The 69597-nt window shown below is 48.9% G+C and overlaps 3 protein-coding genes across 3 annotated transcripts; 2 read left to right on the forward strand and 1 right to left on the reverse strand.

Annotated features, from left to right (window-relative positions):
* The first annotated feature begins 5039 nt into the window (after window positions 1–5039).
* LOC135317466 (protein ELYS-like) lies at window positions 5040–29384 on the forward strand. Its single transcript, XM_064473760.1, has 24 exons — window positions 5040–5160; window positions 6384–6637; window positions 9409–9589; window positions 10377–10584; window positions 11855–11971; window positions 12931–13015; window positions 14996–15146; window positions 17586–17718; window positions 17806–17987; window positions 18461–18522; window positions 20664–20748; window positions 20836–20925; window positions 21088–21232; window positions 21733–21737; window positions 22005–22100; window positions 22866–22959; window positions 24434–24557; window positions 24687–24743; window positions 25957–26103; window positions 27291–27478; window positions 27650–27794; window positions 27889–28002; window positions 29015–29162; window positions 29248–29384. The coding sequence occupies exons 1-24, from the start codon at window positions 5040–5042 to the stop codon at window positions 29382–29384; spliced, it is 3069 nt and encodes a 1022-aa protein (XP_064329830.1).
* A 9559-nt stretch (window positions 29385–38943) lies between these two features.
* LOC135317467 (olfactory receptor 14A16-like) lies at window positions 38944–39921 on the forward strand. Its single transcript, XM_064473761.1, has one exon. The coding sequence runs from the start codon at window positions 38944–38946 to the stop codon at window positions 39919–39921; it is 978 nt and encodes a 325-aa protein (XP_064329831.1).
* Window positions 39922–41098: 1177 nt separating this feature from the next.
* On the reverse strand, window positions 41099–60616 carry LOC135317468 (protein ELYS-like). Its single transcript, XM_064473762.1, has 16 exons — window positions 60496–60616; window positions 59037–59290; window positions 56292–56472; window positions 55297–55504; window positions 53910–54026; window positions 52863–52947; window positions 50732–50882; window positions 48158–48290; window positions 47889–48070; window positions 47360–47415; window positions 45122–45212; window positions 44945–45034; window positions 43772–43867; window positions 42912–43005; window positions 41321–41444; window positions 41099–41194 (listed from the first exon to the last, which is right to left on the reverse strand). Exons 1-16 carry the CDS (start codon window positions 60614–60616, stop codon window positions 41099–41101), a joined length of 2079 nt encoding a protein of 692 aa, XP_064329832.1.
* Between the last annotated feature and the right edge of the window lie 8981 nt (window positions 60617–69597).

A 69597-nucleotide genomic window follows, 5' to 3' on the forward strand; every position in this document is an offset into this window, starting at 1 on the left:
AGAATTCAAGGGACACCTGGAATTATAAACGTGAAACGTTCTTTTCTCCAGGTCATAGACGTTAAATAAGTCCATCAATCGCTCTCTGAGAGCTTGCTTGCATCTTTTTCTATATTTCAATATTGCTGGAAATTTTTTCAGTTTTCAAGTCCTTTAATGACGGTTCCCGGTTTTTAGTATTTCGTATAAAACCAAGATGTTGCTGCTGACCCCACCTATTGAATAGCTGCGTGTTTTAATTGCCCAAGCCTCTGGCTGAGTATTCATGCCATTGAACGTTACTCACTGAAGGTGTGTGCGTGAGGCGTGAATCCAACCTTCGTACCCAGGTGGCGAATAGGAGTTTCCCCAGGGACGGATCCAGAGCAGGGAATTAAGCTCTCACCCTGCACTGCGCTTTGGAGGAGGAGCGGGTTTGTGCCCCTTCTCTGAGTGGATGGTGAGCTGAGGGGTATTTCGCCCTTAGGGAACCTGAAGTTAAGCCAAAGAATGTCGAGTGAGTTCAAAACCCTGCCCAAGCCTTTGGAACATCCCGGCTCTATTCACTGAGGCAAAGGAGTATTTTAGCTGAGCAACACTTATGCTGGGTAAAATGAGAGGATGAGAGGCTTTTGCTGCTTCAAATACTCATGGAAATGTCATTTTAAACGTGGTTCTTCAGACGAGATAAGTCTGCACCTCTTTTCTTAGCAGGACAAAACTTCTGAGCCTGTTCCCAGAGATAGAAAGAGCAGAGGAATTCCGTGGAGTTCCATGGTGGAGGGGAAAGATCCCAACCCAAAGGGTGCCGTGCTGACAAGCAGTGGGAAATACGCGATGCCAGCTCTTCCTGCGTAAGTATGGAATGAATTGGACTGACCGAGCAGTGAACAAGAGAAACCACGCGCAGAAGTGTGAGTGGCAATGCAACCGAACTGGCCAGCGCCTGTAGTGACGGGGGAGGAAGCACTGTCATTGCGTCTTAATCTTAAAATCTGTGATACTGTCTCATGTTGCAGTAGGGTGGTCCCCGTGTTCATGCCCCTGGAAGCTGGTTAAACCTGTGCTGTGCTAAGAACGTGTATTTCTGCAAAGCATTTTGGTGGTGTTTGTAGCGGAGTCGTTCTCTTGGAGAGGTCGTTTTGGTTCTGTTTGATGTGGCAAAGGCTCCTTGCAAAACGTAAGAAATTGCCGCTGGGCTGAGATGTCCCCCCCCTCTGACTTCTATGAACTCCCGTGTGTGGAAGGGACGGAACTTTTCCTGTTGCTGTAAATTAAGAAAACACTCCTGTGTGCTGAGAGGAGCGGCTGTTTTAAACTGCGCTTGGTAGCACTTCTGTTTTGCTGCCATGGATCTCCTTCTGGAGAAGCTGTAACACAGGCTCCTTCCCTTTCTAAAATGTAATCACTCAGAGACGAACTTGATCGGAGACTAACTTGGTGCTGTGCCTGCAATGTACATTTGCCGCCTGGCAAAGGAGAGGTGGGATTCATTTCACCTGATTTCTAGCTGTCCAAAAGTTATTTTTCTGGTCTGAGCTAATTTCTTGCTTGGTCAAAGGAAAGGGAGAGTTCTGCAGCAGGAAAATTGTTCCCCCCTCCCTCTTCTGGTCTTGTGGCTCTAGAAGAGTAGTTTAATCTGAAGGCCTATGTTTTAGAAGGTGAATGTGGAGTGAGAAGAATTCCACCTGTTCTCTTCCTTTGATAAAATCCAAAGCTTGGAAAAGTTTTCTTTGAGCCATCTTTAAACTTTTCTCTCCCACCAGGCCCTCTCCCCCTCCAGGGAAGCTTCTGTGCGAGGAAAGAAGGAAAAGCCTCCCTTTTTGCCAGAGGAGCCATCGCCCTCTTCTTCCTCCTCATCCTGCTCTGGTGATCCTAGTCCAGATGAGTTGTTGTGTCTCATTTGTGAAGATGCAATGTCCGATGCCGCTGTTAGTGCCTGCTGTGGAAACAGTTCCTGTGACGGATGTAAGTGCAGCTCCCACGGTTGTTACTTCAAAACATCACATCTGATCTTCTGAAAGCAGAAAGAGGAGATCAGGGAATTACTTTGTCACCAGCTCTATTTAAGACTTAAGCAGAGCCTGAACAGGAAAGGACTTTTCTCACTTAAAGGGAAAAAAGGCAGGAAGCTTTTTTCCCTTTTTACGTATGTAGTTAAATCCTCTTGACAGGCGGAAGGAGGAGTTTGAGAAGAGAGCCTAACTGCGCAGGTGATTACAGTATTAGATATCGAACGCGTTTGGTTTGTCCGCAGCCCTTTCCCTCACACAAAATTATAGAGCCATCTCTGGTGCCTTCCTGTGGTCTGCAGCCAACGGGGAGCTGGGCATTTAATCCACACTCCTCTCCACGGGAGAGGTGGTTAAAAACTTCAGAGCTGTGCCGGTTGTAGCTGGGATAGAGTTAATGTCCTTCAGCGTCGCTGGCAGAGTGCTGAGGGCACACTGATGTTTCAGCTGCTGTTAAGTAGCGGCTCCGTGTCGCTAAGTAGCGCCTCTGCTAGTCAGGGGCCTCTCCAGCTTCCCGAGCTCTGCCCGACAGGTATGAGTGGCCGCGCCAGGGACCCCTCTGCCCGCCCAGCTCCATCAGGGGTGATGCCCAGGTGCGAGGGCAGAAGGAGGCCCCGAGCCGTGCGTCAGTCGGCCAGAGTGAGTCGGCCAGCGTCAGTCGGCCAGCATCGCCTGCCCGCACTCAGCTGGCTGGCGTCAGTCAGCGTCAGCGTCTGTTGTCGGGAGTCAGTCAGGACTTAATCCTGTCGGCACCGCTGACCCCCCGTCTGGGGTGTGGGGCTGAGCGCGGTGGTTCAAGTGCCGCCTTAGGCCCATCAGTCAGGGTGGCTGTGTCAGCCTTGGCTGGCAGCTGTCACCTGCCTTTGGGCACACGGTGCCGTGTCCTGCTCTGCTGAGGGCGGCTCCTCATTCCCTGCCTGCTTCAGCTCGTTTTCCTGCTTCCACGTGCCTGGGCTTTGCTGGTTTAAGGCAGTGAAACGAACTTAATCAGGCTTCCCTTAACTTTGTGTCTTCTGCCTAGTGAGCCGTCGGACAGAGCTTTGGAGGAAGAATGGTGACAAGCCCCTGCTGGTGGGGTGGTGTTTTACTGGCGTGGAGGAGAGGATACTTCAGTTGGTGGGAGCGAGTCCCCAAACCCCTGGGCCTGTCGCGTGGGCTGCCAACGTTTCCGCAGCTCCCCTCGTCGGGCGGCTGTTTGCAAGGGGTGTGTTTGAGCACTGGGGGTTCAGCAGCCGCCGGGCCCTGGCCCTGGGCAGCCTGCTCTGGGGGACCCTGCCTGCGCAGGGGCTGGACCAGCTGCCCCCAGGGATTCCGGAAGGCCTTTCTCTCCCTTGTGACTCCGTGACTCTGGAACTGGTGCTGCGAGGGGCCAGCGCTGTGGGAGCGCTGGGAACGTTGTCTTCCCTGGGCTCTGCCTCTGTCGGGACGGCTGCGTGTGCGCTCTGCCCTGAGACACTCGGCGCCTGCGCCCGCCTGTCCAGGTACGCCAAGCAGTGTGCAACAGAGCACACTTTCAGGAGTGACCTGAGGAGCTTTTGCTAGCTTGGCCGCGTTGGAGAGGGACTGCAGCTCCTGCCTGCAGGAATAGTCGTGTTGGAGAATAACCCTAGGAGGCAGCTGGGTAAAGGGGCTCTAGTGTCAAACGCTGATGTGTCTCGGGTTTGGGTTTGTTCATGTAAAGGGAAATGAAATCTGTGGTCTGCATCAGATACGGGATCGGGGCTGTTGGGGGCTGTATTTCTGGGGAAAATGTCACTGAGCCAGTCATGAATAGTAATTCAAAAAGCTCTATAATTGTGATCTTTCCCTGCTGTTCAACAAAGCGGATGCTGTTTTTCTCAACAGAGCATAGTTTTTCTTCCATTTCTTCTTCTTTGGCTTCTTCCCACTCTTTGTCCTCTTTCCTTAGACAATGTGACCCGAGCAGTGTCAGGCAATGGTGTCCCTTCTCTGACCACCAAGTAACGCTTCCCTGAGATCACTTTAGCTTCCACATCTGGCTGAGTGAAAGAATGACGCCCGTCAGCCTCAGCCTCCCTCCGTGCGAGAGTGAGCCTCTACGTGCACGAGGGAGTCCAGAGCTGACTGAGAGTGCCTTGGGTGCTGCCCTTTCTAAAAGCGAAGGGGTTTCTTGCAGCTCTCCTTGCAAAGTGAGTGTGTGGTTTGACACGTGCATGAGCTAGCAGGACGGCTTACGGCCACAGAATGGAGATGGGCAAATCCCCTCTCCTTCTCCCCGGTGCAGTGTCCTGCCTCCTTCCTTGTGCCGGCTTTTATGCTTGCTGGCTCTCTCTGCAACCCCGTTTCACTCTCTAAGCTGGTGGGAAACTCTCTGCTCTTGTGGGTGTGTTCCCTGTCTGCTTGGGGAGTTAATGTGGCTCCTAAGGAGCTCTAAAACGTGTGCAGGTCAGGGCAAGGGAAGGCACAGGGATACAGGAGCAGAAGGAAGGAGCAGATGGAGAGATGGGGGCAGCAGCAAGGCCTCTCTTTTGGTGGCACTGAAGTGAACCTGGTTTGTGACATCACGTCTGCAGCTGCGACTGACCGTATCTTTAGCTTTTCCTTCAGTAAGCCCGTAACATTGTTGGCCTTTGAATCTGACTTTCATGTACTACATGTCAGTCAACGGTGACATCCCAGAACACTGACTTGGCTGGATGTGATTCTGCTCAAACATGTAATTTCTCAACTTGTTCTTTCTTATTTATTTTCTGGAGCTTTTTAATGCAAAACTCACTCTCTGACTCGTGCCGCCTTGCTTGACTTGACTCCAGTGTCTTGGGCTTTTTCCCATGTTGTTTATCCTGTCAGTACCCCTGCGTCCCTTTTTGTTGGTGATCTCGTAGGCATCAGAAAAGCAAAGGATTCTGCTTTTGCTCTGCTGTGAGATCCAAACCTGTCCTGAGTGCCCTTTTGTTAAGGAAAAGAGCCGCAGGAGGTGGCCGGGAGATTATTCACGGCAAAGGGATGAAAGTTCTGTCAATCTCAAAAATGTCGATGGCTGTCAGGAGCCTCTTTTGGCATTTTCTTCTCTATTCACAGTGAAGAATGCGAGACCTCGCGGCTCAGGTAACGAGCAGCCTGCTGCAGTTTCCCGAGGTGACCATTCAGGCTCTTGGGGAAGATGAGCTCACCCGAGGGTCTGTGCTGCGCGGGCGGTTTTCCAGAGGTGAGCCTTTTCCTTGAAATTGGGTCTTGCTGTGAAGTTGTTACTGCCTGGAGGTGACCTGAGGCACGGGGTCACAGCATCAGCTGTGTCAGGTTGGTGCTGCTCAGGTGCGTCAGGTTTTGAGAGAACAGAAAGGATGAACTATGACAAAATGATGAAAAATGTTAACATTAAAACATTAGTAGAGTTAAACTTTGAAAGGACAACAGCCTGCGGCAGTCTTGAGCTATTAAAATAACATGGGCAAGTCAGTGAGCCCTCCTCAACTTCTAATGGAATGAAAGGCAGTTTACAAAAAAAGTCCTGGTGTGGTTTTGGGCTGTATTTATTGGTACCATCATAACATCCCGTGCAGAACTAGTTCTCCCACAGTGTTAGAGAGGCAGCCTCCCCTGCTTTTTCTTTCCTAGCCTGACTAAAAACAGAAGGAAGAGGAAGGAACAGAAGGAAGAGCCCCCTGTTGGGCGCTGCAGCCAGGTTTGCAGAGCATTTAATGGGACGCAGAGGAGTGTCCCGGGAGAGCTGCTGAGAGCGGCTGAGCAGATGAGGTAGCTGACTTTGTCGGTGATCTGAAGGTAGAGCCGGGGGCCTGCCTGGGTGTCCGGGCTTCTGCTGAGACCATGTAGAATCTCTCTGTGTGACTGTAAGTGCAGGAGTTGAGTTAATACTCCCTTTGTGTTGGAAGTAGTTCAGTGAAACTAAATGTGCTAACTTCTCTCTGTGATCAGCGTGTGTAAAAGTTGAAATTGGCTCCCGCAGTGCCCATTTTAAGGTAATTCCTTGTTGAAGTCCAAACCCCTGCCCAAAGTAGGCGTGTGTCGAGCAAAGTTAGTCAACTAGAAAAGAATTGGCTGAGATTTTGCCATATTTGAAGTATGCTTTAGGAGTTGTATTCCCATATGTATTTAGATGATTTCTAGCAAAACCAAGCTGAATATGGTATAAAGACTAGAGACCAATCTATTGTAATCTTTATCCCAAACAAGCAGAATTCTTCAGTGCAGGAATGACAAGTCCAAATGCAAAATCATAAGGTGGTTCATTTTACGATGCATTGGTTGAGGATTCAGTGGGTGATTTTCAATAATCGACCCGAATTCGGTAAGCCTCTCTTGCTCTGTGAGCTACTTCTGTTGAAGCAAAGGGGCAGTGAGTGTGATTTTCCCGTTGTTTTCAACCCTCTCTTGGGAGTTTGCTTTAGCCAGCCTTTTCTCTTCTTCCAGGGAGAGATGGGCTGGCCTGGCTGGCGTGTGGCCCTCAGCTGGAGGTCGTGAGCGCTGTGACGGGAGAGCGGCTCTCTGCACACCGTTTCAGTGGAGCCCGTGAGCAGCCTCCCACCATCCGCGTGGTGAAGGAGGTTTCCTGGCAGACGGGAACGGGGCTGCTGGTTGGCTTGAGAGAAGCAGAGGGAAGTGTTCTCTGCCTGTACGACCTTGGAACATCAAGCGTGGTTACAGCAGTAGTTCTGCCAGGAAGGGTAGGTGCTTTTTAATGGGGGAAACGTTGTCAGGTGCTGCATAACGCTGTTTCAGGAGCAGCTTTGGAGCGTCTCTTTGCTAGGACGTCCATTTTCTCTATTGTGTCATCATACTGTCACTGCAGAGTGTCCAGTCGAGAGCACCTTGATGTGAAATCGTGGGGTTAACGGTACCGTTATCCTTTGAGTTTGCTGAGAGTCAAACAAGTTTTCTGGTTTTGCAGTAGAGCACGTTGTTACCTCATTCTCCACTTTGACAAAAAGGCCTGGAAAACTACCTTTTTTTTTTAGCCAGAGTGACAAAGAACTCGTCCTCACCCTGCCTTTCAAGTGTTGGTAACATACATGTCCTGAATGGTTCATTATGTCAGAAATACTGTCTTTAAAACATCTCAGACTTCCATGGCTGTGCTGTAGCTGACTTCGGCACATTCCCAGGAGTCTCGGACTAGCAAGCAGGTGACTTTAGAGCAAAGCACATTTTTCTGTTGACTTAGGATGGGAAAAAACAGGCTTCACTGCGTTACCTGGCAGGTGGTTACAGACTGACTTTCAGCCTGAAGCCCTTGAACCTCTGCTTATTGCATATGGTGCTTGTGCCGGTGGGATACTCTGGTGTAACGTTGCTAATTTTCCCTGCCTTCTCTAACCCATAAACTCAGATGACGTCCTTTCCCCTCGGCTCCTTGTCTGAGTGTAGACAAGAGTCACCTTAAGGTAATGGAACATCAAGGTTCCCTCTGTCTTTACCACCTTAGAATCTGCGACAGATAAATACTTCCGTATTACTCAGCTTTCCAGAGCGTGGTTTGGTTTGACTTGCTAGAATCCAGGCGGGGTTTGTTTGTCTGTAGCGCTACAGTGTGATTGCTGGCAGTGAGCGTTTGTGTGGTGGTGCTTTCTAACGAGCTGAGCTGGGTTGGTGCTCCGCTGTGTGGGTTTGCCGATCGTCCTGATAAATCTCAGCGTTTGAGATGGAAAGGCAAGCTGTGCGCTGACATAGACGTGCAGTCATTCAGACTTGTAAAAGCAAATCTGAATTGAAAACATTAACGGTATTAAATTGGTTTATAACGGTTGCATGTTTCAGAGCACTGGAATGGTATTTTCCCCACTCTTCCTGGTTTGTGTGAGGCAGAAGGGCAGCATGCAGAGTCAGGGAGCTGAGACAGGATTTCTGCGTTCGTTCCCAGAAGGAGCTGGCAGCAGTGTAGGAGAGTGTGCAAAGCCAGTGGCTGGTGCCGTGGGAAAATAGGCAGTTCCAGGAGCTTCTACAGGGAAAACTGAAGCGTTAAAACTGGGAAGCTGTATGCAAAAGTGGAAAAGGTGGATTTGGGGCCAGTTGTACAACAACAAAACGAGACCTTAAAAGAAAAAGAAGTTAACAGCAACAGGGGAACTTTGGCTGATTCCGCAGCACGATATGTGCAGTGTTTCTGCTTTCCTCCTGAGAGTCATCAAGGCTTGGAGCAGCAAGAATTCGAATAATCAACGCACTTTTGGTGGTGCTTTGAGTAGCTGAGAAGATTGGAGATTTCATCTGATTTCCAGGAAGTGTGAAACAATATAAAGTTGTCTCAAATACTGCGGGCACTTCTAGGAGTAGAATTCTTGTGGCCCAGGGGAAAGGTAAATTCTGTGGCAGATTGCCAGGCAGCGCAGTCACAGCAAGTGCTTGATACGGGAGGGGAGAGAACTTTGGGGCTTCGAGGTTTGGTCAATTTTTCCCCACCTCTGGGGAGAAAACCCAATCTATATAAAAAAAGGACTCCTTGTGGTGCTCACTGCTCTGTTCCGTTGTCGTGTAACAGGTTGCTGTTGATGTAAAGCTCCCTGGTGTCACTGTGTGACATTATGCAAGGAGGCTGAAGGGCAGCCCGTGTTCTTTTGTTGTGGAGCCTTAGTGCAGGAGCCCTCACGTGCTGGTGTCTCTGCTGGAGCCGTCAGGGCTGTCCCGGGAGGGGCTGCAGGTGCGGAAAGGTCTGTCTCCATCAGGGCCTTGTACTAAAGCTGCTGGCAGGCGGCTCCGCGTGTTACAGAGCAGCGTGCGCTTCTCCTCAGCCGGAGCTGGCTTTTGGCGAACCAGCTGCTGGGCTTTTTGCCGCTGTTTCGGCACTGAAAACTTTTCTGCTTTCCCTGGTTGCTCTGTTGATTCTAAATGAGGACTGGTGTAGCTTTCCCTAAGCTGGTATCTCCCTTCCGCTCTCTGTAACAATACTCCCTTGCCGTGGCAGCGGTGTGTCTCCCCTGCAACTTGGCCGCTGCCGCCTCTGACTGAGAGCCGAGATTTGCCCTAGTACCTGTTTGGCAAAGAAGGCGTGGGCTGTATCCCAGTGCTGACGGGCTGGGGGCCGTGGGAGAGCGAGAGTGAGTTTGGCCTTTCTTACTCCAGTCCCTTAAATACGGTCAAGTTTCTTGCATTTAACGGATTTTCTGTGTTGTCTTTGAGTTAATGGTTTCTAAGTAGAAAATGGAACTTGGTAAGCTGTAATAATAGACTGCACCATTGCAGTTGGAGTGAGCTCAGCGAAATCCCTGCAGGAAACCCCGTAAACGGAAGGCAGTAACGGATTTTTGTACAGGACATTTTTGGGGGTTGGTTGGTTTGTTTGTTTTGTCTGGATATAATTGGGATCAATGCTGTGTTTTTAAGTCTGAGAACCCTGTATTTACTTTCTTGCTTCTGATGGGCTGATTCTGGCTTCACTTTTGAGTGATTTCTATCAAAGCTTGTCAAAGAGCTGAAATACTAACTTGTAGTTTTCCTGTAGGTAACTGCTGTAGAGCCCATAACTAACCCCGGAGGAGCCAGCGCGAGGCCTTGGCACCTGCACCGGGCTCTGCAAGGGTTTTGTGGCGTGGCAGCGGTGGCGACAGATGTTGGTCATCTGCTTGTGGTGGACCTTGGTTTGGATGATCTCTCTTGCAGTCAGAGGGAGAATGAACCATCGGGTGAGCTTGCGGTTTCTAAACTTGAACGGAAAAGTAAGAAAACTTGTGTCTTTTAAATCAACAACACGCATCCCACTTTGAAGCTACTGCTGTGCAGACGTTTATGACTGCTGATGACAGGTGGCGGTTTGACATCGTCTGGCCCTGAAAGGATTAAAAATGGGAGTGGCTTCATACTCCTCCTAAGGTTACAAATACCCCCTCCCACCAGGGTCCCGCTGTCACGGTGATTCTCACCAGTGAGGGGTAGGAATCTGACCATCCGAGTCGGTGCAGCTGCCTGACAGGAAGGTGTGTCGGACGTGCCCTGTTCCTTGGGAATGTCCTTCTGCTTCTGTTCATTGACTTGGGGCAAAGTTGAGGCTTGTTTTTTAAAGTAAATATGCCTTACCAAAATCCCTGCATTTGACCAAACGGAACCTGTACTTGGTGTACTCGGATTGCATACGCTGTTTTTGCTCTTACAAGAGTGGCCTTGGGAGCTGGTCTCACTTCAAGTAGCTTCACCGTGAGGCCCAAACTGCTGATGTGCAGAGCCCAGGAAGAATTTGTCTATGGAGGTTTCGCTTTCACCTGGTTTTGAAATAGGAGCGAGGATACCTGTCCAGTCAGAGAGTTCCTGTGTGCTCTGAATGCGTACAGAATGGGAAGAGCAGACAAAGTATTGCATCAATGGGTATTTTGCCGGGGACGGTAGAATTAGATCATCCATGTTGTCACGTCAGTGTTTCAAATGCAACCTGAATGGCCTAACGCATTCCTTTATTGTGTGGTTTTGTGCGTGCAGGTCTAACAGTTGTCACTAGAGCTGCTGCTGGCGTTTCACAAGGAAGAGCAACCGTGAGCAGAGCAGGGAGACATCTCTACCTTCAGTTACAGTGTCCTTCAGGAACAGCAATATCGACCCTGTGCTACATCAGCAGAAGCAACCAGCTCGCCGTGGGTTTTTCCGACGGCTCCCTGTCACTGTGGAATATGAAAACTCTGCAGCGGGAGTAAGTCGGCCTTTGCACTTGGTCACGCCTGGAGGTGCAGGGCTCTCAAGTCTCTGCTTGAGGAGGAAGTCTGTTAATTTAAAGAGCCCTTTTTCAGGGAGGGAAATGTGGAGTGTAATCTTGGCCTGTTTAGGAATCCCCTTCTGAAGTAGCCATTGAGCCATACCTGGATTCAGTGGGCCGCCTTCTCCCCAGCGGGCTGGGATTGTTCTCCTTATTGTGCCCGTGGGCTGAGGAACTGCGGAAAGCTCCCTTCTCTGGGTTCTGTCAAGCAGTTAGGGTGTGAGAGAGCTGCTTTCCATAAGGCGGTTTGGTCCACCAGCAGTATTCAGTGACAGCAGGAGTTGTGTGTGTTTCAATGAAAGAGATTGTAGACATTATTTCTCAGAAGCAGCTCCTGCAATGAGGGCACCCATTGAAAGGCTGAAGTATGTTAATGATGGGATTGTGGTGATCATATTCTTTAAAGCGTCCCGGTTGAAAGGAGTGAGACGTGAAGGATCAAGAGCTGATCTGTGGCTGAAAAGACATTCTCTCCCACATTTCAGCCTCGACCAAAAGAGGGGACTGACCCATGCCAAGGCAGCGATGCATGGGAATGAAAGTCTGCTTGGAACACTTGGAGGGGGAATAAGGGTCATGTCAAGGGATAAGCAACAGAGAAATGAGGGAGATGATTTCAGCTCTGCCAAAGAGCAATCCCCCCTGGAATATCTGACCCAATTCAGATCGGGATTCACTTAAGCAAATCTGCAGTGACTCACCGGGAACTATTGGCGGCATGAATAGAGAGTGGAGGGATAGTGAGGTGGCAGGAATAGATTGTGAAGGTGCAAGGAAGGTTCAGAAGTCTGGAGGAGAAAGGCTTTAGATAGTCCAAGTAAAGAAACAAGACACTACTGGTGTTTGGCACTGTTTTCAGCTTGTGCAGAAGAGAGGCTGCATTTTCAGTTCAATATTGAAGCAGGCGACAAGAGTAGGAAGAATCTTTTGCCTGGCAGCTGAAGGAATCTTTCATGTTCCTGCTCCGCAGGCAGAGGAGGAGATAAAGCCAGGTTATTGCCCGTGATGGACAGTAATTTCCTCACCTCGTGGCTGTTGCATCAAAAGCAGTCGCTCCCGTGACGCCCTTGTTTGAGACGGGAGTGTGACCTTCTGTGCCTTGAGGAGAAGCACGTCAGGGGCTCTTTGCTCAGAAGATGCTTCTCCCCTTCTACAAACAGGCAGGGCCACCAGGCTCACCTGCTTTCTGTTTTTGTTAACCCTGCAGGCACCACTGTCAGCTTGAAGGAGGAAGGATTCCTGTCTGCGCCGTTACTTTTCAAGAGCCTGAGCACGATCCTCGCAACTGCTGCTACTTGTGGGCTGTTCAGTCGACGCAAGAAAGGTGAATAAAAGCTTACTATCGGCCACTGATTATTTTTTTTTTTGAGCATTTGTTCACCTAGAGTTGACCCACGTGTATTTGTTTTGTTGAATTAGCCGTGCAGGAGATTCTCTCCGGTATGGAAGGGGCTGATGGTGCGATTTGTACAGGATGTAACAGGGATGGAGAGGGACCTACTAGTTCCTCCCTGCTGAAAGGCAGCAAAGCGACAGTGGCTCTATTTCTGTGCTGGCATTCTTCAATGGCTTCCTTTGTTTCCTGATGACTGCTTCATGATTTGCCTGATATTCACACCGTGGTATGAAAATACCATGGAGCGCAGTGGAGGCTGCAGCTCCAGAGCACTAAAGGTGCGGATCCACCAGCCTGCTGCCCCTAAAGGAGGAGGTGACAGCACGGCCGGTTCCCTGGTGCCAGCCTGAGCCTTGGTGAGCCAGCTCAGCTCGGCTGGCAGGGAAGGTGCTCAGCAGCCAAGTCGGTGGTTTCCTGCTGGGCTAATGACTGAAAGGAGGGTGTGGAAGGTGCCGTGTGTGCAGGGGAGGGACTGGAGCTTTGGTGGGAAGGGAAGGGGAGAAAGATCTGCCCCTCTCGGCATCAGCAAGCTATTTACTCAGCTCGGCTGCTCGTGGAGTGGCAATCTTTTTCAGTTTGACTGTAAAGCAGTTTTGATTGCGAGCTCTTCAATGCCAAGAACTGTTCCCAACCATTTTTACTCCATAGAACATCTTGAAGCTTCCAGATTGTATGGGTAGCCTTTGCCCCAGAAGCTGTTAGTGTCCAAATTTCCTCCTTTGTGGTTTAGCGGCTAAATGTGACCAATTCTTAGGTTTTGGGAAGGGCTGTTTTTCTTTTCAGCGAGACAGTGCTATTCAGGAAACCTCAGCCTAGACCTAAGGAAAGGGTAACGAGGACTATAAAGCAGCTTTGTAACCAAATGTCATCATTTGTACCTTTTCCAGTGAAGGCGATGCCGTGAGTTTACATCTGTTGCAGTTAGCGTTCGCAGACAGGAGGCCCTTGGCTTCAGGACAAGCCATGTACGAGGTAAGAGGTGCACGTGCGTGAAAGGATGGAAAGAGTCCTTTTCCCTAAGGGAGTATCAGTGAAGTTGGCAGGGGGAATATTGACCATGACAATTCAGAGATGACTTAAAAAGAAAGAATCTTTTGCTGAGCCTTCCCGGGCACGGCCTTTGTCCATACTTTTTGAAAAGAAGTCGTACAATTTCATACCGCCGTGTCGTGTGTTCCAGGCAGGGCCGCCTGCAAAGAGCCCGTATAAATTCAGTTCCTGAAGAGGCAGCAGCTTTTACAAATAAAATGATTCTTCATTTAAACACCAAGTGAATGGCCTGTAGGAAGAGAAGACAGGGCTTTGAGTAGCTCTGTTTAACCAAACTGCAGAGTTGAATAAGGTTCTGTCTGTCTCCCTTCCTTAAAACACGGGCGTACAGCTTTATTCTGTTCCGGTCTTCAGGTTTAAATTCTTGTTTTCCCTTTGAGCTCTGTCAGCAGGACTTCACATGACGCTCACCTGCAGGGTCTCTTCAGTGCTGGTCCTGAAACTTAGTAGCTCTAAAGAGAACTCTTTCTACTTTTTGGCTGCGTTACCTACGAACTCTGCTCTTGAAGCCAGCAAAATACGCAAATACAGTAAAGAGTGGTCTGATTTGGTCAAAAAAGTATATGTAAATTTTGAGAAGTGGCTCCAAAGAGGTTGTGTTTAAAATAGAGATGAACTAGCCTTACCTCTCTGTTATCTAACAGATAGAAGACGCGTTTTTAGCACGTATCATTTTATTCAGTGTTACGCCTGAAACCCTTGCAAAATCTTTTGGATGGGAAAGTAATCTTAATTCAGAGCATGTCTTTCCTGTTGAGGTGCGGTAGGAGAGGATCTGTGCTCTACAGCCTTGATATTTATTAGTAGGATTTCCTAGAATGGTTAAGAGAAAGCTTGCCTGTTCTCAGAGTAGGTGAGTTAAATGTAACATATCAGGTCATACGAGAATGGATTGTCTCACGCCAGTTCCTTCTAGAGCTCAGAAACTTTAGGAAACTTGGGTAGAATGAGGTACAATCAATTTTTTTATTTTCTGGTAGGTTTTTGGAGATTTTTAGCTGCTTAGCTTTTGGTTTTGTTTGGTTGGTTTTTAACTGTAGAGCTGCTCTTTGTCCACAATCCACACACCCATGTGTTGTAGGGTAGAGCATTTGACCAAGTGCTGTATTTGGAAAGACAGTATTTCAGTCAATGCTTGCTTAGCAAATGGTGGTCTCAGAGGTTCCACACAATCCTGCTGGAGTTTCTGTAGGTCTCAAAGTAGTTGGCTGACTCTGTAGGAATTCGTGCCCCTAAACGCCTTGCCCACGTGCATGCCATGTCCGCCGGGTTGTTTTGCTGTTGGCTGCACTTGGTGAAGGCAGGGAGGCATATTTCACCCTTTAGTCCCTGAGGAGGTGAGAGGAGGAGCTGGCAGGAGCTGACGTGGTTTGAGAGAAGGCTGTGACTCAGTAAGACGTTCTCATGGCTACTCCCGAGGGATGGGCTTTCACTCTAGCGGTGTGTGCCTATAGATAATGCCTCGCAAGAGAGCTTTGGCTGCTGGAAGGCCGTGACTCCTCTAACTTCATCAGTTCTGTGATCAAGTCATGGAGCAAAGCGCTTTGCATGCCTATGTATGGCATTATTTCAGATCTCTCTTTCTAGATAAATACGTAGGTTTGTGAAGAAACCGGGATGGTGCAAGGAATTCTGCAAAACACATTTAGAACCAGTAATGCGAGGGAAATGCTCAGTTCTGAAAATGTGCAAAGCTTTTACGGCCAAACTTACCCGTTACGGTTTGACACTCAGTTCTCTTGCTTGTCAGCTGTAGTTTCTCTTTGCCATCAGATTAAGCGCCTGGGAGAGATACAGTACAATATGCAGGTTCTATTAGACATAGACATTCTTTCCTACTGAGGTATAATGTCTGCTTTTCTCTCAGAATGACCTTTCTCTCGCCTGTGATTTTTTCCGCAGGGTTTGGCATCCTGTGTTGAAAAGTACAGTTTGGATCTGACGGGTGGAGCCTTTCCCTTGAGAGGGCAGGGCAGCAAGGCCAAACTACTCAGCTGTCAGGCTGTAGAAATCTTTACCAACTGCATTGACAGAGAAGACAGCGTTGATGAAGGTTTGTTCCTGATGCCCGTCTTTGGTTGTTCTAAACTAAATGGTTTTGGCATCCAAGCAGTGAATGCTGTTCCATACCCACAGCCTGAAAGTCTTCAATATCTGTATAGACTAACTTCTTGGGCTTATTTCAAAGGGAAAACTGGGTGCTTAGGTTCTGTGGGACTTGTTAAAATAAACCCTGTTTTTCCCTTCAATGCTTGCTGACATGCTGTAGCGATGTCTGGTGGGGTCACCTCTATAACACCTGTCAGTCATTTTATTCCTCCAGCTCTCGTCTTTGAACAGTAGGATCATCCCCCCCATTGCTTAGGAATGTTCCCTCAACTTTCTTTTTTCCCCTCTTCCAACCTATGCCTGCACCTGCATCCAGCTGGCGGCCGGTCACGAGTGCTGTTCCCCAGGGCTCGGTCCTGGGGCCAGATCTGTTTGATACCTTCCCCAAGCACCTGGGTGAGCCGGCAGTGTGCCCGCGTGGCCAGGAAGGCCCCCAGCATTCTGGCTTGTATGAGAGAGAGTGTGGCCAGCAGGAGTAGGGCAGTGATCGTCCCCCCCTACTCGGCGGTGCTGAGGCTGCACCTCGAATCCTGTGTTCAGTTTTGGGCCCCTCACTACGAGAAAGATACTGAGGCGCTGAGTGTGTCCAAAGAAGGGCAGCGAAGCTGGTGAAGGGTCTAGAGCACAAGGTTTAGTTGGGATCTTAGGAAAAATTTCTTCACAGAAAGGGTTGCGAAGCAGTGGAACAGGCTGCCCAGGGAAGTGGTGGCGTCACCATCCCTGGAGGGAGTTAAAAGACGTGCAGACGTGGCGCTGTGGGACAGGGTTTAGTGGTGGGCTTGGCAGTATGAGGTTTACAGTTGGGCTCGATGATCTTAAGGGCCTTTTCCAACCTAAATGATTCTACGAGTCTATGATCTGCCTGTGCACTTTGCCCTCTCTGTGTCTAATAGGTTCCTACACCTACAAGCTCTTAAAGCAAGAGCTTCTGGCTTCCCTTGTCCGGATCGACAGTTAAAACTCCTCTGGTGTCTTTCATTCCCTTGCAATAATGAGATGTGCATCTCTGGGTTTGCACATCCAGTGATGCTCTGAGCACATCTCTGAGCTGGCTGCAGTGATAACTTTCACAGCCTTTTGTTTGGGTGTGTGAATGCCCTTCCCTCTCTTCTTACTGGCCTTAACTTATGTCTGCTGTTACAAAGACCACACTGGCGTGACTTTCTAGGCTATTTGTGCTTATTAGCTTTGTCTTAGTCGTGAAGAGGCAGCTTCCACCTCTTTTGGGGTGCCATCCTCTAACAACAGCGTGTCAAAATCTAATGAAAACCCCTTTGGATTTTCTCCACCTGTGGCATGATTCTGAGGAGAGGGCCTTCTAAAACCTTCTCAAAAACAACCAACAGGCGCACCCACCAAAAAACCCAAACCAAAACCAACAAAAAAGGCCCTTTCGGTCCCCTTTTCATGAAGCCTGAGGCATGGAAAAATGCTTGTCATTTCTCTGATGGCTCCTCATTAGCTTTTATCCAGAAACTATTCAAGTTGTAGGCCCACATGAGCTTCTGTTGGATGTGGGTTGAGGTTAGAAATGAAGCTGGCTTCTGATTTATGAAACTAATTGACATCTTCAAAGGCAGTTTCAGCGGCTCACACAAGTGAAAGGGCACAGAAGTTCACGATGACACACAGTAAAGCGTGGGAGGCTCCCTGAGCAGCCCTGATGAACTCAGCAGAGAACAGAGACCCATTTTGCCAAACGACCTGTCTCCTGGTTCCCTGCTCTGTCAGGGTAAAGGATGCACCCCCCACTTTGCTCACATCTGGAGAATGCCTTCTCCCCAGAGACGACAGACCATGCCACTTCTTGAGAGAACCCGAGTGTAACATGGTCAATGTTTGATGTTAAACTCTTTGTTCCAACCTCCTGTTTGTTGGGGTTGGGTTTTGGTGTTTGTTTTGTGTGATAATTGTGTTCTTTCATTCTGACTGTGCTGGAAAGGAGCTATTCGTAACACCCGTAATCGAGTCGAATCTGGAAATTAAGAATGCCAGCTGAGTGATCAAGTGTATACGACAAGAATTTGTATGCTTTCTAAAAGCAGCAATGTATGTTTTCCTAGGGTGGTGGGTTGTTTTTTGGTTTTTGTTTTTTTCTAACCATCTTGATGCACTCTTACTGTATGGGAAACTTGATTACCTGACAATTGTGTATTGGGTTTGTCTTAGGACGGATACAGGTTGAACTCGCAAAGGGGGGCAGCATGACTGAAACCTATCACAGAGGTGATGCTATGGTGTACATTTTTAAAATTCTTCTTAGTCAAGTGTTGCGTTTCATGAGTGACGTAACAGAATGAAGCCAAACTAGAAAGTGATGTTTTGAAAATGTCAGATAGATTGTATTTTCTCCCAATAAGAAACAATGTCTTGTCTTTTCCAGTCATATCTCCTGACATCAGTGTCTCCGTCTTCAGCTGGCAAGTGAACACACGCGGCCAGGGAAAACCATCTACTTATCTGGGTGTATTTGACTTTGACTGCTGGTATGAGGCTCAAATGCCAGGCTCACTAAGGTAGGTTTTTATGAAGCTGGTTTCAGTATCCCCCCCCATAATTCACTGGAAAGTCGGCGTTTAGCTTCTGCGCTTGTTTTCTTTCAGGCCAGAAGAATCCCTTCAGGACTGCCCCTATTTTGCACTGTGGTCACTGGACGCTGTGACAAGCACGACTGCTCCAAACCTCCTTCTGGATGTTGTGATGCAGGAGCGCACCCTAAGCTGGAGAGTTCCTCCTTCTTATCCACAACCTGAGCTGTGTTTTCATCCAAGCACCTATAATTTTGGTAGGTATTACACGGCTTTGAGTAGTGATAAGCTTAAACCGAGCTCAAATGCCATTTATTGCTTCTCCTGTTCACTGTTTGTCACGCAAAAACCCAACCAAACCGAAACACCCCAACCCCCACCCACCCAACCGTGATGACGTTGTGCTGACCAAGTGTGTGCTGTTGTGACACCTGCCTGACAGGCGGCTGGGTCTGGGGGTTGGGTGCTTCTGTAACGCAGCCCGTGAGGTGGTGCTGGTGATCAGATGAAATGACTCTGGGCTGAAGCTCAAAGCGCAGCACCTCGATAGCCCCGGAGGTAAAATTTCTACACTCAGCCATTATTTTTCTAAAAAAGGCTGTAAGTGATGTCATGAGGAAAACGGGTACTCAGTTGTACCTTTCCAGAGGTTGCTGTGACAAAAATGTAAACTGGTGCTACCATCACGGTGAGAGTATGGAATGTTGTCCAACGTTCGTTGTCTCTGCAGATGGCACGTGCCTGCTGAGCTCTGGAGTTGTTCATGTGACGTGCAGCGGCTTCCAGAAGGAGGTGAGCTTTTACTGTGTCTTTATGGAGAATGTCAAGGGATGGAGCTTTCCTAAGCTTTCCATGGCGCTGCTTTCGGTGTCAGGGACCATTTAATGCTCCTCCTGCCCATCCACACGCGTAACTGCAATTGTACCCTACCAGTTTTATCAAATGTAATGTTTGAGGTCCCCTCTTGGGAGTGTAAACCCACCGTTGCCTCCCGTTGAAGCATGATCAGGGACTGAATGTCTAGAAAGGAAGAGAGCGCTGCTCTAGGAGCAGGAAGAGAAAGTCGGGGAAAGCTGTTCCTTCTCTCTCATCAATGAGTGCAACTGCCTGCGTGGTCCTGAGTTCGGGTTTTGATCCCTGATGAGCTGGGAAAAGAGGACAGAACGGAGAAAAGGAAGCATCGTTCCCTCAGAACAACCTTCAGGCAGAGGAGCACTTGGTAGGAAGGGGAGAGCAGTCTTTCCCTGCCCTCATCTTCCTCTCTACTGGATTCCTCACCAGATCTGTGGGGGTGCGTTAGGGCAAAGCGCACTTGTGCACAGTGTGGTAGCTAACATGAACGTCTTGGCAGGTTGGCCTGGCCCATAGGCTGTTTCTTTTGCAAGCCTGATGTAGGCTCTTCCATTCAGATTGGGTGATCTGATGTCAGCTCCACGTTGGGAATAATTGGGAAATGCAGAAATTTGTCATACCCTTTGCTGAATTGAGACTAGATCATTCAGAGGCTTGTTAGGGATTTGAGCAGGAATTGCTTGTGAATGTGAGTAAGACAAATGTCAGAATTAGGGGCAAGAAGCTTGGTTTGGGGTTTTGTTTGCCACCGTAAGTCGTACTCGGTGTGTTTCCTTGTCTGAGACTGGTTTTCAGAAAAAGATGGCAATCTGATGTGTGTATTTGAACATGTAGAAATGGCTTTGAATGTGATGATTTTATTTAGAAGGGAAAGATACTTGTGAATGTGCTTAAAAAGCCAAAGAAAGAAGCAAACAAAAAGCAAAAGCCCTAAAAAGGAAAATTTGTTGAGGGCTCAGTCTTGGGCCCCTCGGGACAAGAAGGACATAGAGTTGCCGGTGCGTGTCCAAAGAAGGGCAACAAAGCTGGGGAAGGGTCTGGAGAACAGGTCTCATGAGGAGAGGTTGAGGGACCTGGGGTTGTTTGGCCTGGAGGAGAGGAGGCTGAGGGGAGACCTTATCGCTCCCTGCAGCTGCCTGACAGGAGGCTGTTGTGAGGTGGGGGTTGGTCTCTTCTCCCAGGTCACTAGCGATAGAACGAGAGGAAACGGCTTCAAGCTGCACCGGGGAGGTTTAGGTTGGATATTAGGGAAAATGCCTTCACTGCAAGAGTGGTCAGGCCTTGGAAGAGGCTGCCCAGAGAGGTGGGGGACTCACCATCCCTGGAGGTATTGAAAAGACATGTAGACGTGGCACTTGAGGGCCTGATTTAGGAGACATGGTAGTGTTGGGTTGACAGTTGCGCTCATTGATCCTAGAGGGCTTTTCCAACCTTGAGGATTCTATGTTTCTATGTTCATTTCACCTGGAAGAAGTACCAGAACACCAGCTGCACTAAGCTACTCCTTAACAGTGCACGTCTGTGCCTGCCTGTGCTTTGCCCTTCTGAAGGATCGCCACGGCATTAGAACACAGTGTTTGAAGCGCCTAAACCTGAAACCTATTAGAACATCAATGTTTCACTTCTTTTCTGTCATCTTGGGAAATGACAACTTAATGTTTGGGGTGTCGTAACTGCTTCATGTCTTCATAGCCTGGAAAGCTGCTTGATCTTGGCTTCGCTGCTTCCATGCAAACGTTGCAGAGTTCTGTTTGTTCTGTCCCCTTCGCGCATTCCTGATGGCAAACTTCTCTGCACCCCATGTGCCATGGGTATAAGCAGGGCACGTTGCTGGGAATAGTTAATTGGAACGCAGTAAATTGAGAGGATGATGCAGAGGCATGCAAATAAAGATTAGAATTAGCCTTTGGGAAGTTGACGTGTCAGGGGAAAAATTCCATGTGCTCCTCACAGCAACAAGCAGCCCAGCCTGTGATGCCTGAGTGAGTGTAGGGTTAGAAACAAGCACTTACTGTTGGTGGTTGGGATGTTGACAGCAGGTGGGATTCTCCTTTGATTTCGCCTGTTACTTTTAGGAGGAGCAGTTAGACGCGGTCTTGTCAGCTGCTGCCCAGACAGGTTCTGTAGGGCTTCTGACTGGCTGCATTAAGATTTGGACATCTAAAGGTAAGACTTGTTCTGTTTTTTTTATGTTGCATGGTTTCTTCGTTTGGAATTCTTGATTCATTTCTTTTTTGTTCTCTCTTTTTAAAGAGCAGCCAAGTTCTGCTGCTAATTTACAGTTTGCCCTTGACTGGACGTGGAGCAGAGTGATCTATACAAAAGACGAATTTGAGCAAATCTGTGAGTACTAGTGCAGCCATGCTGCAAACCTAGAGTCAGTCTTTCCAGTTGAGCTCATTCAGTGATCTGCTGGTAGATGGTCTTGCCCGCAGATCTGGAAGTGCACTTTGAAACTCTGCAATGGCTCTGTAGGCTAACGATTTCATACCTGTTCTTGAAAAGGTGTTGCGCTGTTTGACGGCTCCTGCAGCTCCACTGACCCGCGGAGGTTACAGGCTCTGCAGCACCGCCAGTTGCTTTTGAGCAACCTTAGCACAGTCTTGAACTGTTTTCTAACAGAGGCACAAGAGCTCGCCGGAGAAGGTTTGTCACAGTATTTCTAACTCTCTGGTATGTCTTATGAAGATTTGGAACGATGCTGGGGCTGTAATTGTGGAAAGAGGAGCTTCTGTTGGTTTTGCTGATTGGCAGAAAGTCAGATGTAGCGGGGAGAAGGGGCTTAACTGGGAGGGGTTGGGGCTGCCACTTACCGCGCGTTGAGCTCAGGGCAAGAGTTTGTTGGGGAGCTGGTGCGAGTGGGTGGGGAGGCTGCGGTCAGCAAGGAGCTGTGCAAGCACCCGGCTTGAAATTACAGCAACGGGATGTGGCACTGTGACAAATACTCCCTTTGATTGTCAGCTAGCAGTGCGTGATTGCATGCAAATATTGGATTGGAAATGACTAAAATCAGAGAGGAAGCCTAAATGAGTAACATGTGAAGTGAGTTGCATGAGTTTCTGTAGCTGTTTCTATTAGAACTTGTTCCTGGCATATTGAGGAGAACAGAGAAAATCCCTTTGCTAGAGTAAACGTCTCTGCTACGTGAAGAACAGGTGCCTTATCCATGAGTGGATTTAGTAGTTCCGACTTCACATTTTTTTATTAAACCTTTAGTGAATCTTCTTCTTTGTAAGGGTTGCTTGTGATTGTGGGCTTTTACTTCAGAGAAGGACGTGATACGGAGTGAAAAATGCACAGGCAAAGATTTCTACCATGTTATTTTTCTACTTTCTCTTTAGTGCAATGAGGGGAGCTTTATAAAAAAAACAAAAGAAATTGCACACCAACAGTCCTCTTAAGCTTCTTTTCATGTTTTGCAGACTTGACAAATAAGCTGGCGGTGACCAGCCTTGCAGCTTTGTATGCACGAGTGGTCCTCTGGTTCTGTGGGTCCCGCCTCCTGCCCGAGGGCTCAGGTAAGCCTAAACTGTCACGCGTCTGTAGCAGTCAGTGCTTCCTATGAACACCTGCTTCCCCATGGTTTTGTCAAGGCTTCCTCAATACCAAGTCGTGCCCGTTCAGTGACAGCAGATGCTGAAGTTCTGCTGCTGAAATTGAGATTTCACTGTTTTTTCAACTGCGTCGTGTAGAATGATGGAAGCAGTTTCTTTCCGGGGTGTTTCTCAGAAACAGCACTAAGCCTCTGAGGGAGGGAGTTGCTCGTGCCCACAGCTTGAAATCCTTGGGATTGTAAACAAGTAACTCCTAAAGCACCAACACGGGAATGCTTGATTTTACAGTAAAAGCCTGACGTGCGTGTTTTGAACTTTTTACGGATTGTTTGAGGAAAAAATACACCTTGGAAATAGTTCATCATTTGGATGGGTTATAAATCCTATTGTCAGCCTTAACTGCCTTACGCATGTTCACGTGACATGTTTAAAAACCCATTCCCTTTGAGAACTGGGGGTTTTTTTAGAGTGAACTTCAGCTGACACTACATGTTCTGGATGCTACATCACCTGTAAGCTTGAAATGGCACTTAGGACAAGGAGGAATTGACTCCTGTGTCGTAGGTCTCTTTTAGCAAAGGCAGAAGGAGGCTGGGCTTCTTTCAAAGTCGGAGGCTTGCCTGTGCTTTTGATGCTTAGCTTGTGTGTTCTTCTGTCTTTTTAGTCAAAAACTGTAGGTTGAAAATGTGATATGACTTCTTTAACTTACTTCTTATTTATTGCCTGTAGGTGACGAGATGCGTTTCTCTAGACCTTTCTACAATTATCCTCTGATTCGGAGCTACTACGCTGGTCATCGACAGCAACTGGAGCGTTTATCAAGGTAGGACGTGCAGGAAAGCTCTAGAGCAGTTCCACTGCAAATTCAGAAGCGGCAGCGAGTGGCTTTTCCATCAGCAGCTGTATTTGCTACGCTTCATGCATTTGCTGGCAACACTCTTGACTGGAGTGATGCGTGTGTCCTGCTGAACAGAGAGGTTCCTCTCCCGTGTTGAAATGTTGATATATACCTCTGCTTAGTGCCCTTTGTTGGTATCATCATTGTTTTGACGTGCACGTAATTCATTGGCAATTCTGTGTCATTTGTTACCACTGGAAAAGGTCGTGTGGTGAGGACAGGATCAGTCACGGCCAGGTCAGCAAGGCACGGCCTTTGCAGAGCAATTGTTCTGGGCACAGAAGAAAGCGTGTTTTAGAAAAAAAAAACCCAAAAAACAAAGCAAAAATAATCTCTCTCAATGACCAGTGATAGATGGCGATAAGGGGATTGGCCCAAATCTCCCACTCCCAAGCACCGCGGTGTCGTTGAAGGAGATGGGCAGAGTCACATGCAGCTGGCACGGCCAGCGCTCTCCTGGCGACTGGATAAAAGCCCCTTCCTCACGGGAGCTCCCTTTCCTGGGCTGGCTCACGAGCATAATGGTGATGTGCCTTGGGTTAGGTGAGAACAGATTTTTCTTTGGCAACTGTTCTGTAACCTAAAGAAAGTCCTCAAGTAGCCGTGGCTGTGGCACCGTGAACAAGGTGCAGCAGGAGGAGTCCAGGTGGAAGCTGCTCTATGTCAGGCGCTGGCTTTCAAGCTCCTCTTCCTGCGCGTCCTTCTCAGGTAACTCTCGTACAGGCTCACGGGCTCCTTAGAAGCACCACCTCCAGCGTGCTGCTTCTGCTCGTCCTCCTCGGGAAATGAAAGGCTGGCGTCGCAGCCCGCAGGAGCCTGCGATGGGCTTCTGAGGAATGCAGTGTTTCACAGGCCAGCCCTCCGTCACTGTGATGGCACGTGCAGAGGCGCAAACATGCTGCTTCAGGGGATACCAGAATTCAGCTGCGGGCTCAGCTTTCTGACCGTGACTGTTTTTCAGTAACAGAAGCGAGGTGCTGAGACCAAAGCCTGACATTGCCGTGCTGGGGTCTCACCGCTGTGCGTGGGAACACTCCCGCTGGGGGCGTGAGGTTTGGGGTAGCTTTGCTCACACTGCCCTTGTATTACAAGTAATGCGGCACAAAAGAAAAACTGAAAACTAAAAGGTCGCTGCAACTTTCCCCTTAATAAGGGAGCTTTTGGGATTCCTATTTGGAGCTCCTTTAATAATTCACTAGGATCTAATGAGCACCTTTCACCTGACTCCGAAATTTCTTTCCAGTCTATTTCAAGTCACGATCGTGCCTTTGTCTGTTTGTTCCTTTCTTGGGCTCGTGGGAGCTTTTGCTGGTTTTGTTTTGGCTGGAGGAAATCTGTGACACCGAGAGGCTGGAATTAGTGTTTTCCTCTGTCAAATCCTCGCTACGTTTTGTTCCAGAGGCAAACGGGACTCTGACTGCCTGATGGTTGATGGGATGGTTTCCCAGTTAGGAGACCAAGTTGAGAAGTTGTGGCAGAGAGATGAAGGAGGAACGGGGAAATACCCACCTCCTAGCTTACAGGTGAGTGTTGTGTTCGCTGAAAACAACCACCACCACCACCACAAACCCCAGCCCCAGCCCAGCCCTCCCCCAAAGCCAATGATTTCTCAAAGAGAGGACCTTTAAAAAGCTTCTACCTTTTCATTCCAGGCACTGCTGGAGCTCTATTTGCTAGAAGGCGTTGAAGAAAGCCACAAACATGCAATCGTATCCCTTGGAGTTATTTCTGTCACACCTCTAGTATACGCGCATCAGGGGTCTGAAATGTCTGTCACCTACGCGTTCGATGCATTTTCTAATTTGTGCTTCAAACACACTGCGGATGAACACGTGTAGTTAAGAATTAAGTCGCAGGCAGAAGCATTGTTGGATTTCTTTGTACTGTGGATTGTTTAGGAATTTTTAAAATGTTTTGTTGCAAAGTCTTTTCTGATGTGAGAAAACAGCTTTACTAAGCAATGTTAAAGGTAGAAAGCTCCCCTAGATTTTCTCAAAATGTAAACTGTTTTTCATTTTTGAAGCACCCACAGCTGTAGCAAACAGCTGCTTCCTCGAGCGATGCACTAGAATGTGCTGCTTCAGAGCAAAAGGATTTCTGACAGCGGTTTACCAGGACCTGATTTTGCTGAAATCATCCATTTTCCAGCACAGCTAAGAGGGCTTGCTTTTGTGCTGTTACAAGTGCAGGCACACAGAATAATAGAGAGAGAGAAGGGAAAAGTCATTGGGCAGAAACTGAACTTTTAAGCTGCCGAAATACACTGTGTTGCTTTGGTTGTGTGTTGCCTGACCCGAGAGGGGAGCCTAGAGAGCAGGGGCTTTAAAGCTGTTGCACCCCGGAGCTCTCTGATGAGAACAGACCCCCCAAAACAGCTGTCAGAAAGAGAAAGTGACACTGCCGATGAGTGATCCACATACTGGTTTAAATCCAGTTTTAATCATGCAGAGCTAAGCTGTGCTGTAAGGACACCCTAATTTCACTTGTTTTATATACGCTGGAAAGGAGGGAAGAAACCAGCTGTAGAATTTGTTTGCTTTAATAATCAAGCATTGGCCGTTCTCATGTTTTGAATGTCCAGCTGGTGGCTCCAGTGGCTAAAGAGGGAGCCTGTGTTTCCAACGGAACTGTTTAAATATCGAAAGGCAACCTTTCTGAATGCCTTAGAGAAATCAGAGAGTCTGTCTTTCTGGTTATTTATTCAGAATGCAATTTTGTTGTTAGGGCCTGACTATCTTCAGGTTGCAACAGCATGAAATGGCAAGACTAATACATGAGTATTTTCTGCGTCCTACCACTATGATATTCTTATTTCATTTTATTATTTATTCCTATTATATTAATCATAGGTATAATATTATTTCATGTGATAAATTGTTGGTCTTGCAAATTTATTAGCCTTAATTAGATACTTGATATCAGACAATTTACTTGCTGCTAGACATCATACATTCCTTTCCGAACAAAACAGAACCTTCCGTCGACTCCTTCGCAGCTGCCTTTGCCATCCCTTCGGGCCTTGTTAAGCGTATCCAAGGATTTTGGCTTCTAGACCACAAGGATTATGATGTAAGCATGTGACAGTTTAGTTGGGCACACATTGCAATACAATGCTATGATCTATCAAATGATGTAAAAACCCTGGTGCTTAGCTGATACCAGGTGATAAAACATGGGAAGCTTCTTTTGTAATGCTGCTTCAGCAGCACCTTCAGCAATACGTGATGATCTGCAGTTTGGTTCTAATTACGTTGAGAGGAAATGGATTAAGACAATGAAGAAGTCAGCGTTAATGCTTGACGTGTGACTTGCCAAAGCCGTCTGTTCAGGTTGTTCTCATCAGAGCAGTCGAGCGCTTTCTCAAAAGCAGTGGTTTGGGGACTTTAACTATTCAAACTGCCATCCTGGCAGCAAGACTTGAGACAGAAGACCGCAAAAGTGACTCTTCAATCTAATTCATGTTCCTCCTGATGCTGAAGGTTGTTCTTTGCCTATCACAATTTTAACGCAACCTGTCTGGGAGAATAACTGGTATTTATAAGAAGTGATGTTTGCCTATGGGGATTTGGTTACCCTAGCCGAGTGTGAATCACTCCTTTTAAAAGACTCTGGTTTTTTTCTGTATGGCTAACTGATTTTTTTTTCCTGCAAATAGTAAAGAATTTATATTTACCTGTCCGGTATCAAGGACATTCACCCTTACTGAAGAAACTGTTGAACAGTTTTGTGGTGTGCTTGTGTGTCCAATCTGATCCCCTCTATTCAAAGAGGATGTGGCCAGGCTGGAAGGGGCCCAGAGAGGGGACACCAGGATGATGAGAGGACAGGGAAGCTGCCATACGAGGATGGGCTGGGAGAGCTGGGTTTGTTCAGCCTTGAGAAAAGGAGGCTCAGAGGGGATCTCATCCCCGTGTACCAGGGCTTAGGGGGTAGCTACAAAGAAGGTTGAGACTCCCTTTTTACACGGAGTCCCATAGAGAGGACAAGGGGGATGGACACAGGTTGCTCTTGGGGAGATTCCGATTGGGCACCAGAGGGAAATTTTTCACACTGAGGACAGTCACCGTTGGAATAATCTCCCCAGGGACGTGGTTGACTCGGCCACGTTGGACACCGCCAAGAGTCATCTGGACAGGGTGCTGGGCCATCTTGTCTAGACTGGGCTCTTCCCAGAAAGGTTGGACTAGATGATCGCTGAGGTCCCTTCCAACCTGGCATTCTGTGATCTTAGTAAACCTTATCTCCACCTTCTGCAGAACTCCCTGGCCCTGCTCTTTCACCCAGCTACAATCACACCTGTGTCGTGGCAACACGTGAGAATTCTTCGGTCCCTCATGTGCCAAGGAGAGCATAGGCGAGCCCTCAGATACATGCAGGTGATGAAGCCACCATTCTCAAGCAGTTGTGAAGAGCGACTTTTCCTCACTGTGCTGTTGTCCAATAGGTAAAGAAATATCTGCCACCATTTTGGCACTCAAATACTGTGAGAGGTGGAGAACAAACACTAGAAATCACAATCCCCTACACTTCCTTTGAACTTTGAGCACAATATCTGGGAAGCATCTTTTTGGTGATACTATTTATACGCCTTTACATCTCACAAAATTAACTACAGGTGCATGGCGGAGGCTTGGGCTCTGCTGCAGGAAGACGCCGCTCAGTTAAAGGAGGAAGAGCTATTAAAAGACATGTATGACATCTGTCGGGAGTTGGGACTAGTAGGAGACTTCCTGAGGCTGCCTTTCACAGACTCTGAACAAGTAAGTGTGGGCAAGAGGAAAATCTGAACCCCCTCTTTGCCAAGAGAAGAGGCAGGATCATCATATATGTTTTCAAATGTGTTATTTCTCATAGAAGTGTTTGGAGAAATTTTTACAGACTCATGAGATTCTTTTAGTCCAGCATCTGCAGCGTGCCAACTGTACGGCAGCCCCACGGCTGAACCGGGCGATGAACGTTCATCTCATGGTAAGCGTAAAAGTCCTGCCAAGTGTGCAAGGTTCTCTCAGGGGTTACTAACTAGATTTAACAGCGCTCAGTAAGAATCCTGCTTTCTTTATCACACCCTTCTTTGAAATACTTGCAATAAGCCTCTGCACCTTACGTTACAGCTGAACCTAAAAGTTGAACAGAATGTGTCACTGCTCCAAAGCTACCCCGTGCAGTTGGAAATTCTGTGTTCCAGGCTGTTGTTGACTCCACTTTGAACAGTTTGTTTGTGTCTGAGGATTAAATAAGTATCTCCTGTCAGCCACTCTTACCATTCAGATATTCAGGGACGTACGTTATGTAGGGTTCGGATGATTGGAAGTTGTTTGGGTCACTGTGGAATGAAGAGTGTGTTGTATGTCATCTCTGGTATCTCACACGCAGCTCTGGGTGCCAACCCACAGGCACCGTTTGCATCATGGGTTGTTCTTTTTATTATTTCCTCAAGTTATAGCGTGAGGTCTGCAATTCCACAGCTTTCGTTTTACCACTTTTAGGACAGAAATTCTTACTTAACTTCTGAGTCTCAAAATAGGCAGGTCAAATTCTGTGTTATGGGAACTTCTGTTGTGGTTCTGTGATCCATTTGCTGCTTTCCAGAACCATAGTTTCCCAGGGAAGCAAACTTGTGGGGTGGTTCTGGAAGGTTTAGGTCCTGCATTTGAAAGCTTCCATCCCGGGGGAAGGGGTGTGTAGGCAGCTTTCTCTTCCTCATTTTAATCCTCACTTCCTCTTGTCCAACGGAACCCGCCGCTGCCCTGGAGATTCAGTCACCTGGGGCAGTGGCGTTTCAGGAAAAACAAGGGAAAGGCTGCTGTTTTGTCAGCCACGTGAAACTTGTGGGTGCTGACAAGCGTGTCAGAATGAGGTTCTGCAGGGTGCCGGCATGGTTTTAGCTTAAAGTTGTAGGTTCTGCTATTATTCTAGTCTTCCTTCCGCTTGGCTAAATATACAGGGTGAAACTTCTTGCTTTACGCTTTTTGTTCACCAGAACGATCGTGCTCCTCGCTGGAGACAGAGAGCAGTTGCCAGAAATTCTCTCTCAGCCCAGCACGGCAAGACCCTTCCTAGAGGTCAGAGGCAGCTGGCTGTAGAGAGAGCCAAGCCTTACCATCTGCCTTCGTCCGGACCAAGAGAAGGTAATTTTTAGGGGGGGAATATAACGCACAACTCACCATCGCTTTGATTGCACAAGGCTGATCGTTTTTCCCTCGTGCTTTACAGCTGCAAGACCAAAGCCAATCTCGACAGTAATAAAACCAGCTAATGCAGGAAATGTGGATCCAAGGGCACCTTTCAGCAGTCGTGTGTTGGCCAAAGTTAGAGAGTTATGGGTAGGAAACGAGCAGAAACTTCGTTGAGAGAGAGTTTTTCTGTTATGATAATGTTTGTTATGCAAAATACATATATTTATATTATGGTAAATATGTTTAGAGAATTTAAGATGGCTAAAACTAAAACCCTGATTACCATCAAGCTATTGGTGTATGGATCTTGCTAGACTTGATTGTGTGATCAAATAGTAACCTTTTCCCACTTGCTGCCATGTTTCTGCTTTGTTTCTGCCTTATTTACTTAAAAATAGGCAGAATGATAAAGAGCAGGAAAGAGGCCAGTAGCTGTCAGATGATTTTCCTACAGGTGGTGTGGCCAAATCAACCTCAGTTCTGGTATATTTGGACCTCTTAGTCTAGGCCAATTGGAAAATGCAATGAAATAATAGAATTTCACGTGGTAAGATTGCATTTGTTTCTTATGTTGTTGGTACTTTTGTCTTCTGTGCAAAACTTGCAGGTTTCCATCGCAGGAATGCTGTTCTCACCAAAGCAGTCACGATAATGAGTGCCTTTGAGATGCTCGGAGAGAAATGTTCTGCGGTTCCTTCTGAATTACAGCTGTTCCTCAAATAAAAAGCGTTTCCCAATGCATTGAGCTGTGTGGGTGACCCATACGTGAGGCAGAGGGAAAAATGCAGGTGACGGTGCCTGATGTGCCTGTTGGTTCAGGTCACTCACTCCTGGGCCGTGCATCACCCGGCGTGGTTCAAGAGCAGGCTCATCCCACAGCAGCCAACGGTGTGGTGTGCCTTGCTCTTGAACTTGGTTTAAACCCAGACTAGACCGTGAGTTATTAGTGAAAGCCTGATTGCTGGTATTTTGATACTACAATTGTAATGTTAATGGGCAGGGAGAGAAGGATGCAGGAGGGAGGTGTGTGACAGGCTCAGGGAAGAGCCCATGAGCGACGATCGGGTATGGTGCGAACAGAGGCTGGGTGCCCGTTGTGCGCCAAGAGCTCTTCAAAGCCCCCCGCACTCGGGAGAACCACAAGCTGTGCCAGGTGGGATTAGCACAGAGTGGTGCTACATGGAGTAAATGGGTCGCAGTGATCACCCAGCGGGCTTGAATAGGAAACCCCAGTGGCCCAGGAATCCTGGAAGTGACCATGGACTGGGCAGAGGGCAAAGACCTTGGAATATCCCCAGAGGAGGGGGTGCCACGTGCTGAAGAGGCCCCACTGTGGAACAAACTGCCAGAAAATGAGCAGCAGTGTGCCCTGCTCACTGATGGGTCCTGTCGCCTTGTGGGGAAGCATCGGACGTGGACCATGGCTGAAATACAGATATGGGCAGGCCCGGCAATGGACTATATCACACTCCCACAGAGCCGCCAAGGCAAGCGCCATGTGCTTACAGTGGTGGAAGCAACGCCCGGCTGGCGGGAAACATACCCCGTGCCCCACGCCACCGCCCGGATCACTCTCCTGGGGCTCGAAAAACAAGTGCTGTGGCGACATGGCACCCCAGAGAGAACTGAGTCAGACAACGGGACTCATTTCTGAAACACCCTCACAGACACCTGGGCCAAAGGGCACGGCACGGAGCGGGTGTATCACACCCCCTGTCACGCACCAGCCTCTGGGAAAACAGTCTGGGTTCTTCCTGCCTCAGGCAAAGGCAAACCCATTCGTGGCACTGCTTTTGCTCGAGGACCCGGGTGCACTTGGGGGTGATGCGGGAGGATGGACGAGTCCCGATACCGTCTTTAAACCAGAAAAGAGACACAGAAGAGCCTTGGCTGTCACAGGAAAGTTCAGCGGTATCTCCACCCCCAAACACCAGCTCTCCCAGAAAGGCGCTCTCGTTCCTCAAGTCTTCTGCAACGGGAGAAAGAAATGGAAATGAGCAAATAAGAGCAGGCATCAGAGAATGAAAGAGCATTTCAAGAAGAAACAGATCTTATGTTTGCCCTGCTGATGCTTCCACGTGCCCAGAGCTCCTCCTTGCCCGAGGGAAGCCTTGCCTGCAACCTGAGGAGTGCCCAGGTGGCCAAGGAGGCCAACAGCACCCGGGCTGGTATCAGGAATAATGTGGCCAGCAGGATCGGGGCAGGGATGGTGCCCCTGTGCTCAGCACTGGTGAGGTCACACCTTGCATATTGTGTTTAGTTTTGGGCCACTCAGTGCAAGAAGGACACTGAGGTGCTGAAGCGTGTCCAGAGAAGGGCAGCGGATCTGGGGAAGGGTCTGGAGAGCAAGCAGGTCATATGAGGAGAGGTTGAGGGACCTGGGGTTGTTTGGCCTGGAGAAGAGGAGGCAGAGGGGAGACCTTATCGCTCTCTACAAGTACCTGACAGGAGGCTGTTGTGAAATGGTTGTTGGTCGTTCAAGTTACCAGTGTAGAATGAGAGGAAACGGCTTCAAGATGCATCAGGGCAGATTTAAATTGGGTATTAGGAAAACTTCCTTTGCTGAAAGAGTGGTCAGATATTGGAAGAGGCTGCCCAGAGAGGTGGTGGAGTCGCCATCCCTGAAGGTGTTCAAACAATGTGTAGATGTGGCAGTTCAGGGCATGGTTTAGCAGACATGGTAGTGTTGGGCTGATGGTTCAACCTGATGATCCTAGAGGTCTTTTCCAATCTTATTGATTCTATGGTTCTATGATCCTATTTGCTAAAACCCTCAACCAACACCTTGATCTTGCTAGAGTTCCCTCCACCCGCCTCTTGCATCCATAGGCACTGCCAATCACTACCTAATGACTAACTGAGGAGCTAAGAAGCTCTCAAGGCTTCCCATCTCCTCGTCAAGGGGTGTCCCTGTTTCTCCAGTCACCATTCATGCATCCTAAACACACCAGCTGAGGCAGCTCACCTTGGTGAGGGGAGGACCTCCCCGAGGCACCTCCGTGCTCTTTGAGGTCGGAGCGCTTGTGCAAGGCTGCAGGAGGAGTGCGTTTGGTGCCCAGCACTGTACTGCAGGTGGTTGGTCTGCAGTGGGCGGGGAACGAGACAGGGCTGCTCCCAGAAATGGCGTGGGAGGGGAGGTCCGGGGGTCAGGGAAAGCAGGGTGGACATTCAGGGTGATGGTGTTTCTCTTCCCAAGTCACCATTACACGTGACAAAGCCCTGCTTCCCTGGAAACGGCCGAGCATCTGCCTGCCCATGGGAAGCACTACACAGCTCACTTTGGGAGTCTCTGTGGTGCCATTGGCGAGCGTATTTGGCTGTTAACTGAAAGGCTGGTGGCTTGATCCCACCCAGGGACAGATTCATCCTTCCCTGCCCATGGCAGGGGTTTGGAACTAGATGATCTTTAAGGTCCCTTCCAACCCAAACCATTCTCTGGCTCTATCAAAAGAGGAGGTTATTCAGTCCCCTCAGCAAAGGCCGAGGAAGGAAAGCAACCTGAGGCAAATTCCTTATTCTGACCCTTGATTTTTTATGACTTTCCAATGCTCTCCCCCACCCCGCTCAGGGGGAGTGAGCGAGCAGCTGGGGAGGGGCTTAGCGGCCAGCTGGGGTCAACATGCCATTTAATTTGCCTTGTTTCTACGTTTAGTAAATCCAGCAGCAGTACTATGCTCTCAAATAATTTCTTCTTCTTCTTGATGACAGTAAACTTTATTTCTTTAACGTTATGCCTCCCATACATTCTTCCTTGACAAGACAGTTGTTTCTCCGTATTATGTTCTGGCATGAAGTTTTTAGAACAGCACTTTCCCTCTCCTTTCTAGCTGTTACCATTTAATGGCAACACAATTACTCGCCACGGGGAGGAATGAGAGCCTCGTTCAGGCTGGAAGGCACCTTCCTAGATATCTGTAGGAAACATCCTACTTGAAGCAGGATCACACCAGCTTTCTCATGGTTTCATCCAGATGGGTCTTTGAAACTTCCAGGGATGGAGGCAGCGCACACTCTCCGGGAAACGGCTTCCCGTGTCTGACTGCCCTCACATTGCAGCAGTTTCTCCCTATATTGAGCCTGAGCCACTCGTGTTTCAGCTCGTTGCCTCCTGTGCTCCTGCCTTGCACCACAGTGTCTTCTTGGAAGCCTCACCACAGGCGATGCAAGCCTAGTACATCCTCCCCGCAAAGCCTCCATGCTCCAGGGTGTACAAGCGCTGCTCCTTTGGCCTCTCCTAAGAGGACAAGTGCTCCAGCCGTGGCCACCTCTGTGGCCCTCCAATGAACTTCTGTGTCCCTCCAGCTCGCCCATGTCTCTCTGACACTGTGTAGAACCAAAACCTGGGCAAGTCCTCTGGGTGTGGTGTAACAAGCGCTGAGCAGAGGGAGATAATCACTTCCCCTGGCCGTGCTAGCGCTCCTACAGCCCAGGGTGCTGTTGGCCACCTTTGCTGATGGCTCATCTCTTGCCTAATGGAACCCAAAGCCCTGCAGACCCTTCCCTGCAGAGCTACTACCCGCCGAGGCAGTCCCTGGCCTGTGACACTGTCGAGTCTACATCCACTTTAGGAGCAGGACCTTGGCTGAATCTTTCCTGGATACCATGTGGTTGGTAACAAAGAGGATGGTGACAGACCACGAGCAGAGAGGATGGTGACAGACAAGCCAACCTGAGTAAACCCAGTCACCTTCTCCTTCAGTCAGCCAGCAGTGGGATCCAAGAGAACACGGTCTGGGGCACGGCCTTTCGCTCCTCTGCACATCCTTTGGGCACTGGGGAAAGGTGCACGCGACGTTTGCGTTTTCCCCATGCTCAGGGAGCTCCCTCAGGCTCCACGGCCACTGGAAGACAATGGGGAGTGGCTTCCCTGGGACACTGGCCTGCTCACTCAGCTCCCCGCGATGCTGCCCCTCCTGTCCCATGGGCTGGGAGGGATTGCGTTTGCTCAAGTGAGCCCTGGCTTGATCCCATCCCCCGCTGCCTGATCTCCTCCAGAGTCCTGCCCTGAGTCCCAGAGGCCGGGAGACCTTGCTGGGGAAGGCTGAGGCAAAGAGGGCACAGAGAATCTCACATCTCTCTACCCCTGCCCTTACTAAATCCAGCAGTGCCCACACAGTGTCTTTGCTTCTCCTTTAACTGTTCCTGAAGTAGGAAACGCTCCTTATGGTGCCCTTGAGTTGCCTTTCGAGTTCAGACTGAGTTTGGAACTGGACCCTTGCTGAGTTTGGAAGGTGCTGCCCTTGAAGACGAGCTGTGCTGAGCTCTGCAACCATGTCACAGCTCTGGCTCTTCAATGGAACACCACATGCCCGTTTGGAGAAAGGAGATCCTTCCCTGTCACCTTCCTGCTGTCCTGTTTAACGATGGGGCAATATAAGTGATTGTCGTGCCCAAATCGTTCCCTCACAGGAGAAATAACAGTGCTGGAAAGCCGTGTCTCCCCCCAGCTGAGGGGGGGAGCATCAGGGATTCCTGCAGGCTGTTTCACAGCAGGTTCCCCCGGAGCCCCAGGGACACCTGGAGGGAGCCCCGAGGGGCAGAGAAAGGGCTGCCTTGGGCTGTGCCTCTGCTGCCGAGCTGGGCTGGGCTCCTGGCGTGGAGGGAGCTGCTGGCAATGAGGCAGCGCTGCCGAGAGACAGCTCTGCCCAGGAGCAGCTCCTCTGCCAAGCGCAGCAGGGCTGAGGGCACTGCCTGCAGGCACCGAGGGCAGAGGAGCCGGGCAGGGAGAGGGGAAAGGCAGCCTGGGGTGGGGGGATGCTGAGCGCTGCCTGGGGGAGAAATCTTCGCCACCCTTGACACGGTAAGTCTCTGGCTGCAGGACAAGGCGGATGAGAATCCTGGCGGCATTTCTAGAGCCTGCCCATCCCATGGCTGGTACGGACTGGCAGGGTGGCTCGCAGCATTTCTGTAGCACAGAGAAGGACATGCTTCCGAGCAGGGCTTCCCGCTGCACCAGCCGAGGGACGGGGCAAGCCAGCCCCCTCCTCCCTTCTGCCAGGGATGGCTGCAGTGGGATGAAGGTGGGTGCGCACCCAGGGCTGCCCAGGTTAATTAACCCAGGGCAGTATGAAAGGAGCTTCACTGAAGATGGCCAGCATAGTGGTTACACCCTGCTAAGGTCCTTACAAGGATGTATCTTTTTCTAGTGGGGAAGGCAGTATATTTTGAACATGACAGAGGATCTGTATTAAACTTTTAGAGTTATAAAGCTTTATCTTTGTTGAATTATATTAGCTGGTCAAGACAGAACCTTAGAAACCCCACTGACTTGCACGTGGTTCGAAACTTCAACAGCCAAAATCAACACTGTCACGAATATTTTGGGGGTGGGGGGCTGGGCACAAGGTGGTGCATGGTGAAAGCAACCCTTTTCTAAAACCTGATACTAAAAATAATCCCTCCCAAAAGCCCAGAGATACCAGGGTCAAATAATAGCACTCTACGACACCACACCGCTCCACCTAAAGCAGGGTTACAGACATACCAGAGACCCACCTACAACAGCAAAACCAGTTTTATCCATGGCTGCCAGGCCTGTGCAGTGGAAACAAACTTCCCCTACAGGAAAATGAGGGATCCTTCTGCATGACAGCCTTCCTAAATCGTGCGTAGTCAGTCCCGGGCTGTCACGACAAAGGAGCCCCATAAATCGAATCCTGCAGCCTCCTGCCAGAACCTCTGCCGAGCGTGATGAGAAGAGGAGAGGGCATCAGCTGCCGTTGTCCTGCTGTGTTTGCATGCCTCCTGCGCTACCACCAACCCCAATTGCCAGACAGAAGAAAATGCCACCAAAACGGTGTGTGATGCCTTGCACTTTACTCCGGTTTCAAGAACTGATGGTACATCACAAGCGATTGATACCAGCACCGATCACCTCCCTGTGCCGAATCTGGGCCTGAGATGAAAGCTACAGCAGGAATGAGGAACATGCAAGGCTGGAAAAAGTTTAATTTGTCTTGGTGAATGAAGAAAAGTTTGTAAAGGAAGAAAATTTCTCTTGAATACAGGTAAATCAAAGAATAAACTACCTGACTGAAGCGTTAAGCATTACATTTCAGTGTTATACTATGTTTGCAAAAATCTGATCCTCACTATTAATACAAGCATTGTATTTTACTTTTTCCTTTCCTTTACTAGCAATTTTTACTTATCAGAAAAAAAATAAAAGTAGAAATAATTGATTACATGCATCCTTATGACAAGATTTTAATAGTTAAGCATTCAAATAATGCAGAAACTCTTGAAATAACCAGTCTCCTATTTCATTCCCCTCAAATCAGCCAGATCCGGAAAACTTTGTGAAGTTAACATCAAAATAAATTTTTGCTGTCAATGTCTTCTTTCTTCAAAGGTCAAATTTATGCTCTGCAGATTCTGAAGTGTACTGGGTTCCAGTGCTAGGAACATGCAATTGAGAATGACACCATTTATCTTCCTCAGCTACACCCAGATTTCAGTTCGCTGTATTTAAACTGAACATGCTTCTGCAGTCTGTTATTCCAAATCTGTTCCAAAATCCCAACTGATGTAAAATACTAAGATTTTATGGCGTGGAGGGAGCTGCTGGCAATGAGGCAGCGCTGCCGAGAGACAGCTCTGCCCAGGAGCAGCTCCTCTGCCAAGCGCAGCAGGGCTGAGGGCACTGCCTGCAGGCACCGAGGGCAGAGGAGCCGGGCAGGGAGAGGGGAAAGGCAGCCTGGGGTGGGACGAGGCTGAGAGACCACTGTGTGAGAAATCTTCCCAGCCCTCTACATGGTAAGTCTGTGGCTTCAGGAGAACGCAGCTGGTGTTCCTGGAGGGATATCCAACAGCTGCTCCATCCCACAGCAGAGGTGATCCTTGAGAAGGACTCTCACAGTTGCCCTTGCACAGAGGAGGAGGAGGATGTGATGAGGAGCAGCACTTCCCTGCTGCACCAGCAGAAGGACAGGGCACGGCAGCTGCCTTCGCCCAGGGATGGCTGCAGGGTTTTGCAGCTGTGTGTGCATCATGGGGTGCCCAGGGCTGTCCTTGCGAGCAGGGTCCCTGCGCCCCAGGGGTCTGTGTGCTGGGGCAGGGACTCTGCCTGCTCAGGCAGCTCCCCACAGCGCTGTGGGGACAAGCTATGGGAGAAAGGAGTGACCCTGGCAGGGCAGGGTCCTTCTGCTGTCCAGAGGGTGCAGCGTGGGTCAGGCTGCTCAGACTCTGTGCACGTTTGCAGAGGGTTATTTTAAAGATGGATGTCAAGGTAGTGCATTACCTGAAAGGGTGTGAAAGAAGTCTGTGCTTTTCGTTTTCTCTTCTTGGTTGTCTGGGTGGGCTGTGGGAGATGGGAATGTATTTCTGTGCTCTGGGGTAGGCACGGAGACCCCAGCTCTCGTCAGGACTTGTCTGAGCTGCTCCTTAGCCCCTGCCCGCACAGAGCTGTCCCTGGGCAGGGCCCTGCTGCCAGGAGGTGTGTGCAGGGCAGAGCTGAGCACACAGCGGGTGTGGGATGGGCTCTGTGAGCAGGGAGAGGGAGGAGACGTGGGGACAGAGAAAGAGGTCCTGGCCAAGAGCTCCATGCAGCAGAGCCATGGTCAGGGAGGAAGAAAGATGCTCCCAGCAATGCCGTGGGAGGAGGGACTCAGGCATCTCCCTGCCATCCCCCGCAGTGCAGATGCTTTCCCTGGAGCAACCCCCTGCTCTTTTCACTCACTGGGGACATGGCCAGGAGTTGCCCTTCCAGCAGCCTCACCACCAACGAGTGTGTCTGACTGGGTGTCCCTCTCCTGCCTCCCTTGGCACGGTACTTTGGCATGTTCTCCTCTTCTCTCTGTCGTCCTTGTTCTTACTGTTACAGTCAGTGGTGGCGGGGGTGGGGATTCGAGTGCAGCACAGACACCAAGGCTGCAAGTACTGTCATGCACGTATGTCCATGGAGGAAAAGCATCCAACTCCCAGCTTGTTAAACTTTGGGGCTCTGGGTACTGCAGTGTGTGAGGCTGGCAATAATCTCACCCTCTCTCAGGGTGTAACAAATGTAGGCAATGGGAGTGTTTCCTTGGGAGGTGCTGCTGGGCTGCAGGATGCCCTCCAGCAGGGCAAAGCTCTCCCAGGGCATCTCTGTGTCATGCGAGAGCCCCATGGGGAAGGTGCCTCGCGGCTACAGCCATGGAAATGCTGCTGGGTGGCTGTGAGTGGGCAGCTGTAATGAGCCCTCTGTGTCCCTGGCTGGGAGGGCAGAGCCTAGATCTCCTCAGGTACAATGGGGTTTGGAGGGGTTTGGAGATCTGCACTAAGGGACAGTCCCTTTGCCTCTTGGGACCCACGAGATTTCACCTGCAGTGCAGCAGAAATGCCAGGGGTTTCTGCACCTAAAGCACCCCTCAGCTGTGGTGGGGCAACTGCAACAGAAGACACAAAACACAATCCTCTCAGCTCTGCTCTGCACTCAGGTGAGTTGGGAGCGACAATGCTGAAAAGCTATTTGATATCAGGAGTCAATTTATACTGAGATCACCCCCCGTTCCTATTTACCTGTTGCTGTAGGGCTGGGATGACTCCTGCAGAGCCCACAGCAGAGCCTCCTGCTCCCTGGGGCACTCTCCCTCCGCCAGCACCAACCTGAGCTCACTAAAGGTCTCCCTGAAAAGTGAAAGGCAGTTGGGGGCGTTTCTGTAAGAAACGCAACAGGTTTTTTCTCAAAGAAATCTGTCCTAACTTCTCACTTCCTTTACCTCCCTGTTCAGTGCTCCACACCCAGAGGCAGCAGATGTCCAACAGCAGCTCCATCACCCTGTTCCTCCTCCTGGCGTTCACAGACACGCGGGAGCTGCAGCTCCTGCACTTCTGGCTCTCCCTGGCCATCTACCTGGCTGCCCTCCTGGGCAACGGGCTCATCGTCACCGCCATCGCCTGCGACCACCGCCTCCACACCCCCATGTACTTCTTCCTCCTCAACCTCTCCCTCCTCGACCTGGGCTCCATCTCCACCACTCTCCCCAAATCCATGGCCAATTCCCTCGGGGACACCAGGGACATCTCCTACGCGGGATGTGCTGCACAAGCCTTTCTATTTGTCTTTTTAATGTCAGCAGAGTTTTTTCTCCTCACGGTCATGGCCTACGACCGCTACGTGGCCATCTGCACACCCCTGCACTACGGGACCCTGCTGGGCAGCAGGGCTTGTGCCCACATGGCAGCAGCTGCCTGGGCCAGTGGGTTTCTCAGTGCTCTGCTGCACACGGCCAGTACATTTTCACTGCCCCTCTGCCATGGCAATGCCCTGGGGCAGTTCTTCTGTGAAATCCCCCAGATCCTCAAGCTCTCCTGCTCAGACACCTACCTCAGGGAAGTCGGGATTCTTGTCGTTAGTGCCTGTTTAGTGTTTGGCTGTTTTGTTTTCATCCTTTTCTCCTATGTGCAGATCTTCAGGGCTGTGCTGAGGCTCCCCTCTGAGCAGGGACGGCACAAAGCCTTTTCCACGTGCCTCCCTCACCTGGCCGTGGTCTCCCTGTATATTGGCACTGGCACATTTGCCTACCTGAAGCCCCCCTCCATCTCCTCCCCATCCCTGGACCTGGTGGTGGCAGTGCTGTACTCGGTGGTGCCTCCAGTAGTGAACCCCCTCATCTACAGCATGAGGAACCAGGAGCTCAAGGATGCCGTGGGGAAACTGATCAATGGATGTTTTTCAGGTGCAAGAAACTGCTTGTTGCCTTCTCCACAGCACTCAGAATGGAACTCATGACAAGCCTATTTTACCTTGAAATATTTTCGGGGTGTGTGCAAGTGCACAATGAAGTTTTATTATCTATCCCACTTCTAATTCACTGTCTACTGTTGAATTTGACCCAGAGATTGTGTAAATGAGGAACTGTGCTCTCTGTGTATTTAAAGAGAAAAAAAAGGACCCTGCATCAACTTTTTTGTGCAAGACCCTTCCTCTGAGACCTCTATGAAGCTGCAGGGGCCGTGCCTGTGGACGTAGGTGGGGGGAAAAAGTGTCCCGGCACAGCAGCACTGCCAGGGAGCAGCAGCTCTTGGTCTTTTCAGACTGAACCACGACAGTTGGTTACATGGGAAGGGATGAAATTGCAGCAAATAAATGGAGTGCGCTGACAACCCTGAGAGTCATCTTCCATGAGAAGGGGTTCTGATGGGGGATTAAACTACTTAGTTATCTGCGGCCTTATTTGCACGCCGGACATGCCCTTATAGTACGATCTGCCCAAGGTCTTGGTCTTTTCTCATGGCAAAAGGACAGCAGAGAAGGGCAGTAACTGACCTTCATTGCCCTCACGGCCAAATATACCAGAACTGAGGTTGATTTGGCCACACCACCTGTAGGAAAATCATCTGACAGCTACTGGCCTCTTTCCTGCTCTTTATCATTCTGCCTATTTTTAAGTAAATAAGGCAGAAGAATGTTAGCAAGTGGGAAAAGGTTACTATTTGATCACACAATCAAGCCTAGCAAGATCCATACACCAATAGCTTGATGGTAATCAGGGTTTTAGTTTTAGCCATCTTAAATTCTCTAAACACATTTACCATAATATAAACACATGTATTTTGCATTTCCTTTTGCTCTGAAGCAGCACATTCTAGTGCATCGCTCGAGGAAGCAGCTGTTTGCTACAGCTGTGGGTGCTTCAAAAATGAAAAACAGTTTACATTTTGAGACAATCTAGGGGAGCTTTCTACCTTTAACATTGCTTAGTAAACCTGTTTTCTCACATCAGAAAAGACTTTGCAACAAAACATTTTAAACATTCCTAAACAATCCACAGTACAAAGAAATCAAACAATGCTTCTGTCTGCGACTTAATTCTTAACTACACGTGTTCATCCGCAGTGTGTTTGAAGCACAAATTAGAAAATGCATCGAACGCGTAGGTGACAGACATTTCAGACCCCTGATGCGCCTATACTGGAGGTGTGACAGAAATAACTCCAAGGGATACGATTGCATGTTTGTGGCTTTCTTCAACGCCTTCTAGCAAATAGAGCTCCAGCAGTGCCTGGAATGAAAAGGTAGAAGCTTTTTAAAAGTCCTGTCTTTGAGAAATCATTGGCTTTGGGGGAGGGCTGGGCTGGGGCTGGGGTTTGTGGTGGTGGTGGTTGTTTTCAGGGAACACAACACTCACCTGTAAGCTAGGAGGTGGGTATTTCCCCGTTCCTCCTTCCTCTCTCTGCCACAACTTCTCAACTCGGTCTCCCAACTGGGAAACCATCCCATCGATCATCAGGCAGTCAGAGTCCCGTTTGCCTCTGGAACAAAACGTAGCGAGGATTTGACAGAGGAAAACACTAATTGCGGCCTCTCGGTGTCACAGATTTCCTCCAGCCAAAACAAACCCAGCTAAAGCTCCCACGACTCCAAGAAAGGAACAAACAGACAAAGGCACGATCGTGACTTGAAATAGACTGGAAAGAAATTTCGGAGTCAGGTGAAAGGTGCTCATTAGATCCTAGTGAATTATTAAAGGAGCTCCAAATAGGAATCCAAAAAGCTCCCTTATTAAGGGGAAAGTTGCAGCGACCTTTTAGTTTTCAGTTTTTCTTTTGTGCCGCATTACTTGTAATACAAGGGCAGTGTGAGCAAAGCTACCCCAAACCTCACGCCCCCAGCGGGAGTGTTCCCACGCACAGCGGTGAGACCCCAGCACGGCAATGTCAGGCTTTGGTCTCAGCACCTCGCTTCTGTTACTGAAAAACAGTCACGGTCAGAAAGCTGAGCCCGCAGCTGAATTCTGGTATCCCCTGAAGCAGCACGTTTGCGCCTCTGCACGTGCCATCACAGTGACGGAGGGCTGGCCTGTGAAACACTGCATTCCTCAGAAGCCCATCGCAGGCTCCTGCGGGCTGCGACGCCAGCCTTTCATTTCCCGAGGAGGACGAGCAGAAGCAGCACGCTGGAGGTGGTGCTTCTAAGGAGCCCGTGAGCCTGTACGAGAGTTACCTGAGAAGGACGCGCAGGAAGAGGAGCTTGAAAGCCAGCGCCTGACATAGAGCAGCTTCCACCTGGACTCCTCCTGCTGCACCTTGCTCACGGTGCCACAGCCACGGCTACTTGAGGACTTTCTTTAGGTTACAGAACAGTTGCCAAAGAAAAATCTGTTCTCACCTAACCCAAGGCACATCACCATTATGCTCGTGAGCCAGCCCAGGAAAGGGAGCTCCCGTGAGGAAGGGGCTTTTATCCAGTCGCCAGGAGAGCGCTGGCCGTGCCAGCTGCATGTGACTCTGCCCATCTCCTTCAACGACACCGCGGTGCTTGGGAGTGGGAGATTTGGGCCAATCCCCTTATCGCCATCTATCACTGGTCATTCAGAGAGATTATTTTTGCTTTGTTTTTTGTTTGTTTCTAAAACACGCTTTCTTCTGTGCCCAGGACAATTGCTCTGCAAAGGCCGTGCCTTGCTGACCTGGCCGTGACTGATCCTGTCCTCACCACACGACCTTTTCCAGTGGTAACAAATGACACAGAATTGCCAATGAATTACGTGCACGTCAAAACAATGATGGTACCAACAAAGGGCACTAAGCAGAGGTATATATCAACATTTCAACACGGGAAAGGAACCTCTGTTCAGCAGGACACACGCATCACTCCAGTCAAGAGTGTTGCCAGCAAATGCATGAAGCGTAGCAAATACAGCTGCTGATGGAAAAGCCACTTGCTGCCGCTTCTGAATTTGCAGTGGAACTGCTCTAGAGCTTTCCTGCACGTCCTACCTTGATAAATGCTCCAGTTGCTGTCGATGACCAGCGTAGTAGCTCCGAATCAGAGGATAATTGTAGAAAGGTCTAGAGAAACGCATCTCGTCACCTACAGGCAATAAATAAGAAGTAAGTTAAAGAAGTCATATCACATTTTCAACCTACAGTTTTTGACTAAAAAGACAGAAGAACACACAAGCTAAGCATCAAAAGCACAGGCAAGCCTCCGGCTTTGAAAGAAGCCCAGCCTCCTTCTGCCTTTGCTAAAAGAGACCTACGACACAGGAGTCAATTCCTCCTTGTCCTAAGTGCCATTTCAAGCTTACAGGTGATGTGGCATCCAGAACATGTAGTGTCAGCTGAAGTTCACTCTAAAAAAAACCCCCAGTTCTCAAAGGGAATGGGTTTTTAAACATGTCATGTGAACATGCGTAAGGCAGTTAAGGCTGACAATAGGATTTATAACCCATCCAAATGATGAACTATTTCCAAGGTGTATTTTTTCCTCAAACAATCCGTAAAAAGTTCAAAACATGCACGTCAGGCTTTTACTGTAAAATCAAGCATTCCCGTGTTGGTGCTTTAGGAGTTACTTGTTTACAATCCCAAGGATTTCAAGCTGTGGGCACGAGCAACTCCCTCCCTCAGAGGCTTAGTGCTGGTTCTGAGAAACACCCCGGAAAGAAACTGCTTCCATCATTCTACACGACGCAGTTGAAAAAACAGTGAAATCTCAATTTCAGCAGCAGAACTTCAGCATCTGCTGTCACTGAACGGGCACGACTTGGTATTGATGAAGCCTTGACAAAACCATGGGGAAGCAGGTGTTCATAGGAAGCACTGACTGCTACAGACGCGTGACAGTTTAGGCTTACCTGAGCCCTCGGGCAGGAGGCGGGACCCACAGAACCAGAGGACCACTCGTGCATACACAGCTGCGAGGCTGGTCACCGCCAGCTTATGTGTCAAGTCTGCAAAACATGAAAAGAAGCTTAAGAGGACTGTTGGTGTGCAATTTCTTTTGTTTTTTATAAAGCTCCCCTCATTGCACTAAAGAGAAAGTAGAAAAATAACACGGTAGAAATCTTTGCCTGTGCATTTTTCACTCCGTATCACGTCCTTCTCTGAAGTAAAAGCCCACAATCACAAGCAACCCTTACAAAGAAGAAGATTCACTAAAGGTTTAATAAAAAAAAGTGAAGTTGGAACTACTAAATCCACTCATGGATAAGGCACCTGTTCTTCACGTAGCAGAGACGTTTACTCTAGCAAAGGGATTTTCTCTTTTCTCCTCAATATGCCAGGAACAAGTTCTAATAGAAACAGCTACAGAAACTCAGGCAACTCACTTTACATGTTACTCATTTAGGCTTCCTCTCTGATTTTAGTCATTTCCAATCCAATATTTGCATGCAATCACGCACTGCTAGCTGACAATCAAAGGGAGTATTTGTCACAGTGCCACATCCCGTTGCTGTAATTTCAAGCCGGGTGCTTGCACAGCTCCTTGCTGACCGCAGCCTCCCCACCCACTCGCACCAGCTCCCCAACAAACTCTTGCCCTGAGCTCAACGCGCGGTAAGTGGCAGCCCCAACCCCTCCCAGTTAAGCCCCTTCTCCCCGCTACATCTGACTTTCTGCCAATCAGCAAAACCAACAGAAGCTCCTCTTTCCACAATTACAGCCCCAGCATCGTTCCAAATCTTCATAAGACATACCAGAGAGTTAGAAATACTGTGACAAACCTTCTCCGGCGAGCTCTTGTGCCTCTGTTAGAAAACAGTTCAAGACTGTGCTAAGGTTGCTCAAAAGCAACTGGCGGTGCTGCAGAGCCTGTAACCTCTGCGGGTCAGTGGAGCTGCAGGAGCCGTCAAACAGCGCAACACCTTTTCAAGAACAGGTATGAAATCGTTAGCCTACAGAGCCATTGCAGCGTTTCAAAGTGCACTTCCAGATCTGCGGGCAAGACCATCTACCAGCAGATCACTGAATGAGCTCAACTGGAAAGACTGATTCTAGGTTTGCAGCATGGCTGCACTAGTACTCACAGATTTGCTCAAATTCGTCTTTTGTATAGATCACTCTGCTCCACGTCCAGTCAAGGGCAAACTGTAAATTAGCAGCAGAACTTGGCTGCTCTTTAAAAAGAGAGAACAAAAAAGAAATGAATCAAGAATTCCAAACGAAGAAACCATGCAACATAAAAAAAACATAACAAGTCTTACCTTTAGATGTCCAAAGCTTAATGCAGCCAGTCAGAAGCCCTACAGAACCTGTCTGGGCAGCAGCTGACAAGACCGCGTCTAACTGCTCCTCCTAAAAGTAACAGGCGAAATCAAAGGAGAATCCCACCTGCTGTCAACATCCGAACCACCAACAGTAAGTGCTTGTTTCTAACCCTACACTCACTCAGGCATCACAGGCTGGGCTGCTTGTTGCTGTGAGGAGCACATGGAATTTTTCCCCTGACACGTCAAATTCCCAAAGGCTAATTCTAATCTTTATTTGCATGCCTCTGCATTATCCTCTCAATTTACTGCGTTCCAATTAACTATTCCCAGCAACGTGCCCTGCTTATACCCACGGCACATGGGGTGCAGAGAAGTTTGCCATCAGGAATGCGCGAAGGGGACAGAACAAACAGAACTCTGCAACGTTTGCATGGAAGCAGCGAAGCCAAGATCAAGCAGCTTTCCAGGCTATGAAGACATGAAGGAGTTACGACACCCCAAACATTAAGTTGTCATTTCCCAAGATGACAGAAAAGAAGTGAAACATTGATGTTCTAATAGGTTTCAGGTTTAGGCGCTTCAAACACTGTGTTCTAATGCCGTGGCGATCCTTCAGAAGGGCAAAGCACAGGCAGGCACAGACGTGCACTGTTAAGGAGCAGCTTAGTGCAGCTGGTGTTCTGGTACTTCTTCCAGGTGAAATGAACATAGAAACATAGAATCATAGAATCCTTAAGGTTGGAAAAGCCCTCTAGGATCAATGAGTGCAACTGTCAACCCAACACTACCATGTCTCCTAAATCAGGCCCTCAAGTGCCACGTCTACATGTCTTTTCAATACCTCCAGGGATGGTGAGTCCCCCACCTCTCTGGGCAGCCTCTTCCAAGGCCTGACCACTCTTGCAGTGAAGGCATTTTCCCTAATATCCAACCTAAACCTCCCCGATGCAGCTTGAAGCCGTTTCCTCTCGTTCTATCGCTAGTGACCTGGGAGAAGAGACCAACCCCCACCTCACAACAGCCTCCTGTCAGGCAGCTGCAGGGAGCGATAAGGTCTCCCCTCAGCCTCCTCTCCTCCAGGCCAAACAACCCCAGGTCCCTCAACCTCTCCTCATGAGACCTGTTCTCCAGACCCTTCCCCAGCTTTGTTGCCCTCTTTGGACACGCACCGGCAACTCTATGTCCTTCTTGTCCCGAGGGGCCAAGACTGAGCCCTCATCAAATTGTCCTTTTTAGGGCTTTTGCTTTTTGTTTGCTTCTTTCTTTGGCTTTTTAAGCACATTCACAAGTATCTTTCCCTTCTAAATAAAATCATCACATTCAAAGCCATTTCTACACGTTCAAATACACACATCAGATTGCCATCTTTTTCTGAAAACCAGTCTCAGACAAGGAAACACACCGAGTACGACTTACGGTGGCAAACAAAACCCCAAACCAAGCTTCTTGTCCCTAATTCTGACATTTGTCTTACTCACATTCACAAGCAATTCCTGCTCAAATGCCTAACAAGCCTCTGAATGATCTAGTCTCAATTCAGCAAAGGGTATGACAAATTTCTGCATTTCCCAATTATTCCCAACGTGGAGCTGACATCAGATCACCCAATCTGAATGGAAGAGCCTACATCAGGCTTGCAAAAGAAACAGCCTATGGGCCAGGCCAACCTGCCAAGACGTTCATGTTCGCTACCACACTGTGCACAAGTGCGCTTTGCCCCAACGCACCCCCACAGATCTGGTGAGGAATCCAGTAGAGAGGAAGATGAGGGCAGGGAAAGACTGCTCTCCCCTTCCTACCAAGTGCTCCTCTGCCTGAAGGTTGTTCTGAGGGAACGATGCTTCCTTTTCTCCGTTCTGTCCTCTTTTCCCAGCTCATCAGGGATCAAAACCCAAACTCAGGACCACGCAGGCAGTTGCACTCATTGATGAGAGAGAAGGAACAGCTTTCCCCGACTTTCTCTTCCTGATCCTAGAGCAGCGCTCTCTTCCTTTCTAGACATTCAGTCCCTGATCGTGCTTCAACGGGAGGCAATGGTGGGTTTACACTCCCAAGAGGGGACCTCAAACATTACATTTGATAAAACTGGCAGGGTACAATTGCAGTTACGCGTGTGGATGGGCAGGAGGAGCATTACATGGTCCCTGACACCGAAAGCAGCGCCATGGAAAGCTTAGGAAAGCTCCATCTCTTGACATTCTCCATAAAGACACAGTAAAAGCTCACCTCCTTCTGGAAGCCGCTGCACGTCACATGAACAACTCCAGAGCTCAGCAGGCACGTGCCATCTGCAGAGACAACGAACGTTGGACAACATTCCATACTCTCACCGTGATGGTAGCACCAGTTTACATTTTTGTCACAGCAACCTCTGGAAAGGTACAACTGAGTACCCATTTTCCTCATGACATCACTTACAGCCTTTTTTAGAAAAATAATGGCTGAGTGTAGAAATTTTACCTCCGGGGCTATCGAGGTGCTGCGCTTTGAGCTTCAGCCCAGAGTCATTTCATCTGATCACCAGCACCACCTCACGGGCTGCGTTACAGAAGCACCCAACCCCCAGACCCAGCCGCCTGTCAGGCAGGTGTCACAACAGCACACACTTGGTCAGTACAACGTCATCACAGTTGGGTGGGTGGGGGTTGGGGTGTTTCGGTTTGGTTGGGTTTTTGCGTGACAAACAGTGAACAGGAGAAGCAATAAATGGCATTTGAGCTCGGTTTAAGCTTATCACTACTCAAAGCCGTGTAATACCTACCAAAATTATAGGTGCTTGGGTGAAAACACAGCTCAGGTTGTGGATAAGAAGGAGGAACTCTCCAGCTTAGGGTGCGCTCCTGCACCACAACATCCAGAAGGAGGTTTGGAGCAGTCGTGCTTGTCACAGCGTCCAGTGACCACAGTGCAAAATAGGGGCAGTCCTGAAGGGATTCTTCTGGCCTGAAAGAAAACAAGCGCAGAAGCTAAACGCCGACTTTCCAGTGAATTATGGGGAGGGATACTGAAACCAGCTTCATAAAAACCTACCTTAGTGAGCCTGGCATTTGAGCCTCATACCAGCAGTCAAAGTCAAATACACCCAAATAAGTAGATGGTTTTCCCTGGCCGCGTGTGTTCACTTGCCAGCTGAAGACGGAGACACTGATGTCAGGAGATATGACTGTAAAAGACAAGACATTGTTTCTTATTGGGAGAAAATACAATCTATCTGACATTTTCAAAACATCACTTTCTATTTTGGCTTCATTCTGTTACGTCACTCATGAAACGCAACGCTTGACTAAGAAGAATTTTAAAAATGTACACCACAGCATCACCTCTGTGATAGGTTTCAGTCATGCTGCCCCCCCCCTTTGCGAGTTCAACCTGTATCCGTCCTAAGACAAACCCAATACACAATTGTCAGGTAATCAAGTTTCCCATACAGTAAGAGTGCATCAAGATGGTTAGAAAAAAACAAAACCCAAAAAACAACCCACCACCCTAGGAAAACATACATTGCTGCTTTTAGAAAGCATACCAATTCTTGTCGTATACACTTGATCACTCAGCTGGCATTCTTAATTTCCAGATTCGACTCGATTACGGGTGTTACGAATAGCTCCTTTCCAGCACAGTCAGAATGAAAGAACACAATTATCACACAAAACAAACACCAAAACCCAACCCCAACAAACAGGAGGTTGGAACAAAGAGTTTAACATCAAACATTGACCATGTTACACTCGGGTTCTCTCAAGAAGTGGCATGGTCTGTCGTCTCTGGGGAGAAGGCATTCTCCAGATGTGAGCAAAGTGGGGGGTGCATCCTTTACCCTGACAGAGTAGGGAACCAGGAGACAGGTCGTTTGGCAAAATGGGTCTCTGTTCTCTGCTGAGTTCATCAGGGCTGCTCAGGGAGCCTCCCACGCTTTACTGTGTGTCATCGTGAACTTCTGTGCCCTTTCACTTGTGTGAGCCGCTGAAACTGCCTTTGAAGATGTCAATTAGTTTCATAAATCAGAAGCCAGCTTCATTTCTAACCTCAACCCACATCCAACAGAAGCTCATGTGGGCCTACAACTTGAATAGTTTCTGGATAAAAGCTAATGAGGAGCCATCAGAGAAATGACAAGCATTTTTCCATGCCTCAGGCTTCATGAAAACAGGACCGAAAGGGCCTTTTTTGTTGGTTTTGGTTTGGGTTTTTTGGTGGGTGCGCCTGTTGGTTGTTTTTGACAAGGTTTTAGAAGGCCCTCTCCTCAGAATCATGACACAGGTGGAGAAAATCCAAAGGGGTTTTCATTAGATTTTGACACGCTGTTGTTAGAGGATGGCACCCCAAAAGAGGTGGAAGCTGCCTCTTCAGGACTAAGACAAAGCTAATAAACACAAATAGCCTAGAAAGTCATGCCAGTGTGGTCTTTGTAACAGCAGACATAAGTTAAGGCCAGTAAGAAGAGAGGGAAGGGCATTCACACACCCAAACAAAAGGCTGTGAAAGTTATCACTGCAGCCGGCTCAGAGATGTGCTCAGAGCATCACTGGATGTGCAAACCCAGAGATGCACATCTCATTATTGCAAGGGAATGAAAGACACCAGAGGAGTTTTAACTGTCGATCCGGACAAGGGAAGCCAGAAGCTCTTGCTTTAAGAGCTTGTAGGTGTAGGAACCTATTAGACACAGAGAGGGCAAAGTGCACAGGCAGATCATAGACTCGTAGAATCATTTAGGTTGGAAAAGGCCCTTAAGATCATCGAGCCCAACTGTAAACCTCATACTGCCAAGCCCACCACTAAACCCTGTCCCACAGCGCCACGTCTGCACGTCTTTTAACTCCCTCCAGGGATGGTGACGCCACCACTTCCCTGGGCAGCCTGTTCCACTGCTTCGCAACCCTTTCTGTGAAGAAATTTTTCCTAAGATCCCAACTAAACCTTGTGCTCTAGACCCTTCACCAGCTTCGCTGCCCTTCTTTGGACACACTCAGCGCCTCAGTATCTTTCTCGAGTGAGGGGCCCAAAACTGAACACAGGATTCGAGGTGCAGCCTCACCACCGCCGAGTAGTGGGGGACGATCACTGCCCTACTCCTGCTGGCCACGCTCTCTCTCATACAAGCCAGGATGCTGGTGGCCTTCCTGGCCACGCGGGCACACTGCCGGCTCATCCAGGTGGTTGGGGAAGGTATCGAACAGATCTGGCCCCAGGACCGAGCCCTGGGGAACAGCACTCGTGACCGGCCGCCAGCTGGATGCAGGTGCAGGCATAGGTTGGAAGAGGGGAAAAAAGAAAGTTGAGGGAACATTCCTAAGCAATGGAGGGGATGATCCTACTGTTCAAAGACGAGAGCTGGAGGAATAAAATGACTGACAGGTGTTATAGAGGTGACCCCACCATACATCGCTACAGCATGTCAGCAAGCATTGAAGGGAAAAATAGGGTTTATTTTAACAAGTCCCACAGAACCTAAGCACCCAGTTTTTCCTTTGAAATAAGCCCAAGAAGTTAGTCTATACAGATATTGAAGACTTTCAGGCTGTGGGTATGGAACAGCATTCACTGCTTGGATGCCAAAACCAGTTAGTTTAGAACAACCAAAGACGGGCATCAGGAACAAACCTTCATCAACGCTGCCTTCTCTGTCAATGCAGTTGGGAAAGATTTCTACAGCCTGACAGCTGAGTAGTTTGGCCTTGCTGCCCTGCCCTCTCAAGGGAAAGGCTCCACCCGTCAGATCCAAACTGTACTTTTCAACACAGGATGCCAAACCCTGCGGGAAAAATCACAGGCGAGAGAAAGGTCATTCTGAGAGAAAAGCAGACATTATACCTCAGTAGGAAAGAATGTCTATGTCTAATAGAACCTGCATATTGTACTGTATCTCTCCCAGGCGCTTAATCTGATGGCAAAGAGAAACTACAGCTGACAAGCAAGAGAACTGAGTGTCAAACCGTAACGGGTAAGTTTGGCCGTAAAAGCTTTGCACATTTTCAGAACTGAGCATTTCCCTCGCATTACTGGTTCTAAATGTGTTTTGCAGAATTCCTTGCACCATCCCGGTTTCTTCACAAACCTACGTATTTATCTAGAAAGAGAGATCTGAAATAATGCCATACATAGGCATGCAAAGCGCTTTGCTCCATGACTTGATCACAGAACTGATGAAGTTAGAGGAGTCACGGCCTTCCAGCAGCCAAAGCTCTCTTGCGAGGCATTATCTATAGGCACACACCGCTAGAGTGAAAGCCCATCCCTCGGGAGTAGCCATGAGAACGTCTTACTGAGTCACACTCTTCTCTCAAACCACGTCAGCTCCTGCCAGCTCCTCCTCTCACCTCCTCAGGGACTAAAGGGTGAAATATGCCTCCCTGCCTTCACCAAGTGCAGCCAACAGCAAAACAACCCGGCGGACATGGCATGCACGTGGGCAAGGCGTTTAGGGGCACGAATTACTACAGAGTCAGCCAACTACTTTGAGACCTACAGAAACTCCAGCAGGATTGTGTGGAACCTCTGAGACCACCAATTGCTAAGCAAGCATTGACTGAAATACTGTCTTTCCAAATACAGCACTTGGTCAAATGCTCTACCCTACAACACATGGGTGTGTGGATTGTGGACAAAGAGCAGCTCTACAGTTAAAAACCAACCAACCAAAACCAAAAGCTAAGCAGCTAAAAATCTCCAAAAACCTACCAGAAAATAAAAAAATTGATTGTACCTCATTCTACCCAAGTTTCCTAAAGTTTCAGAGCTCTAGAAGGAACTGGCGTGAGACAATCCATTCTCGTATGACCTGATATGTTACATGTAACTCACCTACTCTGAGAACAGGCAAGCTTTCTCTTAACCATTCTAGGAAATCCTACTAATAAATATCAAGGCTGTAGAGCACAGATCCTCTCCTACCGCACCTCAACAGGAAAGACATGCTCTGAATTAAGATTACTTTCCCATCCAAAAGATTTTGCAAGGGTTTCAGGCGTAACACTGAATAAAATGATACGTTCTAAAAACGCGTCTTCTATCTGTTAGATAACAGAGAGGTAAGGCTAGTTCATCTCTATTTTAAACACAACCTCTTTGGAGCCACTTCTCAAAATTTACATATACTTTTTTGACCAAATCAGACCACTCTTTACTGTATTTGCCTATTTTGCTGGCTTCAAGAGCAGAGTTCGTAGGTAACGCAGCCAAAAAGTAGAAAGAGTTCTCTTTAGAGCTACTAAGTTTCAGGACCAGCACTGAAGAGACCCTGCAGGTGAGCGTCATGTGAAGTCCTGCTGACAGAGCTCAAAGGGAAAACAAGAATTTAAACCTCAAGACCGGAACAGAATAAAGCTGTACGCCCGTGTTTTAAGGAAGGGAGACAGACAGAACCTTATTCAACTCTGCAGTTTGGTTAAACAGAGCTACTCAAAGCCCTGTCTTCTCTTCCTACATGCCATTCACTTGGTGTTTAAATGAAGAATCATTTTATTTGTAAAAGCTGCTGCCTCTTCAGGAACTGAATTTATACGGGCTCTTTGCAGACGGCCCTGGCTGGAACACACGACACGGCGGTATGAAATTGTACGACTTCTTTTCAAAAAGTATGGACAAAGGCCGTGCCCGGGAAGACTCAGCAAAAGATTCTTTCTTTTTAAGTCATCTCTGAATTGTCATGGTCAATATTCCCCCTGCCAACTTCACTGATACTCCCTTAGGGAAAAGGACTCTTTCCATCCTTTCACGGACGTGCACGTCTTACCTCGTACATGACTTGTCCTGAAGCCAAGGGCCTCCTGTCTGCGAACGCTAACTGCAACAGATGTAAACTCACGGCATCGCCTTCACTGGAAAAGGTACAAATGATGACATTTGGTTACAAAGCTGCTTTATAGTCCTCGTTACCCTTTCCTTAGGTCTAGGCTGAGGTTTCCTGAATAGCACTGTCTTGCTGAAAAGAAAAACAGCCCTTCCCAAAGCATGACAATTGGTCACATTTAGCTGCTAAACCACAAAGGAGGAAATTTGGACACTAACAGCTTCTGGGGCAAAGGCTACCCATACAATCTGGAAGCTTCAAGATGTTCTGTGGAGTAAAAATGGTTGGGAACAGCTCTTCGCATTGAAGAGCTCGCAATCAAAACTGCTTTACAGTCAAACTGAAAAAGATTGCCACTCCATGAGCAGCCGAGCTGAGTAAATAGCTTGCTGATGCTGAAAGGGGCAGATCTTTCTCCCCTTCCCTTCCCACCAAAGCTCCAGTCCCTCCCCTGCACACACGGCACCTTCCACACCCTCCTTTCAGTCATTAGCCCAGCAGGAAACCACCGACTTGGCTGCTGAGCACCTTCCCTGCCAGCCGAGCTGAGCTGGCTCACCAAGGCTCAGGCTGGCACCAGGGAACCGGCCGTGCTGTCACCTCCTCCTTTAGGGGCAGCAGGCTGGTGGATCCGCACCTTTAGTGCTCTGGAGCTGCAGCCTCCACTGCGCTCCATGGTATTTTCATACCACGGTGTGAATATCAGGCAAATCATGAAGCAGTCATCAGGAAACAAAGGAAGCCATTGAAGAATGCCAGCACAGAAATAGAGCCACTGTCGCTTTGCTGCCTTTCAGCAGGGAGGAACTAGTAGGTCCCTCTCCATCCCTGTTACATCCTGTACAAATCGCACCGTCAGCCCCTTCCATACCGGAGAGAATCTCCTGCATGGCTAATTCAACAAAACAAATACACGTGGGTCAACTCTAGGTGAACAAATACTCAAAAAAAAAAAAAAATCCCAGTGGCCGATAGTAAGCTTTTATTCACCTTTCTTGCGTCGACTGAACAGCCCACAAGTAACAACAGTTGCGAGGATCGTGCTCAGGCTCTTGAAAAGTAACGGCGCAGACAGGAATCCTTCCTCCTTCAAGCTGACAGTGGTGCCTGCAGGGTTAACAAAAACAGAAAGCAGGTGAGCCTGGTGGCCCTGCCTGTTTGTAGAAGGGGAGAAGCATCTTCTGAGCAAAGAGCCCCTGACGTGCTTCTCCTCAAGGCACAGAAGGTCACACTCCCGTCTCAAACAAGGGAGTCACGGGAGCGACTGCTTTTGATGCAACAGCCACGAGGTGAGGAAATTACTGTCCAGCACGGGCAATAACCTGGCTTTATCTCCTCCTCTGCCTGCGGAGCAGGAACATGAAAGATTCCTTCAGCTGCCAGGCAAAAGATTCTTCCTACTCTTGTCGCCTGCTTCAATATTGAACTGAAAATGCAGCCTCTCTTCTGCACACGCTGAAAACAGCGCCAAACAAAAGTAGTGTCTTGTTTCTTTACTTGGACTATCTAAAGCCTTTCTCCTCCAGACTTCTCAACCTTCCTTGCACCTTCACAATCTATTCCTGCCGCCTCACTATCCCTCCACTCTCTATTCATGCCGCCAATAGTTCCCGGTGAGTCACTGCAGATTTGCTTAAGTGAATCCCGATCTGAATTGGGTCAGATATTCCAGGGGGGATTGCTCTTTGGCAGAGCTGAAATCATCTCCCTCATTTCTCTGTTGCTTATCCCTTGACATGACCCTTATTCCCCCTCCAAGTGTTCCAAGCAGACTTTCATTCCCATGCATCGCTGCCTTGGCATGGGTCAGTCCCCTCTTTTGCTCGAGGCTGAAATGTGGGAGAGAATGTCTTTTCAGCCACAGATCAGCTCTTGATCCTTCACGTCTCACTCCTTTCAACCGGGACGCTTTAAAGAATATGATCACCACAATCCCATCATTAACATACTTCAGCCTTTCAATGGGTGCCCTCATTGCAGGAGCTGGTTCTGAGAAATAATGTCTACAATCTCTTTCGTTGAAACACACACAACTCCTGCTGTCACTGAATACTGCTGGTGGAACAAACTGCCTTATGGAAAGCAGCTCTCTCACACCCTGACTGCTTGACAGAACCCAGAGAAGGGAGCTTTCCGCAGTTCCTCAGCCCACGGGCACAATAAGGAAAACAATCCCAGCCCGCTGGGGAGAAGGCGGCCCACTGAATCCAGGTATGGCTCAATGGTTACTTCAGAAGGGGATTCCTAAACAGGCCAAGATTACACTCCACATTTCCCTCCCTGAAAAAGGGCTCTTTAAATTAACAGACTTCCTCCTCAAGCAGAGCCTTGAGAGCCCTGCACCTCCAGGCGTGACCAAGTGCAAAGGCCGACTTACTCCCGCTGCAGAGTTTTCATATTCCACAGTGACAGGGAGCCGTCGGAAAAACCCACGGCGAGCTGGTTGCTTCTGCTGATGTAGCACAGGGTCGAGAGCGCTGTTCCTGAAGGACACTGTAACTGAAGGTAGAGATGTCTCCCTGCTCTGCTCACGGTTGCTCTTCCTTGTGAAACGCCAGCAGCAGCTCTAGTGACAACTGTTAGACCTGCACGCACAAAACCACACAATAAAGGAATGCGTTAGGCCATTCAGGTTGCATTTGAAACACTGACGTGACAACATGGATGATCTAATTCTACCGTCCCCGGCAAAATACCCATTGATGCAATACTTTGTCTGCTCTTCCCATTTTGTACGCATTCAGAGCACACAGGAACTCTCTGACTGGACAGGTATCCTCGCTCCTATTTCAAAACCAGGTGAAAGCGAAACCTCCATAGACAAATTCTTCCTGGGCTCTGCACATCAGCAGTTTGGGCCTCATGGTGAAGCTACTTGAAGTGAGACCAGCTCCCGAGGCCACTCTTGTAAGAGCAAAAACAGCGTATGCAATCCGAGTACACCAAGTACAGGTTCCGTTTGGTGAAATGCAGGGATTTTGGTAAGGCATATTTACTTTAAAAAACAAGCCTCAACTTTGCCCCGAGTCAATGAACAGAAGCAGAAGAACATTCCCAGGAAACAGGGCACGTCCGACACACCTTCCTGTCAGGCAGCTGCACCGACTCGGATGGTCAGATTCCTACCCCTCACTGGTGAGAATCACCGTGACAGAGGGACCCTGGTGGGAGGGGGTATTTGTAACCTTAGGAGGAGTATGAAGCCACTCCCATTTTTAATCCTTTCAGGGCCAGACGATGTCAAACCGCCACCTGTCATCAGCAGTCATAAACGTCTGCACAGCAGTAGCTTCAAAGTGGGATGCGTGTTGTTGATTTAAAAGACACAAGTTTTCTTACTTTTCCGTTCAAGTTTAGAAACCGCAAGCTCACCCGATGGTTCATTCTCCCTCTGACTGCAAGAGAGATCATCCAAACCAAGGTCCACCACAAGCAGATGACCAACATCTGTCGCCACCGCTGCCACGCCACCAAACCCTTGCAGAGCCCGGTGCAGGTGCCAAGGCCTCGCGCTGGCTCCTCCGGGGTTAGTTATGGGCTCTACAGCAGTTACCTACAGGAAAACTACAAGTTAGTATTTCAGCTCTTTGACGAGCTTTGAGAGAAATCACTCAAAAGTGAAGCCAGAATCAGCCCATCAGAAGCAAGAAAGTAAACACAGGGTTCTCAGACTTAAAAACACAGCATTGATCCCAATTATATCCAGACAAAACAAACAAACCAACCAACCCCCAAAAATGTCCTGTACAAACATCCGTTACTGCCTTCCGTTTACGGGGTTTCCTGCAGGGATTTCGCTGAGCTCACTCCAACTGCAATGGTGCAGTCTGTTATTACAGCTTACCAAGTTCCATTTTCTACTTAGAAACCATTAACTCGAAGACAACACAGAAAATCCGTTAAATGCAAGAAACTTGACCGTATTTAAGGGACTGGAGTAAGAAAGGCCAAACTCACTCTCGCTCTCCCACGGCCCCCAGCCCGTCAGCACTGGGATACAGCCCACGCCTTCTTTGCCAAACAGGTACTAGGGCAAATCTCGGCTCTCAGTCAGACGCGGCAGCGGCCAAGTTGCAGGGGAGACACACCGCTGCCACGGCAAGGGAGTATTGTTACAGAGAGCGGAAGGGAGATACCAGCTTAGGGAAAGCTACACCAGTCCTCATTTAGAATCAACAGAGCAACCAGGGAAAGCAGAAAAGTTTTCAGTGCCGAAACAGCGGCAAAAAGCCCAGCAGCTGGTTCGCCAAAAGCCAGCTCCGGCTGAGGAGAAGCGCACGCTGCTCTGTAACACGCGGAGCTGCCTGCCAGCAGCTTTAGTACAAGGCCCTGATGAAGACAGACCTTTCCGCACCTGCAGCCCCTCCCGGGACAGCCCTGACGGCTCCAGCAGAGACACCAGCACGTGAGGGCTCCTGCACTAAGGCTCCACAACAAAAGAACACGGGCTGCCCTTCAGCCTCCTTGCATAATGTCACACAGTGACACCAGGGAGCTTTACATCAACAGCAACCTGTTACACGACAACGGAACAGAGCAGTGAGCACCACAAGGAGTCCTTTTTTTATATAGATTGGTTTTTCTCCCCAGAGGTGGGGAAAAATTGACCAAACCTCGAAGCCCCAAAGTTCTCTCCTCTCCCGTATCAAGCACTTGCTGTGACTGCGCTGCCTGGCAATCTGCTACAGAATTTACCTTTCCCCTGGGCCACAAGAATTCTACTCCTAGAAGTGCCCGCAGTATTTGAGACAACTTTATATTGTTTCTGTCATGCTTTCAGCTGGGATAGAGTTAATGTTCTTCACTCTAGCTCGTATAGTGCTGTGCTTTGAAATTAGCATGGAAAAAAACCTGTTGAGATAACACAGAGATGCTTAGGCTGTTGCTGGGCTTTGCACACTCTCCTACACTGCTGCCAGCTCCTTCTGGGAACGAATGCAGAAATCCTGCCTCAGCTCCCTGACTCTGCATGCTGCCCTTCTGCCTCACACAAACCAGCAAGAGTGGGGAAAATACCATTCCAGAGCTCTGAAACATGCAACCCTTATAAACCAATTTAATACCATTAATATTTTCAATTCAGATTTGCTTTTACAAGTCTGAATGACTGCACGTCTATGTCAGCACACAGCTTGCCTTTCCATCTCAAACGCTGAGATTTATCAGGACGATCGGCAAACCCACACAGCGGAGCACCAACCCAGCTCAGCTCGTTAGAAAGCACCACCCCACAAACGCTCACTGCCAGCAGTCACACTGTAGCGCTACAGACAAACAAACCCCGCCTGGATTCTAGCAAGTCAAACCAAACCACGCTCTGGAAAGCTGAGTAATACGGAAGTATTTATCTGTCGCAGATTCTAAGGTGGTAAAGACAGAGGGAACCTTGATGTTCCATTACCTTAAGGTGACTCTTGTCTACACTCAGATAAGGAGCCGAGGGGAAAGGACGTCATCTGAGTTTATGGGTTAGAGAAGGCAGGGAAAATTAGCAACGTTACACCAGAGTATCCCACCGGCACAAGCACCATATGCAATAAGCAGAGGTTCAAGGGCTTCAGGCTGAAAGTCAGTCTGTAACCACCTGCCAGGTAACGCAGTGAAGCCTGTTTTTTCCCATCCTAAGTCAACAGAAAAATGTGCTTTGCTCTAAAGTCACCTGCTTGCTAGTCCGAGACTCCTGGGAATGTGCCGAAGTCAGCTACAGCACAGCCATGGAAGTCTGAGATGTTTTAAAGACAGTATTTCTGACATAATGAACCATTCAGGACATGTATGTTACCAACACTTGAAAGGCAGGGTGAGGACGAGTTCTTTGTCACTCTGGCTAAAAAAAAAGGTAGTTTTCCAGGCCTTTTTGTCAAAGTGGAGAATGAGGTAACTACGTGCTCTACTGTAAAACCAGAAAACTTGTTTGACTCTCAGCAAACTCAAAGGATAACGGTACCGTTAACCCCACGCTTTCACATCAAGGTGCTCTCGACTGGACACTCTGCAGTGACAGTATGATGACACAATAGAGAAAATGGACGTCCTAGCAAAGGGACGCTCCAAAGCTGCTCCTGAAACAGCGTTATGCAGCACCTGACAACGTTTCCCCCATTAAAAAGCACCTACCCTTCCTGGCAGAACTACTGCTGTAACCACGCTTGATGTTCCAAGGTCGTACAGGCAGAGAACACTTCCCTCTGCTTCTCTCAAGCCAACCAGCAGCCCCGTTCCCGTCTGCCAGGAAACCTCCTTCACCACGCGGATGGTGGGAGGCTGCTCACGGGCTCCACTGAAACGGTGTGCAGAGAGCCGCTCTCCCGTCACAGCGCTCACGACCTCCAGCTGAGGGCCACACGCCAGCCAGGCCAGCCCATCTCTCCCTGGAAGAAGAGAAAAGGCTGGCTAAAGCAAACTCCCAAGAGAGGGTTGAAAACAACGGGAAAATCACAATCACTGCCCCTTTGCTTCAACAGAAGTACCTCACAGAGCAAGAGAGGCTTACCGAATTCCAGTCGATTATTGAAAATCACCCACTGAATCCTCAACCAATGCATCGTAAAATGAACCACCTTATTATTTTGCATTTGGACTTGTCATTCCTGCACTGAAGAATTCTGCTTGTTTGGGATAAAGATTACAATAGATTGGTCTCTAGTCTTTATACCATATTCAGCTTGGTTTTGCTAGAAATCATCTAAATACATATGAGAATACAACTCCTAAAGCATACTTCAAATATGGCAAAATCTCAGCCAATTCTTTTCTAGTTGACTAACTTTGCTCGACACACGCCTACTTTGGGCAGGGGTTTGGACTTCAACAAGGAATTACCTTAAAATGGGCACTGCGGGAGCCAATTTCAACTTTTACACACGCTGATCACAGAGAGAAGTTAGCACATTTAGTTTCACTGAACTACTTCCAACACAAAGGGAGTATTAACTCAACTACTGCACTTACAGTCACACAGAGAGATTCTACATGGTCTCAGCAGAAGCCCGGACACCCAGGCAGGCCCCCGGCTCTACCTTCAGATCACCGACAAAGTCAGCTACCTCATCTGCTCAGCCGCTCTCAGCAGCTCTCCCGGGACACTCCTCTGCGTCCCATTAAATATCTGCAAACCTGGCTGCAGCGCCTAACAGGGCTTTCCTCTTCCTTCTGTTTTTAGTCAGGCTAGGAAAGAAAAAGCAGGGGGGGCTGCCTCTCTAACACTGTGGGAGAAGTAGTTCTGCACGGGATGTTATGATGGTACCAATAAATACAGCCCAAAACCACACCAGGACTTTTTTGTAAACTGCCTTTCATTCCATTAGAAGTTGAGGAGGGCTCACTGACTTGCCCGTGTTATTTTAATAGCTCAAGACTGCCGCAGGCTGTTGTCCTTTCAAAGTTTAACTCTACTAATGTTTTAATGTTAACATTTTTCATCATTTTGTCATAGTTCATCCTTTCCGTTCTCTCAAAACCTGACGCACCTGAGCAGCACCAACCTGACACAGCTGATGCTGTGACCCCGTGCCTCAGGTCACCTCCAGGCAGTAACAACTTCACAGCAAGACCCAATTTCAAGGAAAAGGCTCACCTCTGGAAAACCGCCCGCGCAGCACAGACCCTCGCGTGAGCTCATCTTCCCCAAGAGCCTGAATGGTCACCTCGGGAAACTGCAGCAGGCTGCTCGTTACCTGAGCCGCGAGGTCTCGCATTCTTCACTGTGAATAGAGAAGAAAATGCCAAAAGAGGCTCCTGACAGCCATCGACATTTTTGAGATTGACAGAACTTTCATCCCTTTGCCGTGAATAATCTCCCGTCCACCTCCTGCGGCTCTTTTCCTTAACAAAAGGGCACTCAGGACAGGTTTGGATCTCACAGCAGAGCAAAAGCAGAATCCTTTGCTTTTCTGATGCCTACGAGATCACCAACAAAAAGGGACGCAGGGGTACTGACAGGATAAACAACATGGGAAAAAGCCCAAGACACTGGAGTCAAGTCAAGCAAGGCGGCACGAGTCAGAGAGTGAGTTTTGCATTAAAAAGCTCCAGAAAATAAATAAGAAAGAACAAGTTGAGAAATTACATGTTTGAGCAGAATCACATCCAGCCAAGTCAGTGTTCTGGGATGTCACCGTTGACTGACATGTAGTACATGAAAGTCAGATTCAAAGGCCAACAATGTTACGGGCTTACTGAAGGAAAAGCTAAAGATACGGTCAGTCGCAGCTGCAGACGTGATGTCACAAACCAGGTTCACTTCAGTGCCACCAAAAGAGAGGCCTTGCTGCTGCCCCCATCTCTCCATCTGCTCCTTCCTTCTGCTCCTGTATCCCCGTGCCTTCCCTTGCCCTGACCTGCACACGGTTTAGAGCTCCTTAGGAGCCACATTAACTCCCCAAGCAGACAGGGAACGCACCCACAAGAGCAGAGAGTTTCCCACCAGCTTAGAGAGTGAAACGGGGTTGCAGAGAGAGCCAGCAAGCATAAAAGCCGGCACAAGGAAGGAGGCAGGACACTGCACCGGGGAGAAGGAGAGGGGATTTGCCCATCTCCATTCTGTGGCCGTAAGCCGTCCTGCTAGCTCATGCACGTGTCAAACCACACACTCACTTTGCAAGGAGAGCTGCAAGAAACCCCTTCGCTTTTAGAAAGGGCAGCACCCAAGGCACTCTCAGTCAGCTCTGGACTCCCTCGTGCACGTAGAGGCTCACTCTCGCACGGAGGGAGGCTGAGGCTGATGGGCGTCATTCTTTCACTCAGCCAGATGTGGAAGCTAAAGTGATCTCAGGGAAGCATTACTTGGTGGTCAGAGAAGGGACACCATTGCCTGACACTGCTCGGGTCACATTGTCTAAGGAAAGAGGACAAAGAGTGGGAAGAAGCCAAAGAAGAAGAAATGGAAGAAAAACTATGCTCTGTTGAGAAAAACAGCATCCGCTTTGTTGAACAGCAGGGAAAGATCACAATTATAGAGCTTTTTGAATTACTATTCATGACTGGCTCAGTGACATTTTCCCCAGAAATACAGCCCCCAACAGCCCCGATCCCGTATCTGATGCAGACCACAGATTTCATTTCCCTTTACATGAACAAACCCAAACCCGAGACACATCAGCGTTTGACACTAGAGCCCCTTTAGCCAGCTGCCTCCTAGGGTTATTCTCCAACACGACTATTCCTGCATGCAGGAGCTGCAGTCCCTCTCCAACGCGGCCAAGCTAGCAAAAGCTCCTCAGGTCACTCCTGAAAGTGTGCTCTGTTGCACACTGCTTGGCGTACCTGGACAGGCGGGCGCAGGCGCCGAGTGTCTCAGGGCAGAGCGCACACGCAGCCGTCCCGACAGAGGCAGAGCCCAGGGAAGACAACGTTCCCAGCGCTCCCACAGCGCTGGCCCCTCGCAGCACCAGTTCCAGAGTCACGGAGTCACAAGGGAGAGAAAGGCCTTCCGGAATCCCTGGGGGCAGCTGGTCCAGCCCCTGCGCAGGCAGGGTCCCCCAGAGCAGGCTGCCCAGGGCCAGGGCCCGGCGGCTGCTGAACCCCCAGTGCTCAAACACACCCCTTGCAAACAGCCGCCCGACGAGGGGAGCTGCGGAAACGTTGGCAGCCCACGCGACAGGCCCAGGGGTTTGGGGACTCGCTCCCACCAACTGAAGTATCCTCTCCTCCACACCAGTAAAACACCACCCCACCAGCAGGGGCTTGTCACCAGTCTTCCTCCAAAGCTCTGTCCGACGGCTCACTAGGCAGAAGACACAAAGTTAAGGGAAGCCTGATTAAGTTCGTTTCACTGCCTTAAACCAGCAAAGCCCAGGCACGTGGAAGCAGGAAAACGAGCTGAAGCAGGCAGGGAATGAGGAGCCGCCCTCAGCAGAGCAGGACACGGCACCGTGTGCCCAAAGGCAGGTGACAGCTGCCAGCCAAGGCTGACACAGCCACCCTGACTGACGGGCCTAAGGCGGCACTTGAACCACCGCGCTCAGCCCCACACCCCAGGCGGGGGGTCAGCGGTGCCGACAGGATTAAGTCCTGACTGACTCCCGACAACAGACGCTGACGCTGACTGACGCCAGCCAGCTGAGTGCGGGCAGGCGATGCTGGCCGACTGACGCTGGCCGACTCACTCTGGCCGACTGACGCACGGCTCGGGGCCTCCTTCTGCCCTCGCACCTGGGCATCACCCCTGATGGAGCTGGGCGGGCAGAGGGGTCCCTGGCGCGGCCACTCATACCTGTCGGGCAGAGCTCGGGAAGCTGGAGAGGCCCCTGACTAGCAGAGGCGCTACTTAGCGACACGGAGCCGCTACTTAACAGCAGCTGAAACATCAGTGTGCCCTCAGCACTCTGCCAGCGACGCTGAAGGACATTAACTCTATCCCAGCTACAACCGGCACAGCTCTGAAGTTTTTAACCACCTCTCCCGTGGAGAGGAGTGTGGATTAAATGCCCAGCTCCCCGTTGGCTGCAGACCACAGGAAGGCACCAGAGATGGCTCTATAATTTTGTGTGAGGGAAAGGGCTGGGGACAAACCAAACGCGTTCGATATCTAATACTGTAATCACCTGCGCAGTTAGGCTCTCTTCTCAAACTCCTCCTTCCGCCTGTCAAGAGGATTTAACTACATACGTAAAAAGGGAAAAAAGCTTCCTGCCTTTTTTCCCTTTAAGTGAGAAGAGTCCTTTCCTGTTCAGGCTCTGCTTAAGTCTTAAATAGAGCTGGTGACAAAGTAATTCCCTGATCTCCTCTTTCTGCTTTCAGAAGATCAGATGTGATGTTTTGAAGTAACAACCGTGGGAGCTGCACTTACATCCGTCACAGGAACTGTTTCCACAGCAGGCACTAACAGCGGCATCGGACATTGTATCTTCACAAATGAGACACAACAACTCATCTGGACTAGGATCACCAGAGCAGGATGAGGAGGAAGAAGAGGGCGATGGCTCCTCTGGCAAAAAGGGAGGCTTTTCCTTCTTTCCTCGCACAGAAGCTTCCCTGGAGGGGGAGAGGGCCTGGTGGGAGAGAAAAGTTTAAAGATGGCTCAAAGAAAACTTTTCCAAGCTTTGGATTTTATCAAAGGAAGAGAACAGGTGGAATTCTTCTCACTCCACATTCGCCTTCTAAAACATAGGCCTTCAGATTAAACTACTCTTCTAGAGCCACAAGACCAGAAGAGGGAGGGGGGAACAATTTTCCTGCTGCAGAACTCTCCCTTTCCTTTGACCAAGCAAGAAATTAGCTCAGACCAGAAAAATAACTTTTTGACAGCTAGAAATCAGGTGAAATGAATCCCACCTCTCCTTTGCCAGACGGCAAATGTACATTGCAGGCACAGCACCAAGTTAGTCTCCGATCAAGTTCGTCTCTGAGTGATTACATTTTAGAAAGGGAAGGAGCCTGTGTTACAGCTTCTCCAGAAGGAGATCCATGGCAGCAAAACAGAAGTGCTACCAAGCGCAGTTTAAAACAGCCGCTCCTCTCAGCACACAGGAGTGTTTTCTTAATTTACAGCAACAGGAAAAGTTCCGTCTCTTCCACACACGGGAGTTCATAGAAGTCAGAGGGGGGGGACATCTCAGCCCAGCGGCAATTTCTTACGTTTTGCAAGGAGCCTTTGCCACATCAAACAGAACCAAAACGACCTCTCCAAGAGAACGACTCCGCTACAAACACCACCAAAATGCTTTGCAGAAATACACGTTCTTAGCACAGCACAGGTTTAACCAGCTTCCAGGGGCATGAACACGGGGACCACCCTACTGCAACATGAGACAGTATCACAGATTTTAAGATTAAGACGCAATGACAGTGCTTCCTGCCCCGTCACTACAGGCGCTGGCCAGTTGGGTTGCATTGCCACTCACACTTCTGCGCGTGGTTTCTCTTGTTCACTGCTCGGTCAGTCCAATTCATTCCATACTTACGCAGGAAGAGCTGGCATCGCGTATTTCCCACTGCTTGTCAGCACGGCACCCTTTGGGTTGGGATCTTTCCCCTCCACCATGGAACTCCACGGAATTCCTCTGCTCTTTCTATCTCTGGGAACAGGCTCAGAAGTTTTGTCCTGCTAAGAAAAGAGGTGCAGACTTATCTCGTCTGAAGAACCACGTTTAAAATGACATTTCCATGAGTATCTGAAGCAGCAAAAGCCTCTCACCCTCTCATTTTACCCAGCATAAGTGTTGCTCAACTAAAATACTCCTTTGCCTCAGTGAATAGAGCCGGGATGTTCCAAAGGCTTGGGCAGGGTTTTGAACTCACTCGACATTCTTTGGCTTAACTTCAGGTTCCCTAAGGGCGAAATACCCCTCAGCTCACCATCCACTCGGAGAAGGGGCACAAACCCGCTCCTCCTCCAAAGCGCAGTGCAGAGTGAGAGCTTAATTCCCTGCTCTGGATCCGTCCCTGGGGAAACTCCTATTCGCCACCTGGGTACGAAGGTTGGATTCACGCCTCACGCACACACCTTCAGTGAGTAACGTTCAATGGCATGAATACTCAGCCAGAGGCTTGGGCAATTAAAACACGCAGCTATTCAATAGGTGGGGTCAGCAGCAACATCTTGGTTTTATACGAAATACTAAAAACCGTGAACCGTCATTAAAGGACTTGAAAACTGAAAATTTTTCCAGCAATATTGAAATATAGACCTGCAAAAGACCGGCATTTATCACTTTCCTGGTGTGAAGCAGTGGCTAGATTTTATCTACATGTCTTGTCATCCTGGAACTGAGTGTTGCTGTCAAGTGTGCTTGCCAGTCTTGATTGCTAATTTAAACTGCTAGCGAGGGCTCTCCTGGCAGAGAGCAGTGCTTGTGTGTGCGTTTGGTGGCTCGCTTATGAAGAGGGGGCACTTGGTGGTTTGTTAGAGAGAGGGCTTTGGTGGTCATGGTCAGGGAGTGCTGGAGAGCGCCTGGCACGGTTATAACGCCACGCTGCCGGCGTACGGTCAGAGGGGCTCAGGGAAGAGCCCATGAGCGACCATCGGATACGGTGCAAGCAGTTCCTGGGCAGTGATCAGGAAATGGGGCCGTTGCCCAGAACTGCTATTCTTACTCTCTTCCCATCTCCCATCACTGGTTTTTTCTTTCTTTCTTTCCCTGTCTGACTCCCTGCCTGTATTTTCTAACTCCTCCCTGTCTGTCCTACAGCCTGTTGCTGTGGTCTCCTTTCTGTGAGGGACCCGTGCGAGCTGTGAGGCACCCGTGGGTGCCCTGAGGTGGAAGGCAGTCGGGTGAGCGGGGCTGCAGCACAGGGAGGGAGGGACAGACAGACAGACAGACAGAGAGAGACAGAAGTGCCTGAGCTGTGCCACGTGCCTGGCAGTGCAGAGAGCAGGAACTGCGGTGAGTCCTGGGCCCCAGGGTCATGTCACCCCTCTCCTGCATCCCGGTCCCTCCTGACACCCCCTTCCCTTTCCCTGTGTGGATTTGTGGTGGGATGCGTAGCTACATATCTATGTCTGTGTGTATATGTATATGATATTATACATAGACGTATACATAATACAAATATTATAATTTCAAAATATTTATTTGTAAAAAAATAAATCTATTATTTATAAAAATAGAATGATATTATCTTAAATGTAAAAATACCTGTTTGTGGACATAAGCCATCCCCAGCCCAGCTCAGCCACCCGCGGGGTGGGCAGGAGCTGCATTAACCCCCCACCCTCCCTCCCACTGAGCAAATGCCCGCAGGCAGAGAGAGGCACTGCAAAGCCAACACCCAGCTCTTTTAATTTAAATGAGTATTTTCTCCCCCGGAGTGCCCCAGGTCCTCTGTGCAAGCTTCTAACAGGGTCGCTTGGTCCTGCATGCTGTGTCTTCCCAGTCATCGTGCAAACTGTCAGCATGGCATGGAAGCAGAGTGGGAAAGGTGCCTGCAGAGGTCTCGGGCGTGAGCTCACGGGGGCTCTTAGTGAGCACAAGCGGGTGCTGAGAGCCTGCCCTGCTGGAGGGCCTCACGCTGCGTTTGCAGGCTGTCCTGGCACTGCCCCTGAGCCGCCTGCACAAGTTGAAGAGTTGGCAGGTGCCAGTGGGAGGAGGTGGGACTGGATGGGGGGGAGCAATGGCTTCTCCTTACAGGAAAGGCTTGTCCAGGTGGGGCCCTAGTTGCCACCTGCCCTGGACAGGTGCCTTTCAGCCGCACCATCCCTTGCTTGTTCTTGGCGAGTTGCTGCACACCGAGAGAGGCCAGAGAGCTTCTTCAGGCAGCGCACCCAGCTCGCTGCCATGCAAGTGCTTCTCCACTGACGTGCTCTTGTGACCCGTGAATTCTCACGGCTGCTTCTCTGTTTGGTACCCGCAGGGTCCGACCGAAGGCACCGTCAGTGCCAAAAGTTGACCCAAACCAAAATCCTGGACACCTATGTCTTTTTCAGAAAAAGCTTATCTGAACCGAATCGACAAATGAGAACATTTCCCGACTTCAGATTTTAAAATTTAGATGTAGAGCTGTCCAAAAGCTGGGTTTGACCCTCCCGTAAAGAGGAATTTGAGCAGTAAATTTTTTGGATCAATGCCACCTATCTGAGATACATATATCTAGGAGTTGTGCCTCATTGGAAACGTTTGCGTAAGAAGCTGCGTAAGGCGGAAGGTGAGGAGGCTGTTCCCTTGAGGGAGCCCTTGGCACACACGAATCACAGATACAGACGGCATGACATGAAGTGACGCCATGCTAATAAGTTTGGCAGTTTGGTTTCGGGGTCCAGTGCACGTGCAGACAGGAGGCATATGCTGTACCGCTTAGCAAAGTCCCAGGAAACTTCTGTGAGCTTCTGGAGGGATTGATGAAGTACCGTGGTTTTATACGGCACAGAATTAAGGAAGTAGCTTTAAAACATCTCTTTCTAAAAGTTCACGAATGACTTATTACAAATTTTAATCGCAGTGGTATCTGATAGATATCCACACATTTGCAAGGGTTTTCTAAGTTCTTCACCCTTGGCAGTGTTAATTAATCTGGGCAGCGATAACCCAGGTTTACATGCATGTTGCTTCTAAACTGGCTCAGGTGGGGTTTCTCTGTACAGTTCTCTAAGCTTAGTATTTTTCTCAGATGAATGCTTTCTTTCATGTTGTGTTTGATGCCTCATCAGCAAAGCAAATGCGAGCTCTGTCAGTGACTCAGGAGCTGAATCAAACCCATAGAGAGAATTTAATCTGGTGATATTAATGTTGATGTATGAATCCAGTAAATACTACTCTTTTAGTGTATGAGAGCATGTTGAACTCTTTCCCTTAACTCTGAATTACAATCCTCTCCTATTTAGCAGGGAGAATATGTGGTACATGTCATGTTATGGTAGGGTGTGAGAATGGGAAAGGAGGGACATGCTGCATTTGAATGTGAGATCCTTTTTTATATTTGTCTATATACAGAAAGTTGAAGTATACAGAAAGAAAACAAATGATAAGACAGCATTCTGAATGCTGAACTTGTAGAGAGCAGGAGACTGTCCTTTTCGCCTTTTGGAAAGCAAACCTTGGGAAATACAAAGTGCAGATCACAGCAGTTGTTCCCAGTGTGCTGTTTTGTACGCAGCGAATCCAGCAAGCAAGACCCTAAGCAGCAATCTTTGGAATCTATTCCATTTGTTCCGCAAAGTCACTCTAAACCTATTTAATCTCCTTCCTCACTGCTTCTGACTTCCGCATCTTATGCACTGAGTAGACAACTGAAGAAGGAGATTTCTAAGGCAGCTCTCTCAATTGATTCCTGGAAGGCCAGTTTTTACAGTTTAGGAAGGGCAATGTTTCATTTTGCTGTAGTTTTTACTTTACCTTCTTCTATCTTCTCCCATATGGGATAATGCTACAACTGACCCAGCTTCCCAGTTTTCCAGACTAAGGAAAAAGGAAAGGGACACCCCCCCTCCCCAAACCAAACCAAAAAACCCCAACAAACCCACAAAAGAACAACCAACCCAACCCGACCCCCCATGAGAAGGGAAGCAACATCCTGTGAGGAAGCTTGCCACTTATAAACTGCAGATTTATGGGATTCATTCTTTACTGCCTAGTTCCTTGTGTAATGCTTTGCATCATTAAAGCAGTGGCGTGAGGATGCTAAGGTAACTAGCGGCCACGCTTTGCAACGCTTGGGCTTTGCGTGACTGCTTTACTTCATTGCACAGCATTAAGTATGATTCAAAATGCTGGTGTTTTAAAGTGGTGTTGCCATAAAATCTTAGTATTTTACATCAGTTGGGATTTTGGAACAGATTTGGAATAACAGACTGCAGAAGCATGTTCAGTTTAAATACAGCGAACTGAAATCTGGGTGTAGCTGAGGAAGATAAATGGTGTCATTCTCAATTGCATGTTCCTAGCACTGGAACCCAGTACACTTCAGAATCTGCAGAGCATAAATTTGACCTTTGAAGAAAGAAGACATTGACAGCAAAAATTTATTTTGATGTTAACTTCACAAAGTTTTCCGGATCTGGCTGATTTGAGGGGAATGAAATAGGAGACTGGTTATTTCAAGAGTTTCTGCATTATTTGAATGCTTAACTATTAAAATCTTGTCATAAGGATGCATGTAATCAATTATTTCTACATTTTTTTTTCTGATAAGTAAAAATTGCTAGTAAAGGAAAGGAAAAAGTAAAATACAATGCTTGTATTAAGAGTGAGGATCAGATTTTTGCAAACATAGTATAACACTGAAATGTAATGCTTAACGCTTC

This window comes from Phalacrocorax carbo, chromosome 26, assembly GCF_963921805.1.
Source record: "Phalacrocorax carbo chromosome 26, bPhaCar2.1, whole genome shotgun sequence".
Classification (NCBI taxonomy): domain Eukaryota; kingdom Metazoa; phylum Chordata; class Aves; order Suliformes; family Phalacrocoracidae; genus Phalacrocorax; species Phalacrocorax carbo.

Bases quoted from the DNA above. Each gene is read 5' to 3' on its own strand.
- LOC135317466 (XM_064473760.1), top strand. From the start codon at position 5,040: ATGCGAGACCTCGCGGCTCAGGTAACGAGCAGCCTGCTGCAGTTTCCC. The intron at 10,585-11,854 runs GTAAGTCGGCCT...TTAACCCTGCAG, and splicing joins ATGAAAACTCTGCAGCGGGA to GCACCACTGTCAGCTTGAAG. The intron at 26,104-27,290 runs GTAAGCATGTGA...CACCTTCTGCAG, and splicing joins TAGACCACAAGGATTATGAT to AACTCCCTGGCCCTGCTCTT.
- LOC135317468 (XM_064473762.1), bottom strand. From the start codon at position 60,616: ATGCGAGACCTCGCGGCTCAGGTAACGAGCAGCCTGCTGCAGTTTCCC. The intron at 45,213-47,359 runs AAGGAGGTGAGC...TGTTACTTTTAG, and splicing joins TGACGTGCAGCGGCTTCCAG to GAGGAGCAGTTAGACGCGGT. The intron at 43,006-43,771 runs GTAAGCCTAAAC...TATTGCCTGTAG, and splicing joins CCTCCTGCCCGAGGGCTCAG to GTGACGAGATGCGTTTCTCT.
- LOC135317467 (XM_064473761.1), top strand. From the start codon at position 38,944: ATGTCCAACAGCAGCTCCATCACCCTGTTCCTCCTCCTGGCGTTCACA.